Source organism: Terrapene carolina, unplaced genomic scaffold, assembly GCF_002925995.2.
Source record: "Terrapene carolina triunguis isolate 2854851 unplaced genomic scaffold, T_m_triunguis-2.0 Scaffold495, whole genome shotgun sequence".
NCBI classification, from domain to species: domain Eukaryota; kingdom Metazoa; phylum Chordata; order Testudines; family Emydidae; genus Terrapene; species Terrapene triunguis.
The window spans coordinates 722,028-793,520 of record NW_020664846.1 but is presented as its reverse complement, the minus strand read 5'-3'; the positions used below and the strand labels follow the sequence as shown (position 1 = coordinate 793,520).

Here is a 71,493-nt window from a genome sequence, read left to right as displayed (position 1 = left end):
AGCATTGCTCCCAAAGCAGGATTAAAGCATGTTGCAGAAAGATTCTAATCTCACTATAGAGACTCCAAGCGAGGGTGAGTCTACCACCTCCCTGGGTAAGTTGTTCCAATGTTCACTCACCCCCAGTGCTGGCAAACTGCCTCTTACATCAAGTCAGAATTTGTCCGACTTGACCTTCCAGCCACTGGGTCTTGTTCCGCATTTGGCGGTGGAGTTGAAAAGCCCCTCTCATGATCAGAGATTTTGTCCATGTGTCAGGGCCTAGGCGCAGTGAGCAACTCACCCTTCAGCTTTCACTTCAGTAAAACGAATAGAGTTAAGCCTCAAACCACGAGGCCTCTTTTCCAGCACCTGGATCTTGTGGGACCCCTTTGAACTCTCTCCAGTATATCCTCATCTTTGAGGTGTGGACACCAGAACTAGACAGTGTTCTAGTAGCTGTCTTACCAATGCCATACAATCATAGTAATGAAGGTCTGGAAGCGATCTAGAGGGATCATCCAGTCCTTTGCTAAGGTAGGATTAAGTCAGTCCAGACCATCCCTGACAGGTGTGTATCTAACCTGTTCTAAAAAGGAAAAACAAAACCATCACTTCCCTACTTCTACCTGATATTCCTTTCCATACTTTTCCTTTTTGCCACACTTTTGAGATCTCATGTTGAGGGACATCTACAAACATGATGTCCTTTTGAGTCACTACTTTCCCCCAAACAGTCTTCCATCCTGTACGTACAACCTGGATTCTTGGTTCCTAGATGTATTACCTTACATTTGGCTGTATTAAAATGCATTTTGTTGGATTCTGATCATTTAACTATTTAGATCATTAACAGTATCCTTTCCTCATTACTTACTGCCCCCAGTCTTTGGGTCATCTATAACTTTATCAACGATTTTGTATCATCACCTAAAATGTTTATGGAAACTAAACTTGATTGGTTTTGTTGAGCTTACAAGATTGGCAGAAAGAGGTAATAGTGTTGATGTAACAGACTTCCGTAAGGCCTCTGACTTGGTACTGCATGATACTCGGATTTAAAAACTAGAATATAAAAATTAACATGGCACACACTAAATGGATTAAAACTGGCTAACTAAACAGAATCATCCTCCAGCAGGTGCATTTCTAGTGGGGTCCTGCAGGGATCAATCCTTGGCCCTACGCTATTTAACAGTTTTTATGTTTTCTACCAGGTCATTGATAAGTCATCACTGATAATGTTTGCAGATGAGAAAAATCGGGGGTGGTAAATAACGAGGGCAGGTTACTGATTCAGCATGATCTGGATCGTTTGGTAAGCTGCATGCATGCATGCAAACAAGGTGTGTTTTTAATATGGCTAAACATAAATGTACACATCTAGGAACAAAGAATGTAGGTCATACTTACCCAGGGGGAGACTGTCCTGGGAAGATGCGATTAAAGATTTGGGGGTCATGGTGGATAATCAGCTGAACATGAGCTCCGGGGGATGCTGTGGCCAAAAGGGCCAATCCTTAAATGTATAAACAGGGGAATCTCGATTAGGAGGAGAGAGGTTATTTTACCTCTATTTGGCATTGGTGCGGCCGCGGCTGGAATACTGCATCCAGTTCTAGTGTCTGCAATTCAAGAAGGATGTTGATAAGTTGGGGAGGATACAGAGAAGAGCCACAAGTCTAATTAAAGGATTAGAAAACCTGCCTTGCGTCAAAAGACTCAAGAAGCTCAATCTTAAAGAGGTCAATGGGTGACTTGAGCAGAGTGTGTAAGTACCTACCCAGGGAACAAAGATTTAATAACAGGCTCTTCAATCTAGCAGAGACAGGTGCAACACCATCCTGTGGCTGGAAGTTGAATCTAAACAAATTCAGACTAGAAATAAGGCACAAATTTTTAACTGTGAAAGTAATCAACCATTGGAACAGTTTACCCAGAGTTGTGGTGGATGCTCCATTCCTGACAGTTGTTAAATCCAGACTGGATGTTTTCTAGAACATCTGCTCTAGGGATTATTGGGGGGAAGTTCTGTGGCCTGTTTACATAGGTGGTCAGACGAGATCACCACAAAGATCCCTTCTGGCCTTGGAATTGTTGATAAAAATACTGACTGGCACTGGACAAAACCAATCCCTATGGGGCCCTGCTCATTGACCTTGTATGTTCAGACAAGGCCTGAAGAGACTTTGCTGTAAGAGGGCTGCATCCTGGGCTAGTCAGGGAGGACAAAAACCACTTGTTACCAGGAAGCCCTGCACTGGGGGAAGGGTTTAGGTCAGTTACCATCATCTTCTCACTCTGCTTCCTTGCTCCTGACACACGGAACAGCAGCTGCTGCACATAGGCCATCATTTCTGTGTGGGGTGGGAAGTCAAGGCGCTAAAGTCCAGAGAAACAGAGGGGGCTGCTACTCCTCAGCACCCATAGCCAATGGAGGATGAAATACAACTCCAGAGATCTACCCACCGTACCAGGGAAAGTGCTTCAGAGCCCTCCTCTGCCACCTTTGGCAAAGAGTGCTACTGCACATCCTCCTTCCATGGAGGAAATAAGGACAAGAGCTAGTGGCCAGATGGGAGAGGGAGCTCTGCGTGTTGGGTGCTACAATCAGTGGGAGCTAAGAGCTTTCAGCCCTAGATGGCTGACTGCTGCGTTGGTCCTGAGAGACCAGATGGGTGAGGGAATCTCGGTTCTTGGACCAGCTCTAGCCAAGGCAGATGTAGCAGCATTTCCCTTTACAGAGGGGATGCAGAGGAGGGTGCAGCGTGCCTTAGACAAACAGGCAGAAGCTGAGCTGCAGCCCACTTTAGCCTAGAAACTCTAAACTCGTGTTGGACAGGGTTGGGTGTGCATGAGCCCAGGGTACAGAGCCTCAGCTGTTGGCTCGAGTCCAGCATGGGTCAGCAGAGACCTAGCGCCCCAGCCCCATTACTAGTGAGAGGCATCCCCAGTGCTCCCCTCCCTCCCTGAGGATCTTGGCAAGCTGCTCTTGTGGGAGTTGCTACATGCCAGGATCAAGGCACTTCAGCAGGGCTGACTGATACTGTCTAGGCTAAACGTGGTCTGTGCTTACAGAGAGGCCTTCGGGACCATCAATCCAGCAGGGACGTGCATTTGACATACAGACCAGATGTGATCCTAAGGGGTAGTGGTGGTTCTGCACCTGTGTTTAGAACCCTTGGATCAGGAGAGGAAGGTTATAGTCAGACTGCTAGGAAAAGAACATAGATGGGTCTGACCAAGCCCACACCCCGTTCCCCACACAGACTTTTGAAGACCCTCCTTTGAAAGCCTGTTTCCCCCAGGCCAGCAAAGCCTCAGTCACCATCAAATTCTTGCTCCCCCCATAACCAGCCATTCACCCCCCAGGTCACAGATTCAGAAGCTAGATATTAAAGGTCAGAGTCCCATCCCCACAGCACAGAGAGTTTCTGTAGAAGGATACCATCCACATGCAAGATCCGAACCCCCCAGGAGCGAGCATTGGCAAGGATACTACTGCCACTGCTGGAGTCCTGCATAAACAAGAGGAGAGACTCAGTGATGTACAGCCCAGGGTCGAGTGGACATCTCAGTCGGACTGCTGGCCTCGACAGGCTACGAGATTATATTGTGGGTCACATCACTGTCAGTCATTAACATTAGTCTTTCCTGCCCCACATCCAAAGTCAGCAGCAGGATTTTAGCAGATGCCATTTTGAGAACTTCTAGAGTTAGAAGCCATGACTTCCCTAGTGGAAAGGCTGCAATCCCACTGCTCAGAAGCAGTTTTCTAGCCCATCTTGACTGACCAGAAATCAGTGGTAGCCAAGATCATCTTGGTATAAGACTACAGCAAGATAGCTCTTGTTTCTAAAGATGGGATTTTTTGAGTAGCCAATTCTACTTTTGCCATTTCAGAAAGCTCAATCCTGGGCCAGCTCCCTGCCCCAGAGGGGATCTGTCAATTTGCAGATGAAGTTGGCATTTCCAAGTCCTAGGGCACATGGTGCAGGGAAGAGGAGAAAATGTTCTTACCCGGACTCAGAGCTGGAAGCATGAGCTAGACTAAGTCGGCTGTAGCGTGAGCCTTTTAGTTAAGCATCAATGCCATGTTTGTTACTGAGGGATCAGAAACCTTTCAGCACAAGGGCTAACGGCAAAGCCTCTCCCAACTCCGCAGCCAGGCTATGTGGCTAACCAAGTCCATGTCCCCAGTGGCTTCAGTGCTCCCTAGGTTATTGCTAAGTCTCCTGATGCCGTTGGGATGCTCTTATAGGTCTGGTCTGCACCTAAAAGCCTCAGGTCAACCTAGCTATATCACTCAGGGCTGTGAAAGGTTTCACATCCTGTGCAGCATACAAACCCCACTGTGGTCTTCCATTGACCGAGTTTGGAGAGGTGGGTTATCTACATTGACAGAAAACCCCCTTCTGTTGATGTAGGAAGCATCGACACTGCAGCGCTGCCACTGCAAAGCAGTCATACGCGTTGGGTCGTTAGAGCAACAGTAATATAGCTACCTGTAGGAGTGTCCAGTCCAAGGGCCAGCACTGGGAGGCAGCACGTGGGAAAGGAATAGACCCCGTAAGGGGCTGAATGGCTCAGAACACCGGGCAGCATTACAGTCTTGCATTTTTGAATGGAGGACTTGTACTTGCAACCCAGGTGGTGTCTAGCAATGGGCCAAATCTCTGCACCGCTCCCCAAGCACAGGCCGGATTGTTGCCCTGCTCAGGAATGCCTGGCACCTACCTGTCTAGAGGGGAAGCCCATCACGGTGCTGCTCACCTGGTTCCTCATGGCCTTCTGCAGCAGCTCCTTCCCCCTGCTGATCAGAGCCTGCAGAAGACACAAGCCAAACAGCATTTAGACCAAAAGCTCCAGAGCAGCCAGCCAGGTGGACCAGTACGCTGCCGCCCAGATCGTTTTAAAGGGAGAGGGAACAGATTCTCAGTGTCATCATGTACCGTGTCCCTGGCACCCCCAACCATCACTACCACCCCCGATTACAGACCTCCAGGGAGATGCAATAGGTTTAACCTTCCCAGGAGAGGATCCGCTCAGAGCCCCAAGGCTTCCCTTCTCCACCACAGGCTCTTCACTGCAGAGGTCCTTTGGCAAAGGACATGCTTCTCTTGGGCAGCAGCAAGTGGCTTTTGTACCCTGAGGCTCTGCCCTATGGGACTAAAAGTCTGCCAGGGACACCTACAGTCCGCCCGGCCTTCAGCATGTTGGACCAGAGACTATAGCACAGGTCAGGTTAACAGTGCAGCAGGAAAGCCATGGATGGGACTCTTGCTAGATCTGCTGTGGAAGCCATTTGGCCTCTACATAGACATGCCCAGCAGAGGCCATGTTGCAGTAGGATGCCCTGTCAGACCGCAGGGAGAGAGCAAGGTTGCTTCTAGTTTGGGGGTGGGGCTCAAGCCATCTGACCGTGTATTATTTCTTTACTACTCTGGGCAGCCCTCAGTGCAGCCCTGGCCAGCGCCCCACCCGGTGCTGCATGTTCTACTGTTAACAGTTCAATGGAGTCGGATTGATTTACAGGTTGGGAAGACCTTGAAGTGCAACACTGAGCCCCTTTCCTCTTGACCTGCCAGCTCCCTCCTCTGGCAGCACGGCTGCTTCCCAGCCCACCTGTATCTGACCCCTGCTGCCTCCACCTTCTCCAGCGTAGCCTCCCACCTCTGAGGGTGCAGAGTGTTCAACTTCAATCGGTTGAGTCAGCCCCCTGCCCAGACAGGGACTTGCTGACTGAGAGCAGAGTTGGCAGGATGCAAGCTGGAAGTTCTAGGTAGGGGACCCTGGATGTCATCCTACCAGCTCCTTGGTGATCATTCCTCTGCTCTAGTGACATTTCTGAGCCTGGGGCAAAACCCAGTGACATGCAGAGCTAGTCCCTGCATGAATGCGAGGGGGAGGGGCACCATTCACATCCATCCCACCAGCCAATACCAGAACAAGTCACACAAGAGGAAATTAGAAGCAAATCCATACAAGAAACAAGCCCCTATTAGCTCCGCTGAGCAGCAGGACTAATCAGCCAAATAAACAATTTCTTCCAGCTTTTAGGCTGGTGCAGAACATCTGTACCCTCTAGCTGAGGCAGCGAGGCCTGCCAGGCTTCCAGTCTGTAGTGACTCTGAAGGGAAGAGTCAGCTTTTATGCCAACATATCCTACTTCAAACCTGTGTAAATTCCTGTGGTATTTATCCCTTTACCACTGATTAGCAATAGTCTGGGTGTGCCGGCCATTTGCTGCACTGTGGGGAGTTTGTCTGCCACCCGAACATTTCCAGTTTGGATTATGAGCTGTATGCTAGGAAATGAAGGGCACACCATAGTGCTACTGTATGCTGTTGGATGGTGCTGCACCCCAGAGGCAGTTGCACCGATCTCTATGGGCACTTTGCAGAATGTTTGGAGATTAAAAATGCTATAGAAAGATTTGGCATCTCGGGCCACTGCCCAGAGGGCAGGGCTCATTTAACGGAGTGTAAACAGCACCAGGACTGGGACAGATGAATAGACAGGTGTTCTCAGTGCGGCAGACAAGCTCTTCTGCAGTTGCTGCTCTCAGGCTCTGCTCCCCACGAGCCACTGCCCCAAGGCTTAAGGCTGCCTGGGCCTTCGCAGTCCTTACACTGTCTGCTGGCTTGTGGTGAGGCCCCGCATGGCTCCCTTTGGGCACAGCAGAGGGCAGAGTCTTTGCCTTGGCATCCCCTGAAGCTGCACTGCTCCGTTTCTCAGTCTGTCTCCGAGGCCCGCTGTCCAGTTTGGCCTCTTTGCTGCTGGAAATCACATAGCTGATTTCTTTACTCAAGAAGCTTTCAATCACCTGGACCAGAGACAAAAACAGAGTCAGCTGCAGAGCCACCAAGTCCACAGCAAGATCTGGAACATCTTGGTAACCAGCAAAGCAAAGCAACCACCATCTTCAGCTGCCTAGATGCAGGAACAGTGCTGTGTGAGACCCAGTCTTTAAACTAGGGATTTTTCCCCTTCCAGCTCCATCCCTTACTGCCTTCCAGCCTTAAGGCCTCCTCCCCAGTCATGTTAGACTACTAATTATATGCAACTGAAATATACCTTGTAAGGACTGTACTGGTCAGCCTAGTGAGCTGGGACACTTGAGAATCAGTTTACACGTGTACTCAGAAGCCTTCCCCAGCATTAACCACAGTGCCCCCACAGTGCCCCAAATGCACGGTTCTTGAAAAATTGGCTTGTGGTGACTTCAAGAGCTCAGCTCCCATTTAATGGGCAAATTTTCACAAGAGACCAGCACCCAACATGCATCCAGGGGCTGAGCTCCTGAAGAACTGGCACCACTTGGGGGAGCTGGACTCTTGAAAACCCAGCCCCATGTGAATAGACCTACAAGCAGCTTGTGAGGGACTGTCCCCATCTTTGGGCTTGAAAGTCCTGCAGATGGGAGCGCAAAGGGTAAAGTGACAGGGCCGGGGCTTTCCGGGAACACATTCCTACCCACCACCGTTTCAGGTTAAGGTTTGGACTAGAGGCGCTGCATTTCACGCCCCCACCCAAGTCCATTCAGCAACTCTGCCCCTTGCCAATGCAACACTCCCACAGCAGCATCAATTTGAGTCTTTGGCTCTTCTGGCGCTAGAATGCAGCTGCTTCAGGCTCTCCAACAGGCAAGGTGCCGCCATACTCACCCCACCCAGCTGCTTTATGGTCGCCACCAGAAACTCCACATTCTTGTTGTTCGGCAGGTCCAGGTAGAAGGATTTTCCCAAGAAGGGCAGGTTCTTGGATGACCCAGTCACCTCCTGCTGCTGCTGCTGTTTCTCTGGAGGCCTCCTTTGCCTTTTCTCTGATTGACAGCCCATCCTACCTGCTTAAAAACCACACACACAGCCAGCAAGAGAGTCAGCCTCTCCGATGAGCAGTGGGGAGCGCACAAGGGACTGGGGGGGGGGTCAACTGCTTTGGGTTCCTCCTGCCCCACACACAAGAGAAACAAGCTGCAACGCGGCACAGAACACACGTCCAGGGAAGAAAGGGTTAAATCTCTTAACTCCCCATCCCCTGTTGTCCGGGGGGGGGGGGGGGCACGTTTTGAACCCGGGGTTAGCCCCGAGGCCATCGCCCGACACAAGCAGTTACATTCTAGCTCTACGTCCCCCCGGGGCTGAGGCGGGCCTGACCCGCACGGCCGGGCTCCGGCAGGGGCTGTTGCCCCCAGGCCCGGCCCGGCGCCGACACGGGGCGAGGGGCAGGGGCCGGGCCCGAGAACACCTGGCACCGGCCCGGCCTGGCCTAGCGCCCCGCGCCGCCCTTCACGTACCGGGCTCCCGCCTCCCGAGCTCCGGCGCGGCCATGGGGGATGGAGCAGCGGGTGGGCCCGGCCCGGCGCCTGCAACCCGCGAACAGAGAGAGCCGCGACCAGCCCGCGCGGGGCCGGACCCAGAGCCGGGGCCGGGGGGCTCGCGGGGTCCCCAGCCCGCCCCGGGCTCTCACCTCCGCTCCGCCGCCTTCTCCTCACAGCGGCCGCGGCGGCCGATTTAAATTTCCGCCCCGCCCCCTCCGCCGCCGGAACAGCCAGCGGGCTACGGCGGCTGGGGAGGGACCAACCGCCTCCCTGCAAAGCCCGCGCGCCCCTGACGCTGGCGCCACGTGGGCTCCCCGCCAGAGGGGGCGGGGCCTGGCGATGGGGTTTGGGCCCCTTCCTCCCCCCCAGTCACGCAGCGCCTGGGCTGGCGCCTTGTCGGGTTTGCGTGGCGGCGCAACGTGCTGGCGTCACGGCAGCGCGAGGACATGGCCCTGTGGCACGTGCGAAGCCCCTGGCCACCCCCGGGCTCCGGCACCCCTGCTGGATGGGTGGGAGTTTGCCTCAATACAGGCTCCAGCACCCGGGGGCGAAGGCAGTGACGTCTCAGGGATCTGACTGAGCGGGCCTGGCACCCAGCAGGCCCCACAGCCGCTGTCTGCCCTTTAGCTCCCACGCTGAATTATTTAGAGCAGATCAGATACCCTGGTACATGGGCACCTGGCAAAGGTTAACAACACTGTTGTCGGTACCATGGTGGTTTGTTTTCAGACTGTTCATTCCACTAATGACAGCTTAGCCATCAAGGCCAAGCCATGAGCAAAACTGGAATCTCCCTGCCCATTCACACAACATTTGTGGTGGTGGCGGCCAAAGCGTCATGTCCTCCAGCCTCGGGAGCGGGAAGGGAAGGTTCAAGTGCAGCAGGGGGCAAGGGGCTCTGGATTATTGCTGACGGGACACTGTGTGTTCGATAGAGCAGCTCCAGGGCTGAGATGGACGGGAGAGCTTAACTCTCTCCCATAGAGTCCCTATTCTATTCTATTCTATTCTATTCTATTCAGATTCTTATACCACACTCATCACTGTAGTATCTGAGCACCTTGGATCAGGTTGGAGGGGCAAAGACAAGTAGCAATCTGTGAGGGAAGGGAAGCCTGTTCCGGTGCTGCCTGTTCTAAGGCTAAGTATCCTAGGGCTGTCAATCTGGCACTTCTCACCAGGTCTAAATTCAAATTGATTTTCTTTTATACTGCCTTTCACTTGAGGATCTCAGAGCACTTTATACAGGGAAGCATCATTATCCCCATTTAACAGATGGGGAAATTAGGTGCTGAGAGACTGCATGACTTGCCCAAAGTCAGGGTAGTGAGTCACATCATCTCCTTACATTAACAGGTATAGTAGATAACACACTATAAAAAAATTAATGGCAATATCCTATCATCTAGAACTGGAAGGGACCTTGAAAGGTCATTGAGTCTAGCCCCCTGCCTTCACTAGCAGGACCAAGTACTGATTTTGTCCCAGATCCCTAAGTGGCCCCCCTCAAGGATTTGAACTCACAACCCTGGGTTTAGCGGGCTCAATGCTCAAACCACTGAGCTATCCCTCCCCAATGCTACTGCCACTGCCAGTAGATCAAAATGCAGTAAATTCAGGATGCTGTTGGAAAATCCAGTTCTGGCAGTAAACAGGCAGCTTTGGGTCAAGGTGGAACACTGCAAGTGAGGACTGTAGTTTCTACAGGCCCCATCTACCCACTCAGAACAAGGTGCTGCATGGCACAGTTTGATCTGTTGTTGCCACGGAACGCAGTACAGCATTACAAATGAGTGTGGCTTTGTATAACTTAGGGGCAGCTTTTGGACACTGAACAGGGAGATAGAGGCTTACGTTCTATTTCTGGCTCTGCTACTAACTTCTGAGCGACCATTGGCAAGTCACTTCCCATCTCTGTGCCTCAATTTCCCTATTTCTAAAAGTGGGGAATAAAGATACTGTCTCATCTTTGCAAAGTAATACAATTTAAGGATTAAGTATTGTTGTCTATTTAAATCTATCCTGACATTACCTAATCTGTCTTTCCTACTTTTAACTATATCTAAATCTACCCATTCCAGTTTTACGTACCCGCCTACCTTTCTATTCCTCCGAGCTTTGTCCAATCTATCTGTCCATCCAAAATTTATTCCATCTACCAGTTCATCCCAAATGTACTTTAGTTAATCAGTCATCTATCTGATCTATCCCTTCTTTATCTGATCCATCCGTCCATCTATCTGTCTGTCTGTTATTCATTCATTCCTCTGTCCATCCATCTATTCATGTGAGAGACAAGCTGAGTGAGGTAATATATTTTGTTGTGAGAGACACATGCCTCTGAGCCACCCAGAGCTCTTCTGCAGGTCTGGGAAACTTACTCAGAGTGTCACAGATCGGAATTCCTGTCCCAGATCTGAGGAAGAGTTCTGAAGCTCGTCTCTCTCACCAAGCTAATGTCTGTACCATCCTGGGAGTGACATGACTCCACAACACTACACATCTACCCAGCCGTCCAGCTACCCAGCCGTGTGTCTGTCCGTCCGGCTCCGAGCCGTCTAGCTACCCAGCCGGGTGTCTGTCCGTCCGGCTCCGAGCCGTCTAGCTACCCAGCCGGGTGTCTGTCCGTCCGGCTCCGAGCCGTCCAGCTACCCAGCCGTGTGTCTGTCCGTCCAGCACCGACCCATCTAGCTACCCAGCCGTGTGTCTGTCCGTCCGGCTCCGAGCCATCTAGCTACCCAGCCGGGTGTCTGTCCGTCCGGCTCCGAGCCGTCTCGCTACCCAGCCAGGGCTGACCCGCGGCGGGGCGCTGCCCGGTGAGCCGGGCCTGGGGGAAGGGACAGGGCGGGCGCAAGGCGCCAGGACACCAGGAGTTTGGCCCAAGCGGCTCCCGTAGTCTGGACGAGGACGGGGGGAGGCGCTCAAGCTCCCGTGAGCCTCCTGTGCCCAGGGCTGCGCATGCCCGAGCCCCTGCGCATGGGCAGAGAGGGCCCCGCAGCGGCCCGCAGGCATCGCGTTAGACACCCCCGCTCCAAGATGGCGGCGCCCAGCCGCGGGGAGGCGGCGGTCGGGCCGGGCGGCTTCGAGCCGTGGCTGGCGGGGCGGCTGGACGTGCTGGGGCTGGACCGGGCTGTCTACGCCACCTACATCCAGGGGCTGCTCCGGGAGGAGGAGAGCGACGAGGAGCGGCTGGACGCGCTGCGCGGGGTCCTGGCCGCCTGCCTGGTGAGGGCGCGGGCCGCTCCGCCGGGCGCTGGGCGCTGGGAGCGATGGGGGCGGGGTGCCGATCCTATCCCCCCCCCACGGGATTGGGGCTGGAAACAAGGGGCAGGGGTCGGGGAGAGCAGCTCAGTCCCCCCCCCCCCCCGTCTCTTCTGCGCGTTAATTTCTCCCTGGATCTAACTCCCTCAGGGTTTGAGACCCTGGGGGATTTTAACCCCCGCCCTGACGCCCGCAGACGCTGAAGGCATCCCCACGTGACCCCCGAATTGCCTCACTTGTGTTGATGCCCTACCTCAGTCCTAGGGTCCATCCTGTTGATGATTATTAATCCCCATCCCCACCCCCTTTTTCTTGTACCTCTGTCTCTGGGCTCTGGTCCTTCTGTCTGTAAAGGGGGTTAAACCCTGACTTGTGTCATTTCAAGACTGTCCCCCTGATAGGGTTAAATCTTGGGACCCATGTGGTCATCCTGTGTTTTGCTACAATCTCCCTGACCTTGCTCTCTCTGGCTATACAGTACCCTGGGACTTTCCTTCTCACTCCCCTGATACTCTCTTCCTGTGACTGGCTGGCTTTGTCCCATGGGAAGAGCTTAGTCCCCATTGACCTCTCTGCTTTTTCTGAGACTTCATGCAGTTGTCTGTTTATGAGGCTGGGTGCTGAAGGTTTTGCAATTCTGCTCATTTACTGGTGTCTATAGGGTTAAATCATCTTTGATTCTGAGCCAGATAACATGGTACAGTCCTGTAATAGGCCCTTAAAACTATATAAGACAAACATATTGTCTGTCACGATCATCTGTCTGCCGAGAAACACTCAAAACCTCTAAGTGTTTGACTTACGAGTCTATCCGTTTCTGAACTTCAGGGCTGTTAGCTAGTGAGTCTGGTGAGCTGTCAGGTGAGATTTCTGTAGACCAGAGGCTCTCAAATGAGGGTGGAGGAGGGCATGAGAAACTTTTTTTGGCAGGGGGGAACTGCTCACATTTTACCCACAGCAGTGAATAACTAGCAAAGTTTATTTCTCCACACATATCAGTCCCTCAGATTAGGGTGACCAGACAGCAAATGTGAAAAATTGGGACGGGGCAGGGGGTAGTAGGAGCCTATATAAGAAAAAGACCCCAAAATCGGGACTGTCCCTATAAAATCGGGACATCTGGTCACCCTACCTCAGATGGTGCTGTGCATTTGACTCTAGGTGATGCTGTGCATTTTGACAGATTTCTGTTAAACTTCGATAGCATTATACAAAGTCGTTGCCATCTATATGTTAATCCATTTGCTGTGATGCGGTGTGCACCTTTCATTGTAAGCAACGATCACAATCACAGTTTTGCTTTTGCTCTTATTACAATGGATCGTTGGCTCTGTATGAATCAGTGCCTTGCTGTTTTTAATACTTAGTGAGACTTGCATGTTGATTTTTTTTTTTTTATTGGTGTATGTACTTGTGTGGTGGGGTGCCATAAACTACTACAGACACAAAGAAGGGGGGCATGATCAAATAAGCTTGAGAACCACCGCTGTAGCCTTTTTCTAAATGAAGAAATCCAGTGTGAATTCTGCTGGTGTTTCCCTAATTTGTGAATTATTGCCTGGTCTCAACTCCCATTTTAGGGGGAGACAAGAGAGAAACAGCTGGTGAAACAACTACATTCCTTGGTTGAGCTGTGATGGACAGCACTCCGGAATCTATGCCCCTTCCATCTAGTAATGGACTAATACCCTTGTCAGTATTCTTTTTGTTCCTAATGTATTTAAAAAAACCTCCCTGTTGTCTTTAACTCTGCTGGCCATAGATTACTCCTTGTGCCCTTGGCTCCCCTTATCAATTTTGTACAATCCCTAACTTCTGATTTATATTCATTATTATCAACTTCTCCTTTCTTCCATTTGTTAAATGTTATTTTCTTTTTTACAGCTGCCTTCATTCCCCCTCTAAACCAGGATGATTTTTTTTAACCAGCACAGCCTTCTTCCTCAGTTGTGGGAAGTTAGCTTTTCGGGCATCTAGTAAGATGTTCTTAAATGATTCCCAATTTTCATTCACACTTTTCTGATTAAATTCTTACTCCCAGCTGATTTGGCTCTTATCTGTTTTCAGCTTTGTGAAATTGGTCCTGTTAAAGCGCCAAGTATATGTATTGCTGGTCTGGGCTTTATTCTGCTTGTACATTATAAATGTGAGCCAGTCATGATCACTTGTACCTAAGCTACCATTAATTTTTAGTTCTGTGACCAGTTCTTCTTTATCTTTAGGACGAGGTCTAACACAGCATTCCTCCATGTTGGCTGCAACACTTTTTGGGTTAGGAAGTTGTCATCTATTATGTTTAGAAATTCCAAGGATGTTTTAGTTTTGGCAGCATGAGACCTCCAGCATGTGTCATTCAGATTGAAGTCTCGTGTGATCATGCAGCTTTTTTTCCTACACATTGTAGATAGGCGTGTAAGCAGGTAGTCATCCTGTTCCTTAGTGTGATTTGGTGGGCTGTAGCAGACACTAGCTAGTACCCGGTCTTGTGCTTTATCTGTTAGGAGCTTGATCCATAAGTATTGAGGATCATTTTCTTCTGAGTTATCTGTGACTCGGAAGCAGGTAATGCCGTTTTTGATGTAGTGCCACTTCCTCTCCCCTTTTGCCCCCTTGATCCTTCCTAACCATTTATTTTAACATTCCTGTCATGCAACTCATCCCCCCAGGGTTCAGTAATGCCAACGCGATCGAATTTATGCTCATAAATGAGCAATTCCAATTCCTCTCATTTGCTACCCAGGTCCTAGCACTGGTGTGTCAACAATTCAAGAATTTCTTCTCTTCGTGTCCTCTGGTTTCTTGATTTTGTCGTCATATAAAATAAATAAATAAAAATAAATTAATGGAGATATCCCATCTCCTAGAACTGGAAGGGACCTTGAAAGGTCATCGAGTCCAGCCCCCTGCTTTCACTAGCAGGACCAAGTACTGATTTTTGCCCCAGATCCCTAAGTGGCCCCCTCAAGGATTGAACTCACAACCCTGGGTTTAGCAGGCCAATGCTCAAACCACTGAGCTATCCCTCCTCCTTTTCACCTTCCCTTTTGCTATTCGTTTAAACCCCTCCTGATGACTCTAGCCAGCCTGTTCCTGAGGAGACTGGTCCCCCTTTACTGAGGTGGAGGCCATCCAAACTACACAGCCCCCTCTCCCCATAGAAAGTGGGCCCATGTTCCACAAAACCAAAGCCCTTCACCCTCCACCACTTACCTAGCCAGAAGTTTACTTCCAGAATCTTCTACCTTCTCTTCTGTCTTCCTTTGCTTGAGGGACAAGAAGGATCTCCGAGAAGATGGCTTTGCCATGAGGCCTATAAAAACAACAATTGGGCTGTTGGTTTGCTGAGAGCACTGCCTATCATGCTGACCAGTATTGTCTGTTTTCTTGTACTCCCCGGCAGACTGTTTGTATCCACCTGTTGGCTTTTGTCTTATCCCTAGTCTGTACGCTCTTTAGACAGGAACTGTCTTTCTGTTCTGTTTGTCCAGTGCCTAGCATGCCGGCTCCTAGGACAATGTAGGGGAGCTCCAGACTGTCATGGGTGTGTGGAGCACCATGTGAAACAGCTCTCAGCTGGGTTATGCCACACAGCACATCTGGTGCTAGTGCTGCCACCAGGGGAGCTGAACTGACGGAAAGAGTAGTGGAATGTTTTAGGCAAAAGTCACTGTGACAATCTTCGAGGTGGTCCCTTTCAGAACAGCGCTCAGATTGACTGTTGATGGTGGGAAGCTTCTGTCTTGCTGCTGCCCATGTTGTGCCTGCTCTGCGCTGCGGGCAGAGGGCACCGCTTGCTAGGGCTATGAACCCAGCACACCCTGCCAGCGCTGAATCTCACTAAAGTAAGAAAAATTCCAGCACAGCATCTCCTGAAACGCTGCAAAGTGATCAAAACCTTCGTGCTGATATTTGTGTGGGGATCACGTGAATGCACACCTGAAGGCTATGATAGATATTTAAACTATGTAAGGGCCTTGGAAAATTGCTCCGTGTTGGCCAAAAGTATAGGTGTTCACCCCAGTTCAACAAAGAATTTAAGAACTGCTTATATCCCATTAACTCTTCATACTACACTTAAATCTCTACTTCAGGCTAGTCTCTTGCTGTTCTGATTCTTTAGGAGTCTTTTATTCATGCTGATTTTAAAGCAGACTGACTTTCAGTTCAGAAACTGAACATCTCTGTTTTTCTTACTAGGAAGAAGATCTGTTACCAGATGTCTGCAGGGAAATAGTCGTGAAGTGGTCTGAAGCTCAGAATGTTGGCGTAAGAGAAAAAAAAGAAGGTAGTGTTGACGCTTCGCATGTCTTAGTCAAATAGCACATGTAATACAAGGGACACTGTCAAGATGAGACTTACACCTAAAAACTGCTTTGTTAGCAGTAAACCCTGCGATTACTAATCCGGTTGCAAATCTCATTTACTGTTCATTGGCATTGCTGCGTTTTTGCCTTTCACTTTGCTTAGAAGGGTTGGTTGGTTGTACTGCTGCTGTTTGAGTTCATAGTCCTGCAGGGGGAAGAGAGTACTTCTTCTATTAGATTGTGTAAAACCTTCCTTCACAAAAACCTACAGCTTGGAAACCTAGGTGTAGCCCGTAGGTGCTCAGGCCTGGACCATGCAACCTGTCTTGGAGGGGTTTGCTTCTTTGTTTAAAGAAATATGTAAGTAAGTTTTCCTGGCATAGCTATGTGGTTAGGGGGATGATCGGTATCAAAATGCTTATACCAGTATAGTTTATGTTGATTCCCCAAACTGCTGGCATAAGCTGTATTGCTATAAGCATTTTTATACCGATAGAGGTGTTTAACAAGCACCTTTGTGCTTTTGCCCATGCTGCCCCTCATGTCTGGGAGGAGCACCACGTAAACATCCACAAAGCTACCTCATTATCCTCTTTCAAATCCCTCCTTAAAACTCATTTGCTGTGATGCTTACAGAAAATTTGAGAATAGTTAAGCAGCTGGTGTGGTGAGACCACGGTCCATCATGAGGACCAGTATTGTGTCCGTGTTTCCTTGTGCTCCCCCTTTCTGTATCGATCTGTTGTTTCTTGTTTTATACTTAGATCATAAGCACTTGGGGCAAAGTCTTTTTGTTCTGTGTCTGTACAGCACCAAGCACGGTGGGGTCCTGCTCTGTGACTGGGACTCCTAGGAACTACCACTACACAAATAACAACCAATAACTATTCCTGGGGGAAATTCTGTGCCAAAAAATTTAAAAAATTCTGCGCACAATATTTTCAAATTCTGCAAAATTCTGCATATTTTATTTGTCAAAATAACACAATATAATCACACCAGTTTCAATTATTTGTGGTCATTTATTTCAGAATACCTGTCAGCAAGTATGTCTGTAACAATGCAGACAACAAAAAAGATTCAGGAAATGCTTTTTGACAAATAGATTCCTTACTAGACATATTAATAGAGAACTCTGAGTAATTCATTTAAACTACAATACAGAACTGTATTTCCAGCACCCCCCAGAAGCAGTGCAAAGGCTTGGGGAAGTCAGGGGTAACGGAGGGGCTGAGGGAAAGGATAGTAATTGCTGGGAAGGAGCCTGGATGTGAACTTGGAGGGTTGTTGGGTATGGGTGCGAAAAGTATGGAACAGGTTTTTTGGGGGGCCAGGTAGGGACTGTTAGGGAGCTTCCCCCAGGCAGACCCTGGCTGACCCCTAGCCTCACCCATTCAGTCTGGCACATCTGCCCCTGTCCCCATGTGTCCCTGCATCCCCTATCCACATGTGTCCCTCCACCTCCACTCAGACACCCACTCCCCCATCTCCATATGGCCCTGCACCCCTCCCCCATCCCGATGTCTCTTCCCCCACTCAGCCACTCCCCTGTGTCCCTGCACCCCCTCCCCTATCCGTCTCTGTGCCCCCACTCAGCCAACCCCTTCCTCCAGTAGCTCTGCACCCCCTTCCCCTCTGCCCCTGCACCTCCCTCCCCCCTGTGACCCTGCGCCTCCACTCCCATTCAGCCCCTGCCCCAGTCTGTCATCCCCCCACTAGCCCTTATGAGCCCGTCTGCCCCTGCAGCAGCCCCACGCTGTCTGTCCCCCTATAGCCCCTCTCTCCTGCCCTGGCCCGACAGGCGCTGCAAAGAAGGCAGGCTCTTTCTCTTCCCTAGCTGGCTGGGAGCTGCTGTGTTCTAGTGTCACAGCATCCTTTGGTGGGCAAAAGGCAGAACTGCAGCAACATTCTTGCACAAAAAATTAAAAATATGCACGGCTCATTAATTCTGCGCATGCGCAATGGTGCAGAATTCCCCCAGGAGTAAATAACACACGAGGAGCGTTTTTCTGGTTAGTTATACCAGCATAATTCAACTGGCAGAACTTTACAGTGCAGGCAAGGCCTCACCATTGGGCCTACACTGTATTGACTATTTTTGTAGAGTCTAAGACCAGAAGGGACCATCTAAATTGACCTCCTGTGTATATCAGGCCATTACATTTCACGCAGATACCCTTATATTGATCCTGATAACATCAGTTAAACTAAAGCATTTTAGTCCTTTGGAGATTCAACTATTGCATTTCACGGGCAGAGAACAGGAGAAACTGAGGTGCCACCACTGCCTGAGGACCGTGCAATGGTCAGGAAATGATGAGATGCCCAGATGGCTCCAGCAGGTGGACCATGGTCTATGCTGCAGAGGAAGGTGGAAAACCGCAAAGGTCCCTGCCAATCTGACTTGGGAGAAAATTCCTTCCTGACCTCAGATCTGGTGATCAGTTTGACTGTGAGCGTCAGCCAGGCATCGAAGACACCAGCTTCTCCATAACACTGTACCCTACGGGCTCACCCAACTGGTATCCTGGTTCTAGCCATGGCAGATCTCAGATGCTTCAGAGGAAGGTGGAAAAAAAATAGCTTCCCAGATTGCAATTGTGCCTCAGGGAGGAAATTCCTTACTGAGCCCTGCAGGAGACTGTCTGAAGCATAAGATTAAATTATAGTGATCATAATATGGAGCTACAGGGGTCAGAAACATGTTGAGGGTAACACAGGCAATCCTGGTCTCCCCCTAGCCCGTGAAGGAAGGGCCTGACCTGGGATTCACAGATTCCAAGGCCAGAAGGGACCATGACCAGCGAGCCAGGCTGGTCAATACACTGAATAGATTGAGCTCCTTAAGCCACACGTCATAGAGCTTGTTCTCCAGCCTCTGGATCACTTCTGTGACCTTCCTTTGAACTCTCTCCAGTATGTCCACATCTGCCTTGAAGTGTGAACACCAGAACTAGGCCATGTTCTAGTAGCCGTCTGACTATGCTCAGAGCGTTTCCCTCTTCTGTTTTAGATTCCCCTTTTTGTGCAGCCACAGTTCACGTTGCTGTAGCACTGCACTGAGAGCTGCTTTTGCCTTTTAAAACTATTGGCACCACGTGGGCAGTCCTCCAGCCCTTGGGAATTTCCCCCATATTCCGAGATTTATTAACATCTAACATTAGTGCGTCAGACAGCTCCTCAGCTAGATCCTCGTCGAGCAGGCGGGGCTCAGGGTTTCTCAGAAGGGATAGGACTCGTTACCTGGCCTGGTGATTTGGAAGTGTGGTATTTTTAGCAGAGGCTGCTTGGGTACATATGGTAAATCCTCTGCTCCATCCACAATGTCTGGGATGGGTACACCCTCCAGTGGACCTTTATTTCTAATATGTTCTAAAAATGCCTTCGTATTGTCTTTAACATTATTGGCCATTGATTCCTTTGGCTTCAGTTGCTTACATATTTTAACATGTGACTTATTCCTTACCATTTATTTTCCCTTCTTTCCATCCTTTAGATATTTTTAGGTTTTATCACTGCTTCCGCATTTCCTCGTAGCCGGATGGCTTCTTGCCCGATGTAACTTTTTTCATGTCTGTGGAATTGTGGTGTGATGGGGTCTGCAGACCCCACACTGATCAGGAAGGGGAGCCAAGGGTGGTCGGTCTAACCTGATTGCGAGGGTCTGAGCCATTTCCTCTAGCAGCCAGTGGCTTGGACTACTCAGCCACAGCTCTGAAATAACCCAACTCCCTTGAGCCACAAGTTCAAATCTCAGCAGCGTCCAGCTCTGCCCTTCATTTTCTGAAGCACACAGCTAGAGTTCCACACCTGACTTGCTGGGTTACAGCTTTAATAATGTCCAACCTGTCTGCTCTGTGTACTCTGAAGATCACATGACAATTTTTGTAAGAGGAGGGATTTCATTGGCCAAAACTTTCTTTATTCATACACACTGTGCTGGTTGACTATCATGCTCCTCCCCAGAGGTGGCTGCATTTCAGTTGTGCTGTACATGTAAAGTGTGTGAAACACTTTGACTGAAAGGCTTTGCAGACAAACACGCCAGCCGTTGTCTATTGAGAAAAGGCACCTGGCCTCTATCTGGCGATGTCCGACACCAGCTGCTGGCCGCAGTGGAGGCACTCATTAATGCCCTGATTTCTCTCCTTCCCAGATGAGATCCAGGCAATTGCCAGCATGATCGAAAAGCAGGCCCAGATCATCGTGAAGCCAAAGGAGGTTTCCCAGGATGAGAAGCTGAGGAAAGCTGCCCTCCTGGCCCAGTATGCCAATGTAACAGACGAGGAGGAATATCCTTTCCCTACCACAAGCCCCATGTTGAGAATGTGCTGGCCACCTTCCCAGGCTGCTTTTGAGGGTGAACGTTTAAATTTGCTTCCCGTGGCTTTCTTGCCCCTTTGGATTTTAGTTAGTGACCTAGGACCACTCAAGCCCCCTTCGATTCTGTTGTAGCTGGTTTGGCAGGAGTGGTATTGCTCGGTGTTCTGTGCAGCACAGTCTGAATGAGCCATGGAAGCAAACCAAAGGCAGGGAACTATTGCGCTGGGAAACTTTCATTTTCTATCACTAGTTTCCTGATGGCAACATCCTACGTCCTGCTAGATCAGAGCAGATCATTGGTCCATTGAACTTGAGCCCTTGCCTCTGGCAGTAGTTGCTACCTGATGTTTTGGAGGAGGGTGTAAAAACAGCTCTAATGCGCCTATCCAGTTGTGCAGTGCAGGTTTGGGTAGCAGTGGGGAGAGACTTCCTGCCCCCTCATGTGCACTGATCTTGGCATCCCCCACCTCCATCCCAGACCCCAGCAACAATATGAGCTGGGCCACAGCCTGCCATGGCTTGTGAGATCTGTTCATGGAAGCAGTTTCCAGGAATAGAATGGGCTGGTCACAGCAGCCTGCTCAGCTAATGTATTGTATGCAGCCTTCGCTTTCTGCAGAAGACTTTCAAGCTGCTCCTCTGACAGGAGTGAATGGGTGGGGCAGAGGGCAGGCTTTCCTGTGGAGAGCTGAGTGTATTGAAATAAAGGGACTTTTACCTGGTGTTATTGCCGAGGAAAAGGAGTGCGGACTCCTGGGTTCCATTCCTCACTCTGCGGGACACTGAGCAAGTCCCTTGATCAGTCTGTGCCCCAGCTTCTGGCACCTCACCAGTTCTGTTGAAAGAATGAATGTCTCACGTGTTTTGAGATCCTAGGACAAAGGAGACTCTCGGGGTGCAAAGTTTCATTAATAGTCTCCAAGTTTCCTTAGTTCTCTCACTGGAGCAGATGAACAGGACGGAGCCACTGCAGCAGCACTAACGATTGGATCAGAAAAATGTATCCTTTGAAAATCCCAGCTCGCTAGCCACTGAGGCTTTTCTGGAAGGACTGTAAGTTCTGCATTGAATTTCCCTTTGTTTTCTCTCCCTCACCTGCTTCCTGATGTATAAAAATCTGAAAGGTCCCATTCCCCACTGTTGGGTTTTGTTACCTTGGAAATGCAGCTCTTCCCTGCAGACCCAGTGAGGAAAGGAGGAGTGACTTCTTCAGATCATTTCCCTCTTACTAACCACATTTCACTTAAGCATCCGACACTCACCGGGGGAGGGGGGCGACTGGGGGGAGCACTCCTTGAAAGATTCAGCCCCGTCCCCCTTCAGTTACACAAGGAGAGAGCCCAAGCCACGGCTGAGGCAGGCTCACAACTGGTGCAAGTCATCCGAGCTCCTTTGAGTCAGTGGAGCTGATTTACCCAGCTGAGGATCTGCCCCTGTTGGGAGGTTCTTGCGCAACTCCGCAGAGTGCTTTGTACTGCTAGTTACTGGTACAACCCTCTGGGGTGGGTCAAGTTCTAGGGTTAGTCACACTTGTACACGTCGCCAGGATGAGCACCTCTGTATAGCTATCACTGTGCCCACAGAAGGGGGTCGTACCACTTTACCTATTTATGTAGATTTAAAGTAATTACAGTGCTACTTCTCCAAGGCTTTGCCCTAACATCATTAACCGACAATACATAAAAATCCCATCAGCTTTCACAGGCACTGGCCATCTGTCACCATATCAGCTTTTAAGATGTACTGTTAAGGGTACAAACCTGTGCTCAGAGCAACAAATACTCTTGCAGCAAAAGAGGGGTGTAACCGGCTTGCCATTCCTGATTGTGCTAATGGAAAAGTCAAGCAGCACCTCCCTTGCTATGCCCTCCGCCCCAAACCTTCAGGCTTACTTCCTAAAGAAGCAAAAGCTGAGGGCACACATCCATTGCCCTCCCTTTGCACATCGCGTGTAGCAGAAGCCATGGCTACTGGTATGTAAGCTCTGTTACTCTGCAGAGCAGAGTTCTGACCAGGTGAATGGGGCACGACCACACAGAGCAGTGTGGGCAGCCAGATTCCATGTGCGTCTAGATGGGTGCTGCCAGGGCTTAGGGAGGCAAATCCTCTTCACCCTGGCCACAGCACAGCAGTAGTGTCTGATGGCAGTGCCAGTGATGTGGCTCAGCAAGGCAGGGGAGATTCTGGGGCCCTGAGCAGGGGGCATAGTCACTGTCTATAGCATCACTGCACCCTAGCACACGGGAGTTTGGGGGGGCCCAGGAGTGGGGCTGGTGGAACTGCTGGCTCACCCCATGGAGATGTAGTGCCGGAGCTAGGAAGGCTGGTCGTGGTGTCAGCTGTGAAAAACCACTGCTCAGCAATCTGAGGGTGAATCTCTTCCCTGGCCCTTATGACAGCCTTCTGCTGCGGCCGAGGGGCTCTGGCGGTGCACTGGGGCTAGCGTTTGGCAGACTGTGAAGTGAGAGAATCTTCTCTGAAGAGCGGCTTCCAAGCATGCTGCTTTCCTGGGCACACAGCAGTGGAGTACAGCTTGGCTGCACGTAGCACCTGGACCCAGAAGCTGCCTTTAAGTTTCTGCTTTCTATGGGAGTCCCATGCAAAGCAGCCATGGAGAGAGCGCAGTGTAGACTGCTGCCCCTGGTAAAGGAAAGCCGCAATATTAGGTGCTACTGGAAAGTGTGGGGGGTGGGTCTGGAATAAGGCAGCCCCCACTACAGCCTGTGTGCACTAACTCCTACACACCCACGGAGAGAGAGCATTGAAAAGAGCCCAGGGACCTACATGAGCCCAGCCAAAGCGTGTCCTTTATCCTCCTTACCTTGCAACCAGCGTTGTTCCGTAACACAAATGTGGAGGCTGTCGTAAACGCGAGGAAGCTGGAGAGAGATTCTCTGCGGGACGAGTCCCAGAAGAAAAAAGAGCAAGACAAACACCAGCGAGAGAAGGACAAGCTGGCCAAGCAGGAGCGGAAGGAGAAGGAGAAGAAGAGGACACAGAAGGGCGAGCGGAAGCGATAGCTGGGATTTTTCCTGTTGGACTCCTTCAAAGGATAGAATAAATTATGCATAGGGAGTGTTTTAAACAAAATAGAAACTCTGGGCAGATGGCTGGCAAGTGGGTCTTGGAAGCATTTTCCCTTTTGTTTACACAGCCAAAAAAAAAAAAAATGCAAACACTTATATGCAAAATGTGCTTGTGGTGTCAAGTGTGCTGGTCAGTTGTTGTGGCCAATGTCTGTACCAAAGAACTGTGAAGTGGCTGAATTAGTTTTTAAAATGTCATATTTCACTTTTGACCACTTAAAAAAACCCAGGGGGAAGCTGTTGGAGGAGCGTAAACTCTTACCTCCTCGTATTACCCCAGGAAAGTCATGCTACTGGGGGTGAGCACAAGCAAAGCCCCATTTCCAAGGCATGGCCTGGGGCCTTTGATGGATGAGCTGCTATCGGGTGGGTGTGTATTTATTGCCAAGTTTGACTTGCTTGGGCAAATAGCCTTTTCTTGGACAGTGAATACAATCTGTGGTTTCCTCCTTGGCTGAGGTGAAGGTTTGTGCCTGAGCTGGGAGCATGTCACATGGATGCTGCAAGACTGAGAAGTAAAGCCCCAGGGAATGTAGGGCTAAGAAACAGGCTGGAAAAGGTGATAACTGGAGCAGTTGCCTACAGGCTCATACTGATCCTGTTTCGCACAAGAGGGCCCCTGTACTGGGGAAGTGCCTTTGTACCCTCTAGGTTATACTAAGCAGCAGTATAAAGATTCTGAATTTTAACATCACCGTAAGCCTTGATGCTGGTAGGCTGAAGATCAATTGTTTCTGGACTGTGGGGGAGGCTAGTGTGGGTTTAAAAAAAAAAAAAAAGTCTCATGGGCTTTGTCTGTACTAGGACTTTTATCTTAAAATTTCCTACAGCTGCTCCGAGTGCTAGCACCAAGGGGCGTTCCAGAATCCACTGGGTACTGATCTTCTGCCCCAGTGTTGCCTAACTTTGCTTGGGGCAGCTCTAGAAAGAATGGTGGTTACAATGCTGCTGGCCTGTCTAGCACTCCCACTGGTGGAGCTGGGTCAGTAGACCAGCCATGGGGCTGTTTCTGCTGACAAGTTAATGGCTGGTGATCAGTGGCTTTCAGCCTTTCCCCTGAAAAGCTTAGCAGGCTCCTGCAAAGGGACACAACTTGGATGTCCTCAGCTGTGTTTGGTGGTGGTCAGAGACTTGCATTATTTTTCAAAGTGGCATGGGAGGACAACAATGTGCATCTGCCCTGGTCACCTGCAGTCTAAACTCCTTGTCGGGTCAGCATGTGCTACCCTTGCAAATCTCTTTCCTTTGTGACACTAGGCAGCTACTGTTCCTCACTGAATGCTTTCCGCACAAATCTGATTAAAAGACAGTGTGTTCTATTCAGCTAACTGCTGGGAGTGTGACTATCCACCTGCGTGACCTTTTCACTCAGACAATAAAATGGTGCTTGGCTGAGATTAAGGAATGTTTTACTTTTTCCTGGCTCCATTCCCCTAGAACCAGAGCACTACAGCAAATAAGTGTTAACATCTTCCACGTTGCACCCACTCTCCCTCAAATAAAATACTGATGTGTTTGATGCTGCTTCTGATTTCTTCTAAAATATCCAAAGCATTTTAAAACACGTTATACGCTGCAGAGTGTGGGTAGGTACAATGAAGAATAATTTGCATATTTTAGCTACTCACACTACTGCATGTGGCCTAGCTTCGCCCCTGGAGTATCATAGATGAACTCAACAGCTTTACATCATGGAGGAGTTTGGCACATTTTATAAATCCTCCACTCATCTCAGTGTAAAGTGGAGTAAGTGCACTGCAGTCAGTGGCTAATTGCTCCCCCTGGCACCAAGTGTATCATGTGAACATGATGAAACCCTATTATGATTGAGAGACTCTGGCTGTGGCCAGGTGTGATGCTGGTAGGTGGAGGGAGAGAATTCCCTAATAGATCTGTGGGCAGAAACAGGAGCCAGGCCCTCCCTGGCCTCCACAGGCCTCTCTGCTCACTGAACCTCCACACAGCAAGCAGAGATCAGAGGGGGGCTACAGGCATTTTTAATAAGTGTGGCCAGACCACACTTAGGCCTGGTCTACACTAACCTCCCAATTCGAACTAAGGTACGCAACTTCAGCTACGTGAATAACGTAGCTGAAGTCGACATACCTTAGTTCGAACTTACCGCGGTTCAGACGCGGTCCACACGCGGCAGGCAGGCTCCCCCGTCGACTCCGCGGTACTCCTCTTGCCGAGCTGGAGTACCGCAGTCGACGGCGAGCACTTCCGGGATCGATTTATCGCGCCCAGACCAGACGCGATAAATCGAACCCGGAAGTTCGATTGCCAGCCGTCGAACTACTGCGGTAGTGTAGACCTGGCCTTAGTGTCTACGAGGTGGAACCCAGGCCCCAATAAAAAGTTCACCCTTCAGGGTTCCTGGGAAAGCAGGCCAGAGAAAGGAGTCACTGACATAGATTCATAGATTCATAGATTCTAGGACTGGAAGGGACCTCGAGAGGTCATCGAGTCCAGTCCCCTGCCCGCATGGCAGGACCAAATACTGTCTAGACCATCCCTGATAGACATTTATCTAACCTACTCTTAAATATCTCCAGAGATGGAGATTCCACAACCTCCCTAGGCAATTTATTCCAGTGTTTAACCACCCTGACAGTTAGGAACTTTTTCCTAATGTCCAACCTAGACCTCCCTTGCTGCAGTTTAAGCCCATTGCTTCTTGTTCTATCCTCAGAGGCTAAGGTGAACAAGTTTTCTCCCTCCTCCTTATGACACCCTTTTAGATACCTGAAAACTGCTATCATGTCCCCTCTCAGTCTTCTCTTTTCCAAACTAAACAAACCCAATTCTTTCAGCCTTCCTTCATAGGTCATGTTCTCAAGACCTTTAATCATTCTTGTTGCTCTTCTCTGGACCCTTTCCAATTTCTCCACATCTTTCTTGAAATGCGGTGCCCAGAACTGGACACAATACTCCAGCTGAGGCCTAACCAGAGCAGAGTAGAGCGGAAGAATGACTTCTCGTGTCTTGCTCACAACACACCTGTTAATACATCCCAGAATCACGTTTGCTTTTTTTGCAACAGCATCACACTGTTGACTCATATTTAGCTTGTGGTCCACTATAACCCCTAGATCCCTTTCTGCCGTACTCCTTCCTAGACAGTCTCTTCCCATTCTGTATGTGTGAAACTGATTTTTTCTTCCTAAGTGGAGCACTTTGCATTTGTCTTTGTTAAACTTCATCCTGTTTAACTCAGACCATTTCTCCAATTTGTCCAGATCATTTTGAATTATGACCCTGTCCTCCAAAGCAGTTGCAATCCCTCCCAGTTTGGTATCATCCGCAAACTTAATAATCGTACTTTCTATACCAATATCTAAGTCGTTAATGAAGATATTGAACAGAGCCGGTCCCAAAACAGACCCCTGCGGAACCCCACTCGTTATGCCTTTCCAGCAGGATTGGGAACCATTAATAACAACTCTCTGAGTACGGTTATCCAGCCAGTTATGCACCCACCGTATAGTAGCCCCATCTAAATTGTATTTGCCTAGTTTGTCGATAAGAATATCATGCGAGACCGTATCAAATGCCTTACTAAAGTCTAGGTATACCACATCCACAGCTTCTCCCTTATCCACAAGACTCGTTATCCTATCGAAGAAAGCTATCAGATTGGTTTGACATGATTTGTTCTTTACAAATCCATGCTGGCTGTTCCCTATCACCTTACCACCTTCCAAGTGTTTGCAGATGATTTCCTTAATTACTTGCTCCATTATCTTCCCTGGCACAGAAGTTAAACTAACTGGTCTGTAGTTTCCTGGGTTGTTTTTATTTCCCTTTTTATAGATGGGCACTATATTTGCCCTTTTCCAGTCTTCTGGAATCTCTCCCGTCTCCAGAGATTCCAGACATGCAGGAGTTGGGGGTGATTCTAATGGTCAAATAGTCCAGAGGCCTCCCCTATTGTTCTAATGCCTAAGAAGGAAGGGTCCATTAGATTGTATGTGGATTGTAGAAAGCTAAATGTTATCACAGTGTCTGACGTGTACCCTGTGCCTAGAATGGACAAGCTGGGAGGGGCCCAATTCCTGACTACAATTGACCTCATTAAAGGTTAGTAGCAGAGGCCTTTGGACTTGGCTGCCAGACTCAAATTGGCATATGCCACCCATATGTACCATGGGCATGTACCTGTTTCCTGGTCCTTTTGGCTTCAAGGGGGCCCTAGCTGCCTGCCAGAGGCTGGTAGATGGGTTAGTCGATGGCCTGGGGGGATTGTGTACTTTCAGTCAGATCTGTGATGAGTCCATGACCTATGTAAGGTGGGTGCTTCACAACACTCCGACAGCAGGCCTGACTGTACAAGTAGAGAAATGCAAGGTGGGGCAGGCAGAAGTAGGCTCTCTCAGCCATAGATTGGGGAGGGGCTGCATAAAACCAGACCCTGCCAAAGCAGAGGCTAAGAATTGGCCCACACCCCAGACAAGAAAATAGGCACAATCCTTTACTGGATGGCAGGATATTATTGATGGTTCGTCCTGCATTTTAGTATTCTGACTGTTCCTGTCACTGATCTGTGTAAGCAGGGGAAGCCACACAAGGTTGTCTGGTCCAAACAGCATCAACAGGGCTTTTATGAACTGAAAGAAGCCCTGAGCACAGACTCAATTCTAGCATGCCCAGGCACTGACAAGTCTTTTATGGTATTCACAGACAAAATGGTTACTAAGCTTTCTGTAACTGTTGTTGTCTGAGATGTGTTGCACACGTCCATTCCATTGCAGGTATTTGTGCACTCCGAGCACAAAGAAAAAGGAGGAGGAGTACTTGTGGCAGCTTAGAGACTAACAAATTTATTTGGGAATAAGCATAGCTTTCTGAGCACAGTTGACAGAAATTTTTCCCTTAACGGTGTCCATTGGGTTGGCTCTAGCGCTCTCTGGCACCGCTCACTCATGATGCCGGTATAAAAAAGGACAGTTACCTGTTCCATAACTGGCGTTCTTCGAGATGTGTTGCTCCTGTCTATTCCACAGTAGGTGTGCATGCTTGCCACGTGCACTGGTGCCGCAAGTTTTTCCCTTAGCAGTATCCATAGCTGGGGAGCCCTGTGGTGGCCCTTGGAGTGGCGCGCCTGTATATCGTGCTATAAGGGGAGCCACAGGCTCCCCCCACCCTCGGTTCCTTCTTGCCGGACAACTCCGACAGAGAGGAAGGAGGGCGGGGTGTGGAATAGACAGGAGCAACACATCTCAAAGAACGCCAATTACGGAACAGGTAACTGTCCTTTCTTCGAGTGATTGCTCCTGTGTATTCCACAGTACGTGATTCCAAGCAGTATCTGTTGGAGGTGGGTAGGAGTTCACAATGGTTCGGGACGAAGTACGGCCCTGCCAAACGCGGCGTCGACCCTAGACTGGGAGACGATCACGTAATGCGAAGTAAATGTGTGAACTGAGGCCCATGTGGCTGCCCTACAGATGTCCTGAATGGGGACATGGGCGGCGTAGGCAGCTGATGAGGCCTGAGCCCTCATAGAGTGGGCCTTAATGATAGGTGGCGGGGGAATCCCTGCCAGGTCGTAGCATGTGCGTATGCACGAGGTAATCCAGCGGGAGAGCCGCTGGGTAGCGATAGGTTGCCCTCTTACCCGCTTGGTCGAGGCAACAAAGAGCTGAGAGGATTTCTGGAACTGTTTAGTCCGATCCAGATAAAAAGCCAACGCCCTATGCACATCTAGCGTGTGGAGGCAGCGTTCCTTGTTAGAGGCGTGGGGCTAAGGGCAGAGCACGAGGAGAAAGATGCTCTGCTCCATATGGAAGGCGGAAACCACCTTTGGGAGGAACGCCGGGTGTTTTCCCTATGGAAAACTGTATAGGGGGGTTGTGAGGTTAAGGCCCTGAGTTCCGAGACACACCAGGCAGACATGATCGCCACGAGGAAGGCCACCTTCCACGAGAGGTGCGACCAGGAACACGTGGCTAGTGGTTCGAAGGGGTCCCCGTGAGACGTGACAAGACCAGGTTGAGGTCCCATTGTGGCACGGGGGGGTCTAGCGTATGGGAACGAATGGACTAGGCCCTTCAGGAAGCGGGAGGTCATGGGGTGGGAGAAGACCAAGTACCCTTGCACCGGCGGGTGAAAAGCCGACATGGCTGCGAGGTGCACCCTGACCGAGGCCGGTGCCAGACCATGGGTCCTAAGGGACAGAAGGTAGTCCAAGATGAACTGGAGAGGAGAAGCGGAGGGGGAAACTCCCCGCTCGCTCGCCCACCTGATAAATCTGGACCACTTCGCCACGTACGTCCGACGCGTGGACGGCTTCCTGCTTTCCAGGAGGACTCGCCTAACCTGCTCCGAACACCTGTTCTCCTCCTTGTTTAGCCACGGAGCAGCCACGCTGTCAGGTGGAGCATGGCCAGGTTGGGATGGAGGAGACGTCCCCCGTCTTGGGAGAGGAGGTCCAGGCGGAGCAGTAGTGCCCTCGGGGGGGGTCCGCCAAGAGACGTAGGAGGGGCCCGTACCAGTGCTGGCGGGGCCATGCCAGGGCTATAAGAATGACCTCCACCTTGTCCACCTTTACCTTCTCCAGGACCTTGGCGATGAGGGGGAGCAGGGGGAAGGCATACAGGAGCTGGCCCGACCAGCTCATGAGGAACGCGTCAGATTGTGCCTTCCCCCACCCCTCCCCTGGAGCAGAACTGGGGATAGCGCCGGTTCTGGCAGATTGCAAACAGGTCAATCTGGGGAGCTCCCCACTCTAGGATATCTGGTGGGCAACCTCCGAGTGGAGCGACCACTCATACTGGGGGGAGAAGACCCTGCTGAGGCAGTCCACGTGCGTATTGCGGACGCCCGGGAGGTAAGCAGCCCTCAGGGAGATATCGTGGGCTATACAGAATTCCCATAAGGCCAGGGCTTCCTGGCATAGGGCTAGGGAACGAGTACCACCTTGCTTGTTGATATAGTACATGGCGGTGGTGTTATCCGTGAGGACTCTGACTACCCTGCCACGGAGGTGCGTGAGAAATACCATATACGCCAGTCATATCGCCCAGAGTTCCCTGACATTTATGTGCAGGGACAAGTCCGGGGTAGACCACGTCCCTTGGGTCTGCACCTCTCCCATGTGGGCTCCCCAGCCTAGGTCCGAAGCATCAGACATCAGGTCTATGGATGGGCTGGCCTCCCTGCAGGGAACCCCTTGTAGCATATTGCTCGGGAGGGACCACCATCAAAGGGAAGCCAACACCGGGGACGGGATTGTGAGGATCTTGTCCAGGCCGTCCTGGGCTTGGGAGATCTGGGAGGCTAGCTGTAGTTGGAGGGGCCTCATCTGGAGTCTGGCATGGCGGACCACGTACATGCAGGCCGCCATGTGTCCCAGGAGCCGGAGGAATGCTCTGGCTGTGGTCACTGGGAACGTGGAGACCAAGGCAATGAGATCCCTTAGGGTCTCGAACCTGTCCAGGGGAAGAGAGGCCGTAGCCTTGGAGGAGACTAGAAGAGCTCCAATGAACGCTATGTGCTGGACTGGTACTAGAGTAGATTTGGCCTCGTTCACGACCAGGCCTAGGGTTTTGCAGGTGGCCAGAAGTAGCCGCACGTGAAACTCCATCTCTGGACGAAACTTGCCCTTGAGGAGCCAGTCATCCAGGTAAGGGAAAATTTGTACCCCCTGCTTCCTGAGGTACGCCGCCACCACTGCCATGCATTTTGTGAATACCTTGGGGGCTGTGGACAGGCCAAAGGGGAAGACCGTAAACTGGTAGTGCCCCATCCCCACCACGAATCTGAGGAAGCATCTGTGCCCCTCGAAAATGTGGATATGGAAATAAGCGTCCTGAAGATCCAGGGCAGCGTACCAGTCCCCCGGATCTAGGGAGGGGATAATAGAAGCCAGGGACCCCATGCGGAACTTGGAACGGGTTAGGAACCTGTTCAGGTCACACAGGTCCAGAATGGGTCTGAGACCACCTTTCGCCTTGGGGATCAGGAAGTAACGGGAGTAAACCCCCTTGCCCTGGAACTGTGTCGGGACGCGTTCCACCACCGAGAGGCCGAGTAGCTGATCCACCTCCTGGTCTAGGAGGCGGGCAAGCTCGGGATCCCCCAGGACCATGATGTGGGGTGGGTGGCTTGGCGGGGCAGAAGTGAACTGCGGAACATATCCCTTGGAAATAGTAGTGAGGACCCACTGGTCTGACGTTATGCAGGACCAAGCCCTGAGGAAGACAGACAATCGGTTGCAGAACACAAACTTTATTAGTCGGGGGGTTTCCCTGGCAACAGGCCCGGTACCCCCCTGCAAACAGTCAAAACCGCCGCTTTCCCTGCCTCTTGCCCTTAGGGGGACCAGGCTGTTGGGCAAAGCAGGGCTGCCTCTGAGACTGGCGTTTCTGGTCTATAGGCCTTTTATATGGGGGCTCGTATCTGCTCCTAGCAGGTTGAGCTGCCGGGAGCGATTTGGCCTTGTCCTTTGCCGGAGGGACGTAGAGGCCCAAGATCTGCAGGGTGGTATGGGAGTCTTTCATCCCATGCAGCCTGACGTTGGTCTGGTCCGCGAAGAGTGCCTTGCCCTCGAACGGGAGGTCCTGCATCAGAGATTGGGCCTCCATCGACAGACCCGATAACAGGAGCCATCACGCCCGGTGCATGGAGATTGCGGAAGCCATGGAGCGAGCCGCCGTATCAGCAGCATCCGACGCCAACTGCAGGGCTGCCAACCCCTCTTCCACCAGAGCCTTGAAGTCCTTCCTGTCCTTGGCCGGGAGAAGGGGCTCGAACTTAGGCAAGGACTCCCACAGTTTAAAGTCATACCTGCTGAGCAAGGCCTGGTAGTTGGCTACTCTCAGCTGAAAACTAGCTGACGAATAAATCTTTCTGCCAAAGGAGTCGAGGCTCCTGGTGTCTTTGTTCTTAGGGGTGGGCGCGGGTTGGCCTTGGCGCTCCCTGTGATTCACTGACTCAACCCCAAGTGAGTTAGGCACCGGGTGGGAATAAAGGTATTCATGACCCTTTGCCAGCACAAAGTACTTTCTCTCAGCCTTCTTGGAGATTGGGGCCAAGGAGGCGGAAGTTTGCCACAGGGAGCTGGTGATGTTGGCCACACCTTGGTGTAGTGGCAGGGCCACACGGCCCGGTGCCGAGGGAGATAAAACGTTGAAGAGGGAATCAGAAGGTCCCTCCATCTCCTCGGCTTGTAGCTGAAGGCTAGATGCCACCCCCTTCAGCAAGTCCTCGTGTGCCTTAAAGTCCTCCTGTGGGACCAAAGGCGGGGGAGCCACAATGGCGTCGTCCAGTGCCGGGGACGTGGCACACGTGGAGCCGGGCACCACAATCGGTGCCGAGGCGTCAAGACCCAGGTCGGAGTCCGGTCGCGGGGCCGACAAGCCCTGGCCCGTCAACTTATCCCATGGACGGCCCAACGAGGCCAATGGAGCCTGGGACGCTCCGGCGACCGAATGGGCCCCGGGCTGGGTCGGTACCTGCTGCCATGGTGCCCACTGGCACCACTGTCTTTGCCACAGGGTACCATGCCATTGACCCTGCTGGGTGCCTGATGGCACAACATGTCCCGGCGGGGCAACGAAGCCCGAGGACGGGAAGAGGGGTGCTGAGGCCGAGGTGGCCGAAGAGCGTTCGGTGCCACGGGAGCGATGGGAACAGTGCCTATGGCAACGTCTCCCTCGTGATCTGGACCTCGATGACGAGGAACGGTACCCTCTCGCCGAGCTGCTTCGGTACCCATGACGACGGTACAAAGCCCGGTGCCTTGACACCGAGGTACGTCTCTGGCGCAGCGTCTGGTTGAGCGGGAGCTGGAGCGTGAACGACGACGTCTGTTGCGTCTAGATCGGCTCCGGTACCCCCGCCTGACCGGGGAGAATTCCCGGTGCCTGCGCTCGCTGGCGGGCGGCGTAGAGGGGGCCCGCGATTCCCGTCTCGACGGCAGGACGGTGGGGCTGGGTGGCGCTGACGGTGGCCGGGAGTCATCCGAAGAGCTGCCGCTGTGCGCCAAGCGGTGCGGGGAGCGGTCCCCGGAGCAGGAACTGCGGCTCGCCGAAGAGGTCTGACGGGCACCTAACAGGGGCTTGCCTCGAGTCCTGGGGCCCGTACTCGGCTGCGAGCTCAGCACGGGCAAAGCACAATGTCCTTTGCCACCTGCACCACCTCTGGCATCAACAGCATCTGCACCGGGGATGTCTGGGTTGATAGCACCGGGCTGCTCCGCTCCACATGAGCCGGAGGTCTTAAGCCCGGGGGGAACCGAGGGATGCCCAGCACGGGACCAGCCTCCCCCTTGCCCTTATCGCGGTGTCGCTGCGAGGCCAGGCCCTTCCCTTGCTTCCTGGAGGGAGAGCAGCGCCAAGTGGTCGAGGGGGCCTCGCTACGTACTGACGACGCGGCGGCCGGTGTGGAGTCCGATCTGTGCACCGGCGTCGGTGCCAAAGCTGACTCCATCAGGAGAGCTCGAAGTCTGAAGTCTCTCTCCTTTTTAGTTCTTGGTTTGAACGACCTACAGATCTTGCACCGGTCGCTAATATGAGTCTCACCCAGGCAGCGAAGACACTCAGTGTGAGGGTTGCTCCTGGGCATAGAACGGCAACAGGAGTCACACGACTTGAAGCCTGGGGCACGGGGCATGCCCCAAGCCCAAGCTAACACTGAGAACGATCCGACGAACGGTACCGCTAGAGAAGAAGGGCTGCAGCGAAGCTGGAGCGCTAAGTTCTGACCACCTTCACTGGCGGCAAGAAGGAACTGAGGGTGGGGAGAGCCCGTGGCTCCCCTTATAGCGCGATATACAGGCGCCACTCTAGGGGTTGCCACCAGGCTCCCCAGCTACTGATACTGATAAGGGAAAAACTTCCGGCACCGGACTCCCAGAAGTTCACCCTGACTCTGGTTCAAAGGACAGAGTTTATAGGGGCAGTGCTCGACTCCGTGAAAGTGAGAGCTATACTTCTGCATGACCGCTTCCTCATGATCTCGTCCCTGGTAAAGTCCCTCCAAAGCCACCCAATCACGACAATGTTGGCATATTGTGGGGCCATGCGGGTGCGCATAGCAGTGCCACTGGTCTGGAGATATATATTGTCACCAAATTTGAAATAATTGTGCGTGAGGATAAAGTCACAGAGCTCAGCAACAAGTTGTGCTGTGTCATCATCAGGGATACTGTTCCTGACAGCTTGTATTCCATCTGTGTGTGGGATGTTTGTGTAGAGAGCCTCTACATCCATGGTGGCTAGGATGGTGTTTTCTGGGAGGTCACCAATGCATTGTAGTTTTCTCAGGAAATCAGTGGTGTCATGGAGATAGCTGGGAGTGCTGGTGGCGTAGGGTCTGAGTAGGGAGTCCACATATCCAGACAGTCCTTCAGTGAGAGTGCCAATGCCCAAGATGATGGGGCGTCCAGGATTTCCAGGTTTGTGGATCTTGGGTAGTAGATAGAATAACCCCGGTCGGGGCTCTAAGGGTATGTTGATTTGTTCCTGTGTTAGTGTAGGGAGTGTCCTGAGTAGATGGTGCAGTTTCTTAGTCTATTCCTCAGTGGGATCTGAGGAAAGTGAGAGTTGTCAGGCAGCCTCCTCCTAGTACTCAGACCTGTTCATGACGACAACAGCACCTCCTTTATCAGCCTCTTTGATAATGTCAGGGTGGTTTCTGAGGCTGTGGATGGCATTGCGTTCTGCACGACTTAGGTTATGAGGCAAGCGATGTTGTTTTCCCACAATTTCTGCCTGTGCACGTCAGCGGAAGCATTCTATGTATAGGTCCAGACTGTCATTTCGACCCTCAGGAGGAGTCCATGTGGAGTTCTTCTTCCTGTGTTGTTGGTGGGAGGGTGGGTATCTGTGTATCAGTGCGCTGTTCAGTGTTATCGTGAAAGTATTCTTTGAGTCGGAGGCGGCGAAAGTAGGCTTCCAGATCACCGCAGAACTGTATCATGTTCGTGGGGGTGCTGGGGCAAAAAGAGAGTCCCCGAGATAGGACAGACTCTTCTGCTGGATTGAGTGTGTAGCTGGATAAATTGACGATATTGCTGGGTGAGTTAGGGGTACCCCTGTTGTGGCCCCATGTGGCAGGTAGGATTTTAGACAGCTTGCGGTCCTTTTTCCTTGGTAGAGGGGTGAAGTGTGTAATGTAGATCTCCTGTCTTATTTTAGTAAAGTCCATTTGTGTGGAGGGTTGGTTATTTATGAAAGTCTCCAGGTTGGAGAGCTCTTTGTTGATGTTTTTCTGTTTGCTGTATAGGATGCTGATCAGGTGGTTCCTCAGTTTCTTTGATAGTGTATGGCATAATCTCTCACTGTGGTCTGTGCAGTATGTAGATAGCAATGGATTTTTCATCTTCAGTCCATTTGGTATGATGTCCATCCGTTTGCATTTGAAAAGGAAGATGATATCTGTCTGTATTTGTGCAAGTTTCTTCATGAGGTTGATAGATTTCCATTCCATACGGCTAAATGCAGTGCCTTGCATGGTGTCAAGTATCAGAGGGGTAGCCGTGTTAGTCTGAATCTGTAAAAAAGCAACAGAGGGTCCTGTGGCACCTTTAAGACTAACAGAAGTATTGGGAGCATAAGCTTTCGTGGGTAAGAACCTCACTTCTTCAGATGCAAGCAACACCATCACAGGACCTAACCAGATCAGCTACAATCATCACCGGCTCATTCACCTGCACGTCCACCAATGTTATATATACCATCATGTGGCAGCAATGCCCTTCTGCTATGTACATTGGCCAAACTGGACAGTCACTACGCAAGAGGATAAATGGACACAAGTCAGATATCGGGAATGGCAATATACAAAAACCTGTAGGAGAACACTTCAACCTCCCTGGCCACACAATAGCAGATGTAAAGGTAGCCATCTTACAGTAAAAAAACTTCACGACCAGACTCCAAAGAGAAACTGCTGAGCTCCAGTTCATTTGCAAATTTGACACCATCAGATCAGGATTAAACAAAGACTGTGAATGGCTATCCAACTACAGAAGCAGTTTCTCCTCCCTTGGTGTTCACACCTCAACTGCTAGCAGAGCACCTCACCCTCCCTGATTGAACTAACCTCATTATCTCCATACTGATTTATACCTGCCTCTGGAGATTTCCATTACTTGCATCTGAAGAAGTGAGGTTCTTACCCACGAAAGCTTATGCTCTCAATACTTCTGTTAGTCTTAAAGGTGCCACAGGACCTTCTGTTGCTTTTTACAGATTCAGACTAACACGGCTACCCCTCTCATACTTGACATATTCCTAGGTTTCCACCAAATGGCAATCACAAAGCCACCTAAACCCCGACACCCCCTCCCCTCACAGCTAACGAGCAGCTCAGAGCCATAGCTCAAGCCTAAACCTCAGAGGCCCTGAAGTGGAATTTTCAAACTAGGTGGAGGAATGACTATCTCACCTAGGGTGACCAGACAGCAAGTGTGAAAAATCGGGACAGGGGTGGGGGGTAATAGGCACCTATGTAAGACAAAGCCCCAAATATCGGGACTGTCCCTATAAAATCGGGACATCTGGTCACCCTAATCTCACCAGTGGTCCCTGATCCTGTAGGTGTGCACCCCTCATACCTGAGGCGAAAGCAGTGGATGTGTTATTCCTTGACTTTAGCAAAGCTTTTGATACGGTCTCCCACAGTATTCTTGCCAGCAAGCTAAAGCAGTATGGGCTGGATGAATGGACTATAAGGTGGATAGAAAGCTGGCTAGATCGTCGGGCTCAACGGGTAGTGATCAACGGCTCCATGTCTAGTTGACAGCCGGTATCAAGCAGAGTGCCCCAAGGGTCGGTTCTGGGGCCAGTTTTGTTCAATATCTTCATTAATGATCTGGAGGATGGTGTGGATTGCACCCTCAGCAAGTCTGCAGATGACACTAAACTGGGAGGAGTGATAGATACGCTGGAGGGTCGGGATAGGATACAGACGACCTAGACAAATTAGAGGATTGGGCCAAAAGAAATCTGATGAGGTTCAACAAGGACAAGTGCAGAGTCCTGCACTTAGGACGGAAGAATCCCATGCACTGCTACAGGCTAGGGACCAAGTGGCTAGGCAGCAGTTCTGCAGAAAAGGACCTAGGGGTTACAGTGGACGAGAAGCTGGATATGAGTCGACAGCGTGCCCTTGTTGCCAAGACAGCTAACGGCATTTTGGGCTGTATAAGTAGGAGCATTGCCAGCAGATCGAGGGACGTGATCATTCCCCTCTATTCGACATTGGTGAGGCCTCGTCTGGAGTACTGTGTCCAGTTTTGGGCCCCACACTACAAGAAGGATGTGGAAAAATTGGAAAGAGTCAGTGAAGGGCAACAAAAATGATTGTGGGCTGGAGCACATGACTTATGAGGAGAGGCTGAGGGAACTGGGATTTTTTAGTCTGCAGAAGAGAAGAATGAGGGGGGATTTGATAGCTGCTTTCAACTACCTGAAGGGGGGTTCCAAAGAGGGTGGATCGAGACTGTTCTCAGTGGTAGCAGATGACAGAACAAGGAGTAACGGTCTCAAGTTGCAGTGGGGGAGGTTTAGGTTGGATATTAGGAAAAACTTTTTCACTAGGAGGGTGGTGAAGCACTGGAATGGGTTGTACTATTTGACCTCCTGAGGTCCCTTCCAAACCTGATATTCTATGATGTGTCAGACCCTGCAGCAGGGAGGTTGGATGCAGACTACTCACATGTGGATGGTGTTGTGCAGAGGCCTGAACTCTTAAGTTGTCTAAGATAAAGTCCAGCTCAGAATGTTACATGAAAAGATAGAAAAACTGAATTATTCCAACAAAAAAAGTCTACTTATAGCACCAACGGATTGTGTTGAGATTAAGGCAAAAATGCAATCAGAAATTAATAGACCAACATTAGACATTTAGAAATGAGGCCTAATTGGCGGACAAAATAATGAGATGGAAAATAATGAGAGGCTTAGAAGATGGGGGGATCAAAACACTAGGCTGGACTGAAAGAAACAAGCTTTACCATCGTGGCTGACACCCCCACCATCTCCTGGGACCTCAGGATCCATTACACCATTGGACCCTCACCGTCCTGATCCTGAGAGAGCTCCTGACTCGACCACAGCAGGAAGAGGGGACTGATGACACCTCTACCAGTGTTAGCTAACTCCCCAACACCTTGAATGTGAGATTTGAGTTCCTGCTCTTATTCCCTCCCTCATATGTCATTTTCCTCCCCACCTTATTTCTCCTCTCTCTTTAACTTCTGTTTAAGAGTCTGGCTTTGCAAGATTGTCTCTTTCAGAATACAACTGTGAGCCTGTGACCAGAAAGGCTCATCTAAACAGCCTGATGCTGTTCCAAGTTTCCCAGGTCTCAGAGTGGCTAATGAGACCATATGCTATGCCTATGTTTCTCTAACAGTGAAGTTGCAAGAAAGAATCAGCTCCACAGGCAGAAGCTGTGTTTTCTTTCTTTGCTGTTCTTTTCCTTTCCGCTTTTGTCTTGTCTTCAAAGAAATGGGACTAGACTTTATCAACAGCTCCAAACCCCGGCTGAGGATCACAAGTGGAGGGAGGCACCTGTCTCTGTCCTGTCAGCCAGGTGCACAAGGTCAGCCACTTAGGCATCTAAGCCCCTCTCCTTGCCATTTCACTCCTGGCTACCTTAGGTCATCTCCCTGCTCTGCTTGCTGGTTTCTAAGGATCCCTTCCTTAGGCACCTAACTCTCCTCATACAATGCATAGAGAGCCTGGGCATGTAGCTCAGGGCAGAGGATTCCACTATGTGGCAGGCCACCTAGGATTAGGTACTGCAACACTGAGCAGAGCAATGATTAAGTATCTCTGAGGAACCAGGCCTTAGTCTCCCCCTCAGCTGTCTGAGCCCATTCCACCAGGACTCATCACATACTGGAATGAAAATATGTCTTCCCTTAAACTGCAGGGCAGCTACAAGAGTGTGCTTCAAACTCAACACTTTTTCTTGTTACAGACTCAATAGCCAGAAAGACATTGCCTTTGTATGGCAGATCCCATGCAGCAGCAACGTTCAGGGCTTGTTTGGCATCCACCCTACAGCTCCCTCTTTTGTATACTACTTGTGGAATTCCCAGCATCTAAACTGAGTTAAGGTAAGCAGGAGAAAAGGAATCTCACTTCCTGATTCATTTTACCTTACCCCAAAGAGTCTGACTGTGTCTATGCTAGGGAATTCCCCCCCCCCCCAAACAAAAAAATAAAATCTCCCACCAGTAGTAATACCAGAATTTCAGCTGGAGCTATTGGATTCCTCAAGTAGGCAGCTCTGCCAGCTTCTGGCTTTTATTAACCACAGTTAATGTGCAATCCAATTAAAAAACCCTTATGATCCATTGCAAAAATGTTTAGTTCTCTATGGTATATTTAAACTGATTACAATGCTGTCATTCTTTTAGTACTGTAATTTTACTGTCATCACCCTTTTCAACACAGTTCAGTAATCTCATTTCCTGATGAGAATATAAAATTAGCCTTCATTGTATCAACGTGCACATAAAGAGTCTAATTCGCTAAAACATGTTCAAATACGCACATGCAGAGTAAAAACACTTTTCAACTAAAGCTACTTTATTTCTTACCAGACTAAATTCAGTACAATATTTGTTTTCATAACATCCAACATGTCTTACGTCAAACTTAACCAGTCTTTGTGCAGTGACTACTGTGGTATGATGTTGTATTATATTTTGCTGCCCCTATGCAATTAATTTTGGCAGTACTGTAAGTCATATCAATGATCAAAATAGTTCTACTACAGTTTATCCTGCGTTCTCAATCAGTTTCTCTCTCACATCATCCAAAGACAATTTATGTGGTGTGATTACACTTTTTGCATACCAGGATTTTTAAAACTAAGAAGAACACAGATATTTAAAGTATCAGTGTATCTAGCCAAGGATAGCTCAATAAATTTAATCTACACATTATAGTTTAACTCCATGCTAGAATTGTTAAAACCCAAGATCTCCTGAGCCACATAATATCAATATTTCATATTAATGAATAAATTATTCACATTCAATACAAAGATATTGAGATAAGGAACACAGAAAAAGCCAAGCATTCAATAGCTTTCAAAAATACAGAAGCAAAACTAATAAATTTAACAAAATATATGCTAACCAATCTCAAACCAAACTAGCTAAAGAGTAACTTTAAAAAAAAAATACATTTCAGAACCTCGTGATACCCTCTTTAAAAGTATTAAACCAAGGGTATAAGAACAATACTCATTATTTCAGCTGCTTTGCAGCTTTTTAAGATTCAGATTGTGTAAATGTAATGTTTTGATTACACTTAAATATTTTAAAACAGAATTTTTTTTAAAGAATATGCACAAATGATTTGAACAAGTTTTACCTTCACTACATTGCATGGTTTCACAATGGCAGTTTTATAATATCACTAATTTAGGAGAATCTGGTGCATTTCCTTTCATAAATGTAGATTCTAAAATTTCAAATTCATAAATATGTCAATATTTTAAATATTTAATTTTTACATTAATACTGGGTATGTTTAGCATTGCTTTCCTCCTGTTTCCAGGTATTAGTTTGACAAGGAAAACATTTTTACATCACAATCAAAACTTGTCTGTTACTAGACTGCAGCCTATGGTGGGTTACAGTCACTGAGATTCATTATTTGAAAACATGTTTACTAAGGCAAACCTAAAAGAAACTTATCACTTAGAAGAATGTCACACTGTGCTTACCTGCACTGCAGAGTGGCAGTTAAAATATCACATTACTTAAACTAACAAATCTGACAAGTTAATGTATTGCTGAAGCTGCTAATATAACCTGTTAGTTCACTGGGGTAGTCTGGTTAGTCTCCAATTAGCTAGAAATTGGACTTTTTTTTTTTTTTTTTTTGGAGAAGCTGAACTTGCTTCATTCAGGTATTAACTTTAAATTTGGAAGAAAATCAATTAATCTGTCAAGCTTTAAGAGTTCATTTAAAATACTCACAGTACACTGTGTCTTGCCAAACCCACACTGCAAATTTTACTCTTGTATGGGTTAACATTTCATTAGTGTTTGTTTGTTTGTTTCACCTCTCTGATTCAAGAGGTTGCTGCTGTTCATATTTTCACATGCTTTATCTTCAGACTGTACCATCTCCTGAAAAGCTTTCTCCACATCTACTTGTCCAGCTATAGTGGTAGTTTTTGGTAAGGTCATCTGAAGTGCACACCAAAGGGTAGTACGTGCTTTGCGTGTTGCTACACTCATCTCTTTAATTGCCAAAGCGAGGGCAAAAACATCTGTGGAGAAGAAAAGGGTATTACACGTCCACTAAATATTGTTAATATTAAGACACCATTTGAGAAATGTTTGTCATTGAGATTAGATAAACTCCTGAAGAACACTCAGAACCCTGTATTGCTGCCCTATGAGGATGGGTTGGAACTCCCTTTTGAGTCTATCAATATAGCACCTTAAATCAGCAAGTGGGAGTGGCACAAATGATTTTAGGCACTTAGACCCAGATCCTCCAAGGTACTTTGGCACCTAACTCCTGATGCCTAAATACCTTTGAATACCTTTGAAACTGGGCCTCTGATACTAGAGTGATGAGTTCAATATAGAAACCTCTTGCTTAGCTGCATGAACTCGCTACTTATATCTACCTCCTGCTAACCTCTTATAAATTGGTTAATTACATTTACCTACTGTTCAAAAATTTTACTCTACATTCCTAGCTAAAAGGGATCAGTTTAAACCATAGAAAAATTCTGCCATTTTTCCTGAGTCAAAAGCTCAAAGTCTCACAATAAAAATGAAAAAATAAAAAAAACCACTATTTCCTATTATTATGGAATTATGATAGATTTAGACTTATTCTGCTACAATAGGAGACTGTAGAAGGACATTTATACCTCTGTCATCTTGGCATCTCGGAGCTCCTTGCCTTTGCCGATTTGAAGCATTTATAATTTCATCCTTTCTACGTGACTGCACTATATGAATTACCTCCAGGTGTTTATCAAGAGCAGTGGAGATATTAGCATGAAGGGGAGAACTGCGAAGACGTTCCATTTTTCCAAGTAAAGTCACGACCTAATGAACATTTTATATCTGTTATTGATCATGTTGTCTTCATCTAGACTTAAGTGAAAATTAAACTGAAGTAGAAAATGTTATGCTTTTGAAAATAGGTAAAATCCTTACCTGTAATTTTATCTTCTCCAAACAAGAAGCCAAACAGTGCTTGGCTTGGGGATAGTAAAACAAAACAAAAAAAAAACCCCAGTACTGATGGGCTTTTCAGCCAAGATTTCCAAAATTAACTAGTGATTTTGGGTGCCTCAATGTTTGGGTACACAAATTGGGATACCTTTAAAAAGGGACTGATTTTCAGAAAGTGGGTGCTCACCACTTTCCGAAAGTCAGCCCCTTATACAGAGTCTCAATCAGGCACCCAAAATTACCAGTCACTTTTGAAAATCTTAGCCTTTGCCTTCATTCCACACTTTGGAGTAGACACAAGCTGAATGCCAGCTCCTCCTGTTAAGCACACTTGTTAAGCTTCCGAGAACTTACTGCTATAGCTGAGAAGACATACTTTAGGACTAAGAACCACGTTAGTAAAGCGTCAGGGCTGAAATTTGTTTAAAAACAATTAAAATGCTTTGCTAAAAGCAACGGTTGAGATTTTTAGGACAGTGTGGACTACTTAGCAATATTTCTTCCATTAGTAATTGAAGAGGTAAGTGTGCTAAAACCCCTGTACAGTTTTTGGAAATCTCAAACATCTCTCCCAAGTCCATCTTTGAAATGTGGAACAAAGCTGGAAAAATCCCTCTGCTGTGGAAGAAGCTCCTTATCACACTTTGATTTATAGAGTTTTACAAAACTGTCAGTTACTCTGTGTTTTCCATCACAGATGAGCAAGTCTGAGTGTAAATAGCATTCTCCTTAAAAAAAAAAACAAAAAAACGCGCCAGTACCCTTCCTTTATTATTTCAATTTTGGTACCACCTATTACATGTTAAGTGTTTTCCAAACACAGGAGTCCTGGTCCCTACCCAAAAAAAGCTCAATCTAAAAAAACAAGAACACATAATGGTAAGGGAGTGGGGGAAGCATACATCTTGTTAATTTAAAAAAAAAAAAAAAAAGACAGAAACCATTGCCTGCAGTCCTTCCAACCAGTCACTATCTATTATACACTGCTTGCTCTCAATTCTCAGCTATGTTCAATCCAGAGGCGCCAGAACAACAAAGGCCAGGGGGCCATGGTCCCCCCACTTTTTACTTGCCATAAGGACGAGCGATGTGGGATCTCAGGGAAAGAGGCAGTGCGAGAGCTCGGGGAGAAGTTGCAGGGCCTCGAGGCGGCGCAAGGGCAGGGCCTCGAGGCGGCGCAAGGGCGGTGAGGCCACAGTTCGGGCACCGGTGGCCCCCCATTGTTAGGAAGCTTCCAATGCCCCTGGTTCAATCCCTGTCCACTCACCAGCCGCTGAACATCTGCCTATCCATTCAGCATCTATTATTCTTATTCAATGATTTTTCAGCCCCCCAACCCTCTACAAATGTTCTTATCCCTTATTCCATCACAAGCATTGTATTTTTAATCGTCGTTCACACATATATGAAACCTGTAAGCATCACGCAGTTTGTTATTTTAAGTATTTGAGCTTATTTTCTAATGACTTTTTGCAGTTCAAAACAAGAAGTGAACCTACTAAACGAAACATGAGCAACCCAACCAGACTGTAGGATGGCTGACTTCTACTTATTGATCCTGGTGTCCTAGCAAAGTCCCAAGCTAGGCATTTACATGCGGTCCACCTATACTTCTCCTCTATTTAATTCCCTTCATATCCCAAATTGTTGGGCAGTTGGGCTGTAAATCTGTCTATAAATAGATGCATCATGTTCCACCCCACTGGAAACTACAGTGTTATGTCAAGTGAATTGAGTTGTACTACTCTAAACAATTCTGGGGTATGAAACTGTAAAATGGTGATAGTATACTTCAAAATCAGTTTTACTTCTTGAAAAGAAGAAAAGGAGAACATTTGGCTATGGCAGTTATCTAGTCCATTAATATTTTCTAATAATCCCATTACACAACAGAAGTAAAAATAGTAAACACAGTACTAAGTTTCATTAGCAGAATAAAGTATGAAAAAAGGGTGATACCATTCCAGTAGGATTCAGACTTAAATTGGAATGCTGTGTGCTACACTGGCGGTCTTTGGGAAAGGATGTAGTACAAGACAATGATACCAAACCTGAAGAATCTAAGTTATGCTAGATATTAAAGGATTTGGGCTTCTTTGTAATGATGAATCTAAAGAGACCTAAAATTATGAAAGGGATTCATATAGGTGACAGAACTTACAGTGGTAGGCGGGGGATGGGAGAGTCAAAAACTAGGACATAACATAAATGTGAGGAAGGTAGACTTAATTTAAGGAACTGGGGGAGAACACCTTCACACAAAGGGTAAATAAAATCAGCTGCTAGGGACGGTGGGAACCATTCTACAGTAATAATTCAAAGGGATAGGAGAACAGAAGTGTTGCCGCTTCTTAAGTTTATATGTTTATAAGTTCTGTAGTTTGAGTTCATTTCAAGATATCCTTTCTAACTTTACTTAATTGTAAAGAATACATGTTTCATGAGGACTTCCACTTATGACAAGTATATAAGTAATCTAAATGGCATAAAATTATGTATTACTAGTCAACTCACTCTGGCTTGTTCACGTAGCTGATCCACAATTAAGCGATCAACTCTTGATGGGTTTGATGTCAACCTTGGAATTGGAGTGTTGTTAGTACTGGAAACCTTTTTCCCTGGGTAGTTCTTGGCAAGAGCAGATTCAGTCTGAGAAAAAATATGACTTAGTTTTCTTGTGATATTAATGAAGTGTGTTGTCTAATTATTCTTATAGGGAACAATAATAAACTATCAGGTTGTAAGAGTGGTATCTTTCCCCCAGGAAGCTTTTCTCCTAAAAATTCTTAAAAAAAAAAAAAAAAAAAAGTAGGTGCTGAAATGCATATAGTTGTAGAAATCATGTGGCTTGAAAACTCCTAGTTTGGGCTAGCATTCAGTCTGCTCATTGAGCAGACACTTAACACCAGATCACTAGCTCCCAAAGTGGATTTGGCAATCCTCTGTCATTTAAAAGGAATAAGCTGCCCATCCATTTCAAAGGAGCTTTTAGAATGACTGTATCTAAACTAAGTATTTAGGGCTAGTTCCACAAAGAGGACTCAGGATTGCAATCTCTAACATTTAGGTGCCTTGTTGCCTAGTGCAATCCACAGCACTGAGATAGACACCTGGACTCCCTGAACAATGCATAGGGAATTAAATCCCTAAGATTGAATCATAGAATATCAGGGTTGGAAAGGACCTCAGGAGGTCATCTAGTCCAACCCCTTGCTCAAAGCAAGACCAATCCCCAACTAAATCATCCCAGCCAGGGCTTCATCAAGCCTGACCTTAAAAACCTCTAAGGAAGGAGATTCCACCACGTCCCTAGGTAACCCATTCCAGTGCTTCACCACCCTCCTAGTGAAAAAGTTTTTCCTAATATCCAACCTAAACCTCCCCCACTGCAACTTGAGACCATTACTCCCTGTTCTATTCATAGAATATCAGGGTTGGAAGGGACCTCAGGAGGTCATCTAGTCCAAACCCCTGCTCAAAGCAGGACCAATCCCCAGACAGATTTTTGATCCACATCCCTAAATGGCCCCCTCAAGGATTGAACTCACAACCCTGGGTTTAGCAGGCCAATGCTCAAACCACTGAGCTATTCCTCCCCCCCGTTCTGTCATCTACTACCACTGAGAGCAGTCTAGATCCATCCTCTTCGGAATCCCCTTTCAGGTAGTTGAAAGCAGCTATCAAATCTCCCCTCATTCTTCTCTTCTGCAGATTTAATAATCTGGTTCCCTCAGCCTCTCCTCATAAATCATGTGCTCCAACCCTCTAATCATTTTTGTTGCCCTCTGCTGGACTCTTTCCAATTTTTCCACATCCTTCTTGTAGTGTGGGGCTCAAACCTGGACACAGTACTCCAGATGAGGCCTCACCAATGCCGAATAGAGGGGAATGATCACGTCCCTCGATCTTCTGGCAATGCTCCTACTTATACAGCCCAAAATGCCGTTAGCCTTCTTGGCAATAAGGGCACGCTGTTGACTCATATCCAGCTTCTCATCCACGGTAACCTCTAGGTCCTTTTCTGCAGAACTGCTGCCTAGTCTGCACTGTCCCTAGTCTGCACTTGTCCTTGTTGAACCTCATCAGATTTCTTTTGGCCCAATCCCCTAATTTGTCTAGGTCCCCCTGTATCCTATCCCTACTCTCCAGCATATCTACCACTCCTCCCAGTTTAGTTTAATTTTGGGATTCACAGAAGCCAGCAAGCTGATCGGAGAGCTGCCTAAACTAGCCAGCAGGAAATGCCAAGGAAAGGGGTGGGGGTCTTGGCCTCCCCCTCAAAGGGAGTAAGGTACCTAACTCTAGTGTGGTACCTAATGCTCTCCTGAGTTAGATGTCTAAGCTAGGTCAGCCCTTTCTCCCAAAAAGAGTGAGGAGGAGAAGGTGATTGTTGTCATACCCCATTTTATAATCTAATAGTTAGGGCACTCCTCCAGAATGTTGGAAACCCAGCTTCAAGTCCCCACTCTGCCTAATTCCAAAATTTGAACTTGAACCCAGGTCTCCCACCTCCTAGGTGAGAGTGCCCTGACCACCAGACTATAGGCTATTCTGAGGTAGGCCCTCTCAATTTCTCCTTTTAAAACTGTTCCACGTTGTATAAAATACTTAAATATTCATAGGAGCTGGGACTGGAATCTGGATCTCCCAGGTGACCGCCCTGAACACTGGGCTGTAGAGAGAGTGAGTCATTCTCTGTCTCAACATTTAAGTGCCAGGGGAACTTTACTGGCAGAAACGTAGGCACCTACATGGTGAGGCAGCAACTGAGCTGGGTTTTGAGGATCTAAACTTTGGACTTAGATGTTAAAATCCCTTTGTGGATCTAGCTCTCACTGTAAAATTTGTATCCTCAAACTATGAGCACTGGACACCAGTTTTGCCAACAGTATGCATCACAGTATCAAGAACCCATTTTCATAACTGCACTTTCTTTTGACAGAATGGATATGGCTGATTCATGTATATTTTAATATTGATTACATTAATTTCCAGACAAAATAACTACTTCAAGATAGAGCTAAGGTTAGAGTACATATCAGTAATTTCAGATAAAATACATTACAGGGATGTTGCAATTATCTCCAAATCAAGTGTTTTTAACAAAGAAATTCAAGAAGTATGGTTAAACTTATAAGAAACCTAAACTTAAGGTACAAAAGTGCAGAATTAGAGCACTTTCTTAACTCTTCTTTGTAGGGGCACCATGAAATACCTGTAAGATTAAGGGATTTTAATGTTTGTGGTCCCAGATTAAATTAATGGTGTCACGATAGGACAGAGTAACTGCATTTCCAGTTTGGATTTTTTAAAGTTTAAACCTTGCCTCAAATTTCCTGGGTTAACAATGGTTGGTTTCTGGATAACAACATCCCTGCAATGTACTTTATCTAGAATTAATTGTATGTATTCTCAATCTTAATTCCATTTTAACAATTTTTGTCTGGAATTTCCTTATTTTTTACTTCAAAATTTCATATATGAATATTAAACAAAACACTCAGGGAGAACATTACCATGTGATATTTTAATTATTTGAAAATATGAAATTTTTCAAACCAAGTTGTTGTTATTATTTTTAACTTTTATGACCAGATTCACCAATACACTGTGGCCATTTTATGCCGCTCTGGAGCAGCACAATGCAGCCAGAGCATACTGGCCAGATAAGCTAGGTTTACAATTGCTTTGTTTCACCAAATTCTCCCTATCTCTTGAGCCTCACTATACTGCTCTGCAGACACACAAACTTAGTTTCCCTCTTCCTCCTGCACTTTCAGCATTCCCCCTCTGCACAGACACACTGCTCCCTCTGTCTGTTTCTCTCCCTCTCACATACATACATACATACATACATACATACACACACACACAAGTTCCTCCTCCCTCCTGCCCTTTAGCAAATCTGGTGCAACAATGAGATTTTGAAAATAAATATTTGGGATTAATGGTAATTTTAATCAATATTTTTCATAACAGTTTTTCTTTCAGTAGAGACTGGAGTTTCCTTACAAAAACTCAGGAAGAACTGCTCTTTCAACAGGGCCAGAGGCCCATTGTTTCCCATTAGCTAAACTTCCCTAATGGAAGGCTCCCTATGGTGTCAGACGGTGAAGAGGAACAAGTTTAACTGAGAAAGTTTCATATTTTCTAGGGACAGCCTGTGGCTTCAATCCCACTAAGAACAACTGGAAATGGCAGCCATTATGGGTATGTCTACACAGCATTTTGGAGCATGCAAGAGTGAGTCTCCCAGCCCAGGTCGACAGGTTCAGGATACAGGGGCTTGCATTAGCACTCTAAATATAGCTGTGTAGACAGCACTTTTAAATTATGGCTCAGGCTGGAGCTCTGGCTCTGAAGCCCAGCCCCCTGCTGAGGCTGGGCTTCAGAGCCTGAGCTCCAGCCTGAGCCATAACTTCAAAGCGCTGTCTGCACAGCTAAATGCTCTGTAGGCATACCCTTCGAAAGAAGGCAGATCTTTATGGACTTCTCTGTAGAAGAACGTTATTCTTCAGCCTTTGCTAAAGGGCAAAATTTCATTTATGAAAAATGACAAAAAATTACTTGTAATTCTAAATAAGTCCTCAAATACAGCCTGTGCCCAAGAGTCCAGTGAGTTTAACTGTAAGAGAAGTTTGAAGAGTCTGCTATTCCATTATAAAGATCGTTAGGGGTTAAAAAAAAAAGTTTGACACCAGTTGTTAAATTTCTTAAAGGATCAATTTTAAAATTAACTCCTAACCGAATTAATGGAAATACTTGTAAATTCTCTGGAAATTCACTGTACACTCAAACAGTAAAAGCTGCAGTTTTGGTGAAGATATATATGAAAAATATAATGTAAGAGAAGTTGAACCGCTGCTTTAAGTGCAAAACTCAATTAAAGTTTAACTGTGAAGCTGCAGACAACGCACATAATCACAGATATCAAGATTTAACTTCGTATTTCCTGTTTTCAGTCCACTTTGCAGAAAAAGCTAATTTCCTCCCTAAACCCCCATTTTAGGACTTCATCACTTTCAAACCTTAACACAGTAAGAAGTGTCTAGATTTAAATTTGCTATCTACAGAACATAGAGATTGTCATGTCATAGTATAATGGAACTCTGTATAAATAACTCTGGTTATTACCTTTTTTCTTTCCTTTTCCAATGCTCTCCATTGTTCATAACATTCTTCCAGTCTAATATGAAGTTCACTGGCAGGCCCACTACGAGTTTTAATTGGTCTTTGAAAGCCAAATGTTGGTACAAACCCAGAGAAAGAACCATCACCATACATCATATCATTAAAATAAGGATATAAATTACTTAAATCATCATAAGAAAACAAATCATAGGAATCCATCTGGGGAACAACTGAATGGCCAAATGGATGAGTGGATCGCAAGGGAAACCCATTAGAACCAAGTTGCTGAAAGTTATGATTGCGTCTTAAATCTCCCATCATATAATTGTTTGAAAAGCAGGAAGCCTGTGTGCGATTTACACGGCTATTGACAATACTGCTGTCTCCACTTCCCTGTCTGTGGCTATTAAAGTGACCATGAGACTCCAACAGATCCTGGTATGTGTTCTGTGGCAATCCATCTAGATGTTTTTGTCCTTCCTCAGGATCATAATGTCCACTTTGTGGCTTAGCTTGGAAGTTGTGTTTGTTCAAATTTTCAGTGATCCCATATTGTTGAGCTGAATAGTTATCACAAAAACCATTTGACTGCTTAATTTTTTTATCAGTAACAGATTCAAAGAGACTCTCTTCTCCAGTCTTGGTTAGTCCTTCCATACGATTAGCAGGCTGAATTCGTTCTGCAGTATTATAACTGAAATCAAAACTAGAAAATGCTGAAGGATTTTCTTGGCAGAATTTCTGAAACAAGTTACCATTTAAAGTTAAATTTGAAGATGACAATTGAGAAAAATCATTAGAATTATTGGAACCTTTTGGAGTAGCAGACAGATGGTTACTCAACTTCATCAAGGTGCTTGGATTCTGGTACAGGACAGAAGTATTGTTTTTAGTTTGAATATTCATCCAAGTTGGCCTTACACTAGTGCCTGCTGAAGTGGTTGCTGAGTTTGATAATAAGGTCAGTGATTTAAAATATTCAGAATTCTGGGGATCAGATTTGGAAAAGAGTTGTTTTTCCGTGGCATTTGCAAAATCACTATTTCCTGGACAAGCTGCATGAGATTTTAGTCCATACTCAGATTTTAACCCAAAGTCAGTGGTAAATGAAGGTTCATTTGCAAACTGCTTTTCTGACAAGAGTCCTGTAGTTTTAGAAAATGTAAAGTTCTGCTGATCTGGAATTGTATCTTCAATTTTTTTCTGAATTGCTGGTTTAACTTGAAATAATTTAGTGTAGGTTTCTGTATCCACAGCTGGTGCTTCAGGTATTCCATTTGTTAAAGTTTTACTATTTTGGACACTGAAGTTTGTACTTTTATTATGCTTTGCTTTACTGGGATGAGAATATTCTGGGTATCTACAATAATCTGCATTTTCACTGTATCTGTTAAGTTGTGGAAGAAACATTTCTGCCCGCTTTTGGTGTAACTGCACTTCAGGCCCTTTGGCACACACTTTATCTCTTCCATATGAATAAGTATCTGCTCCTGATTCTTTTATTACTTCTGAAAAACCAGTTTGTGGTATAAAAGAGTTTTTGATATATGAATAGCTTTGTAATGGAGGTGTTTTAGCATTCTCATTGGTCTGCATGTTGTAACAGCTGGCATGATCATTCCTAGAAGGGTACAACCATTGCTCTTCAAGGTCCATACTAGTAAACCCATGATAAAGTTCATCTATTTTCTGTTGTGATGCTAGATTGCCACTGTGCAAGCATGGTTTTTCAGCAGCAGATATGGATTCACCAGTATAAAAAACCTGTTGAGAGACAGCTGCAACTACAGGCCTTTTTGATTCCGACAACAGGTCATGGTGGTCTGCAAATCTGGTTGTGTTCACAGGCCATACTGACTTTAAATTTGAGGAGCAGGTCCTAGAAGAGGTAAACAAGCATGTATTTACAGTTCTGTCCTTGGTATTCCTCCCAGGGAGCAGAGGAAAGAGAGAGATCATCTCTCTTCTTCCCTTAGAACCCCCACCATTTCCCCTGTATTTTATACATTCCATATCCCAATATACTATCATGACCATCATCTTTCTTTTATCATCTACTCAACATTCCCTTTAAACTGAAGGGCTGCTTCCAACTGGTGCACAATTCCATCAAAGGGCTAGGTTGTGTCTATGCAGCAATATATACATATATCACACTGGAGAAAGATTTGCCATCTGACACTGCTCAAATGGAAATATAGCACTCACAGATCCTGATACTCCATGACCATTGTATTTATTTTAACTTGCAAAATAACTCCCAAACCACCACCATACCCCCAAATCCATCTTTTGGTACTCAGAACATAAGGCTTCTCTGTACTATCTTGATTACATCTTCAGGAGTGCTTGTGCTTTACATTATCTCACTGTCTCCTGTAGGCAAATCAAACCACTGAGCATAAATGAAGGAATGTGAATGTGCCAGCCCACTAACTTTGGCTGCTTATGTGGAGTAACACAGAGAAAAAAATGAAGACTTATCAGTAAAGTAATAAGCAGACTGTAAAGATTAGAATTACACCTAAAAATCATTAAACCATGTAGAAAGACCACAAAATTGACACTGAAAAGAGAGCTCCATTTCTAAGGCCTGGTCTACACTAACCCCCCAAGTCGAAGTAAGGTACGCAACTTCAGCTACGTGAATAACGTAGCTGAAGTCGACATACCTTACTTCGAACTTACCGTGGTTCAGACGCGGTCCACACGGGGCAGGCAGGCTCCCCCGTCGACTCCGCGGTACTCCTCTCGTTGAGATGGAGTACCGCAGTCAACGGCCAGCACTTCCTGGTTCGATTTATTGCGTCCAGACCAGACGCGATAAATCGAACCCGGAAGTTCGATCCCCAGCCGCCGAACTAGCGGCTAAGTATAGACCAGCCCTAATTGTATTTTATGTAAATTCTTCACTTGGAGGTCTTTCAATCAAGGTTGAATCTCATTCTAAGATATGCTTAGGTTTAACCAAACATCATTGAGCTAGATGCAGGAATCACTGGGTAAAATTCTTTGGCCTCTGTTATGCAGATCAGAGAGAAAGGATGGTGCAGTGGTTCAGATGCTAGTCTAGGACTCTGGAGATCTGTGTTCAATTTCCTGCTCAACCACAGATGTCCTGTGTGCCCTTTGGCAAGTCATTTAGTCTCACTGAGCCTCAGTTCCCCCATCTGTAACATGGGAATAATATGTCGTTCACAGCAGTGCGGCAAGGATAAATACTTTAAAGATTGTGAGGCGCTCAAATGGGGGCCTTAGACAGACTAGATGATCATAATGGTCTCTTCTAACCTTATTCTATCTATGAAGCATTAATTGGAAAGCTAGGTAATTACCAAATTCTGCATAGGTAGTACTAAAAGGAATATTTTATGCTCTACAGTTTGCAGGTAGGATTTTTCTCCATCTTTTCAAATATTAATGAAAAATAATTTATTGAAAAAGCAAAATAAAAAATTATACTTGCTTGTTTTGAGCATTTCATTTAACTGAAAAAAAAAAAAGAAAATTCTAACCTTGAATTTAAATCAATTCTGGTGTAGAAAATTAGCACAAGGCTGCAAGATTCAATGGGACATGGTTATAATATTTGCATAAGACATTTCCAGAATGCCATGAAGAGGAATTGGTATTTACAGCACTTGCTACAAAGAAAGTGAAAATCTAAAAGGAGTATTTGAATAGCTGGTCAAAAATGAGTATCGCTTTTAGTAAGCTCACCCATCTTTTAGTAGGGTTTGAAATGGGTTGTAGAAGTTGCAAGCTTCCCTCCAGGACCAGTAAATGCAGAAATGGCTATTGAAACAAGAAAACTGAAAAAGAAAGGGAAATGCTTCTGCAAGGGGAGGGGGAAGATTAGTAGTCCATGTACAGCAATATACTAACCCCTCAGCAAAATATGGCTGTGATTTATCTTGTTCTTCCAAGATGTTAGATACAAGTCCATATAAGTCTGTTTCACTGCCATAATCATTTCTTTCAGTTTGAATCCTGGAAAAAAAAAAATCAAACATTTGGATAATTACCTCCTTTGAATTCTCTCTTTAAAAGGCTCAGTGAAAATCTCAAATATGGCCACCAGAGACTACTCATTTTACAGTCTTTATGTTCCTTTATTCTAAAATTGGTTTGTAAATCAAATGAATCTATGTTATATAGAGCAAAAATAGGGTGTACTGACACAGGGCCTGCTCCTGAAACTTGCTGAACACCTTCAACTCAATGACTTCAACGGAATTGAGGTTACTCAACACTTTACAATATTGGGCTCAGTGTGCAAAAACAAACTGTCCTACATTAAAAAAACCAAACTAAGAGGTCTATCGATGTCGGTCTTTTTTTTTACAATTACAAACAGTTGCGTGTGTAAAAGTACTTTTTGCCAATACAGTCTCTCAGCTCGGATCTAGGTATTCAGGCACCCCATGCTTTGTATTGTATTAATTTAGATACCTAAAGGAAAGGCTCCTCAGAAGCCAGCAAGCTAAGCAGGGAGACACCTAAGATAGCCAGGAGTGAAATGCCAAGGAGAGGGACAGGGAGAGAAGAGGGGCTTAGGCACTGAACTGGTGCACATGGCTGATAAGTGGATGGAGGCATCAACCTCTGGCTTGAGACCCTCAACTGTGAACAGACTTCTGGATTTAGGCAGCTAAGCAAGGTCAGCTGCTTAGGTAGCCCATGCCCTAGCAGTCGTGGGTAGAGCCCCCCTTCGGGGAGGCTAGCCCCCGGCTCTGCCCCCTCCCCCCCAACCCCACTGCAGCTGGAGTCCCGAGACACCCCACTTCAGCCAGAGGAGCCCTGGGCCAGCTGGAGCCCTGAGCCTCCTGCCTCCCACCCCCAGCTGCACAGTGCCTCCCCAGACCCCAAACTGCCCCGTGGGAAAAGCTCGTTTCTTCTCTCTTCCGGAAGAAAACCCTGAGTGTTTGATATGTGCCATGCAGGTTCCAGGGGAGCTGAGGAGGTGTGTGTGTTACTCAGCTTCCCGGGTTCATCAACAATCTCCCTAGAGTCCAGGGACTCAGTTGCCCTGGAACCTGCATGGAGCATAATAATAAGCAAAAACTCCCCCCGGCCCAACCTGCAACCGGCGTCCTGCCCTGGCCTATTATACCCACCGCCTATGCTAGCAGCTGAAACAACATCTCTCTCTCTCTCTCCCTCCACCTCCTGCTCACACCTGATACTTCTTACACTTGCCCTATGTACTGTGCTGCTCACCCCCCTAATGGCCCTCGTGCTAGAATGTCTGACAGGTATCAGAACTTAGAACTATTCAAAGTAGAGCCCTGCAACCTGATGGGACCTGATTACAAGTTGGGTAGGAAAACAACTGGACCCTCTCAGACTTGGGTCAGCTCTCTTCCTTAAGCCCGTGGAGGCAGCTGTGTACACCAGTCATGCTGGTTGCCACCATTTTGCTGAGGTGTGTATATTTGCTGTGAATTGTGCTGAGCTGAGGAGTCCCAGTGCCTCTCACTCCACTACACGCAGGTATGGCAAGGTGGAAGTGGCTGGCAGGGCACACAGACAGCTCTCACTCAGCAGCACACACGTGCAACAAGGCAGCAGGACACACAGCCAATGCTGACCCATGGGCAGGAGGCAGCAGAACTGACTAGGGTCTGGGTCAGGTCCAAAAATGACTCGACACTCTTGGGCTGGGTTCTCAAATTAGGCCTGAGCAGACCTCTAGTTCAGAGCAGGCCTACAGAATCTGGCTCCACTGGTGGACAGGTAATCCCCTGCCTAGTTTGATAACCCTGCCTCAGGGCTTCGACTTGAGCTAGGGCTCCGAGTTGCTTATTAACTGAGGGGTGGTGTCAGGGCTTAGACAGCTTTGACAATGCCACTTTGCAAAAATTTAGATGCCTACAGGATTAGATGGCATCTGAATGGTGGACTTAATGCCCAAAGAGGCCAATATGCACCTTGTTCTGGGCCTAAGTTCTTAAGGGCCACATTTTCACAGATATTTAGGTGCCCAAAGATGCAGATAGGCACCTGGTGGGATTTTCAAAAGCATCTAAGCAGGTCAGGTGCCTAATTCCCTTTAAAATCAAGGGAGTCAGACACCTAACCTGCTTAGCTGCTTTTAAATGTCCCACTAGGTGCCTATCAGCATCTTTGGGCACCTAAGACCTTTGAAAAGCAATACAGGCCAATTCACTTGTGGGTGAATATCAAAGTGTTAAGTGTATTAGTATGTATTCAAACTAATTCACTTGACTGCTAATCAAAAGAGATGCTAATGTTATTGTATTCACTTATCTGTAACCGGTTGTCTGCCATTACATTAGATACACCCTGTAATTACATTTACATTTTGTATACCCCTATAATTATATAACCCTAGATTAAAGTGAGTGCTAGTATGATAATGTATTCAGGTGTTCAACTCATGAAAACTAGTGAAATACTCTATTGTTTGCTATTACAAACATTTGAATTTGTGTATAACGCTGTAACTAAATTACTCAAGTACCAGAGGGGTAGCCGTGTTAGTCTGGATCTGTAAAAAGCAACAAAGAGTCCTGTGGCACCTTATAGACTAACAGATGTATTGGAGCATAAGCTTTCGTGGGTGAACACCCACTTCGTCAGATGCATGTAATGGAAATTTCCCCATTACATGCATCTGACGAAGTGGGTATACCTGCCTCTGGAAATTTCCATTACATGCGTCTGACAAAGTGGGTATTCACCCACGAAAACTTATGCTCCAATACATTTGTTAGTCTATAAGGTGCCACAGGACTCTTTGTTGCTAAATTACTCAAAGAAATCTTGTGAAATGCTAATGAAGCACTGTAACTGGAAATGCTAATTACAAAGCAAGCGGCCATTGTGTGAGTAAAAACACTTATCAGATTGTTGTCTGGAGAAGAAGCTATAAGTACTGATTCAAAGGAAGATCCTTCAATTCTGGACTGTTTGGATTCTAAGAGGGCAGAATAACTGAACATGAAGATGGAAATCCCCAGAGTTATTTTGGGTAGCCCTGAAAAGATTTTTGGGAAACTGGCAGATTACTACATCTATGCTATCATTTTGGATTTACAAACGTTGACTCACGTGTTATTATATATTACAGGGGTAGGCAACCTATGGCACGCGTGCCAAAGGTGGCACGCGAGCTGATTCTCAGTGGCACTCACACTGCCTGGGTCCTGGCCACCGGTCCGGGGGGCTCTGCATTTTAATTTAATTTTAAATGAAGCTTAAACATTTTAAAAACCTTATTTACTTTACATACAACAATAGTTTAGTTATATATTATAGACTTATAGAAAGAGACCTTCTAAAAACATTCAAAGTATTACTGGCAGGCAAAACCTTAGTTAGAGTGAATAAATGAAGACTCGGCACCCCACTTCTGAAAGGTTGCCGACCCCTGATATATTATCTGCTTTAACTTCTCAATAATTCATTCTTTTTTCTTAGCTAATAAACCAATAGTTAGTTTACTATCGAATTGGCTGCCAGGGTTATCTTTGGTGTAAGATCTGGAGTATCAATGGATCTGGGTGTAAGTGACTGGTGCTTTGGGACTGGGAGAAACCTGATGTGGTATGATTTTTGGTTTATGTAACTATCACCACTAAATTCAGTTTGTCTGGATGACAAGAAAGGCTGGAGAGTCTAAGGGGACTGTCAGTGACTCCATGGTAAAACTAGTATAGTGATCCAGTTCACATTTGTTACTGACTTGGTGAAATATAATAGAATATACCACCAGTTTGGGGTGTCTGCTCTTGTTTTCTGACAGGCTGCCCTGAGATAGGCACTCACAGTAGTGAGCCACTCCAGACAGCGTGACAAGGTCCCTTTGAAAGTTTTACCCTAAATCAAACAAAAAAATATTCCCTTTAAGAAGTAGATGCTCATTCTTCTAGGATGACTTATTAAAATAACATACCTGTTCTTTACACTAATCTGAGAAACAGCAGATTGTTTAATATCATCTCCATATGTAGACCATGGTGCATATAAGAGAGAAGAGTCAACAGAAGTTGAATATTCTGACGATGTAGAAAGTGAAGAACTGTATGTTTGATTTAGGTCTATATTGTCTTCATTCTGTATTTTAAATGCAATAAAATAACAGATTAATATAAAACATATAAACTTGTAATTTATTTCACTGTACAATGCTGTAACTGGGTTCATGCTTGGGGGGTAAGGGTGAGGTTATGAACAGTGAACAGGGCAATTCGTTTTTAAAACTGACACTAAGGACAACAACAGGAAATTATTCTATAACAATTAAATGACATTGATCATAGCTCAGCACATTTTCACACAGCAGAGTGAAATTCACTCTTTGCCAGCCCAAAGACTCAGTGTCTTATTATTGGGATTCAATCAATAAGTTATTTACCTGTTTTGCTAATAAATTATTAAAACTGAGAATTTTACAGGTATAACTAATTCCATATAGTGCTGGACAATGGAATTCGTTCCTAGTAAGTTTCAGTTTATGGTTCTCCTACAGTAGGGGGATGCGTCAATGTTCTGGTTGCAAACACTGCAGACAAATCTTTACATTAAAAAAACAAACATGTTTTCACAGAATTTTCTTAATATATGAAAACAAAAAGGTTTTGTAAAATTTATTTGGATAAACAGGCTACATTTGGGGCCCAAAATACCTGCACATTCCTTTACACTACATATGTTTATAGGCACTATACTAGCTGACCTCACACCTTATCCAATGGTTGGAAGTTGAAGCTAGACAAATTCAGACTAGAAATAAGGCATAACTTTTTAACAGTGAGTACTGAGATTCTGAACCAATTTACCAAGGGGTGTGATAGGTTCTTCATCACTGAATTTTAAAATCAAGATTGGATGTTTTTCTAAAAAATATACTCGAGGAATTATTTTGGAATTCTATGGCCTGTAGGAAATCAGACTACAATGGTCCCTTCCAGTCTTGGAATCTATGACTTAAATCTTGAATCTAAGACTCTTTTAGATAACATTATTAAGGGGGGCATGGAACTAACTGAAAGACAAAAGACAGCTGGTGTAAATATTTCCAAAGAATGCAGAGAACTATCTGGAAAAGAAAAAGAACTTCTATTTTAAAAGATTAAGCTACAATAAATCCCCCCAACTTTGAAATCACCTGCTTTTCCAACCACACTATCTTGCTTCACTGCTAAATAAAGAGCAATTTATAATGTCTTCCTCAAGTTCCTCTCTTCCACCACTGTTGGAACCTCATTCTGTTTCCCCTCGGTCTGGATTTTATTCTCTCTCCTTCACCAAAATTGCCCTCATCAATGTTTCTATCTTTTTCTGGTCAAATATCAAGGGCTATACTCTAACCTCACCCTTCCTGACTTGTTTACTGCTTTTGATCACACCTTCCTCCTTGAGCTCTTCGTTTCCTTTTTTGATTGTCCTCTCTTGTTCTCCTACTTCTCAAATTGTTTCTTTGATATCTCATTTGGTAGGTCCTCCAACACCTAAATCACTCTTTGTGACACTCTCAGTCTTTGGCACCCCAGCCTCTTTTCCCTTTACACTCACTATCTAGGTGAACTCAGTATTCAAAGTTTCAACTATTATCTTTAAGATGATGACTCAAAGATCTACCTTTACACTCCTGGCCTGTTTCCCTTCAACCAATCCCGCATCTTAACATATCTGACATCTCCTTTTGCATGTCTTGCTATCAGCTTAAACTTAATATGGCCAAGCTGAAATCCTGATTCTTCCTCCAAAATCTTTTTCACTCATAACATTCTCTGCACCTTACCCATCTGTCAGCTTTCCACACAAACATATCTGGGCCTTCTTCCACACTGCCCAGTACATATGGAATGCTCAATCTGAGCTACTTGTATGTCTACTGCACCCTCCTCCTTTTGATTTTTTCTCAAGACCCACTTTGGCTATGATATATATGAGGAAGCAGCCAACTAATGACAGATTAAGAGGCAGGATAGGGATAATTTATCATTCTCTATTAATCATATTTTTAAAAAATACAAATATATATCAGTTGTATATATGACTATATTTCTTCCTCTACCCTTGTATATCACTTGTTTTCTTAGAGGTAGAGACTATAGGCTAAATCCACAAATGTACTTAGGCATTGCAATCCCTATCCCCTAGGCACCTTGGCTCCCCATACAACACATGGTGAGAGTTAGGAGCCTAAGGAAGAAATCCTAGAAGACAGTAAGCTTAGCAGAAAGCCACCTAAACTACCCAGGAGTGAAATGCAAAAGAAAGGCTGGGTCTCAAGTCCCTGATATCTGAGGGGTGGGGCCTAACTGCCATTGATCGGGACCTCTAGGCATCTGACTGACAGGCTAAAGTGAGACATCTGTTTCCACTCAGGATACTCAACTGTGAACCCTCTTCTGGCATTAGGCACCTAGGCAGCTCAGCCCATACCCTAGTAGACAAAACACAGACATTTATCATGAAAAACTAGAGCACCACTCTATCATAGCTGACAGCATGGAAATTAGGGCAGTTACATGGGAGATCTGGGTTCAAGTCCCTACTCTGCCTGATTTGGAGCAGGGACTTGTACCCAGATCATCCACATCTCAGATGAGTGCCCTAACCAGTATCCAAATCAGTCTCACATGGGTGCAATCAATTATTTATAAAGTGGAACAGCTCAACAGAAATTGAGACAGACCCATTCCAAAAAAACCCCATGAGACTGGGGGCTAGGGCACTCATTTATGATGTGGGAGGCCTGGGTTCAACTCCCTCTTCCAAATCTGGCAGAGCAGGGTCTTTCAGCTATGTCTCCCACCACCTCAGTAAGTGCTCTAAACATAAGGCCAGGGGATTCCTAAGCTGATTGCCTTTAGTAACAAGTACCAGGTATTATGCAAGCCCTGAGAACACCTATGGGATCAGGCCCCCTTGACAGGACAGGTGGGGAAATACCTAGTTTGAGAATCCCACCTTAAGGCTGCTGGGGGTTCAGCAAGAGCTCCGTGCAGCTTGTTAGCTACACAGCTGCATCAAAATTTAAGAGGCTGTGAGCTTGCCTATAGGTGGTAACTTACACTGCAATGCAAGCCCAGGGCTAGTGGGACTCGAGCCATCTGACCCATGTTAAGGAACCCTAACCTTGAGCGTCTAAATTGTATTTTAACCCTATGTTAAGACTTTTGTAATCCATGCTTGAACCTAGGGCTCTGGCAACCACATTGCAGCACACAGGCCAGAGAAACCATATCCCAGAGTCCCTAGTGCCCACTCCCCCTGAAATGTGACAACTCTATCCCTAGGACCATGGTGCACTGTGGGAAAACTTTACTATCTCTCCTCTCACCCCCCCCCCCATGTTATCAGGAAGCAGCTTGCTTTGCAAAAGGCTTGATCAGTTCACTCTCCATTTCAAGCTCAGGAGGCTGACAGTGTGCGTGCAGTTTAGTGATCAGAAAAGAATGGGTTGCACTGACCTGAGCTGCTGCCATTTGCAAAGGTGGGGGTCAGGGGGTGGTTTCCATTTTCAACAGCGTGGATTGTACTTGTTGGGATAGAGAGGACTAAGGAAGTTGTCCCATGGAAATATGGGATACTTCCAGCTGACTCCCAGGACCTGAGTCAAGCAGGGCTGCATCTACCCTGCAAAGCAATAGGGCTCCGACCCTGGGTCCTGGCTTAACTTGAGCTTGGACCCTCCAGCTCTAGGCTAGTGTAACTGCAGAGTAGACACAGGATGGTTAGGCTAGAGCTTGGGCTTACATTGCAGTTCAGACATACTCTCAGGTGCCATGGGACTTTAGGTAAATATGGGGTCAGGCAGCAGCTTAGCGGTACTGAGGAGGTCAGACATAAGTGCTTAAAGAGACAGTGGGGTACTGAAGTACCTCTGTGGATCTAGCCCCATGTTTGTATAATGCAATGGGGAGCTGCTCTTGACTAGGGTCATTGGGTACTACTGCTATATAAATAAGTAGTAATAAATCAAGTTTCTTTTAATCATCACAAATTATAGGTCTAATAGATCAGACAACAGAAAAACAGTTAACAGGAAGCTCATTTGTGTTATTCTAAAGCAATTTTCAAACTGAAATATCTTTTTGGGGGGAATTCTCTTTGTTTTATATATTTTTGACAATTAAGGGAAGGGTAGTGGACTACATCCCCTTTCTTTTTGGCAGGGAAAGAAGGGGAATAGAAGAATGAATATGAGCTGAAAATAGCTGTCATCTTCCATTATTGCCACCATAAAGAAAAAACTCTTCACTTGAGTACCATCCTTTCAAATAAAGAGTTGGTATGAAGCAGACACTCAAACAAAACTAAACTGTTTATACTCTGCTGTCCATGCAGCTGTATTTAACAATAGTTTGGTGTGTTTCTTAGTGAAAACAAATGCCTGTAAAATATACATTTATTTAGAAATAAGTAGCTGAACCTGTAATTTGTAGCAATCATAGAATGAGCTGGAGCCTGTCATGATAACACTATTGAATACATCAGTTAGCCCTCCACTGGTTTCTGCGCTACTCCAACAGCGATTGGTGCCTCTGAATGCAACTTTAGGCTATGTATAAAAAGAATGGGGTAGAAAGGCACAATTACACATTAACCTAAGTAAAGATTTTAATTTTACTCTGATGTCAAACTGTTTAACTCTTCTAAATTTGCCTGCAGATTCTGCCCAGGCGGTTTTCAGCAAATCGTTCACCTGAGAAGAAGAATAAAACCCTTTTATATACTAATGGTCCAAATTAATCCTTCCCTTAATTTAATGGGTCAGATCCTTGACTAAGTATGAAGACTGCATAGAGGGGCTGGGGGAGGGGGCCCCAATACAAACTGGCTTCTGCACTCCCCCATTCATGGGCCACCTGCATGGCAGGCTGTTCACCCACTATAATTTTGAACACCTTGAAAGCTCTAAATTATGCCACTTGCCAAAAGCCCCAAGGAGCCTTTTGGGGTTGACTTGGCTGAAGTGGCACCTGGAAATTGCCAGGTGTAAGGAAGCCAGACACTACCCTTTCAACAGCAACAAGGGGGTGGCATAGGCACCACTACACCATCTCTGTGCTGCCAGAAGACCCCTTAGTCTGCGTGATCCTCCCATTGCCAATTATGTATCAGGCTAGATTTTCAAGACCTGAGCACCCACAGTCTGACCGTAAGTCATAATGAGAGTGGTGCGTGGGGACCTCTTTGGTAAATCAGGCCCAGACCGGCCATAAGTCACTTTGTGTCAGCAGCCGCTCTCCCACAGCTCATTGCCAGGGCTGGGCACAGGGCAGAGAAGGCTTGCAGGCCAGGGACGATGGCATTTGCTGACAGTCAGCTTGGGCCCCGTGGGCTGGCGAACGGGTGGGGCAGGCGAGGGGCTTAGCTACCCAAGCCCACCAAAGGCACTTGGTTACCACCGGCCAACCTGTCTGTGGGAGGGTCGCTATGAGGGGACATCCCACGGGCACGGAGACCCACTTGGGGCTCTGTCCCTCCAGCCCCACATGCCTACACCTAGGACCCCCCCTCCCGAGGCTCAGCTCCCCCCCATGCCCCGCCCTACCTCATCCATTCCCTGACTCCTTCCTCCAGCCCCCCGCTCGCCCCCCGCTCCCTCACCTCCATGGGCGGCGAAGGGTCGGAGCCCCGACTACAATACCACTCAGGGAAAGCAGGGGCGGCTGAGCTGCGGGATCCCCCCCATGCCCGGAGCCGCCGCCGCCGCTCCCCTCTGCCGGACTGAGGATGGCGCTAAGCGGCCGTTAGCCCTCACACCACAGCGCGGGAGGGGCCAGCTCGCGAGCGCAGACTACACCAGAGCATTGGCCATTCCCATCTAGCCAATGACAAACCGCCTGACTCCCTCGAGGCGCTAACGCCTCGTGATGCCCTATCCCACGAGGGCATTGACCTCCCGAAAGCCAATAGGAGATTCATTTGGAGCCCAGCGACGGCCGCCACTTAACCAATGAGGAATCGCCTCGCACGCCGCGCCCACCAACACGCGCATCACGAACCGACTCATTCCCCCTACTCTAGCCCAGTTGATCTCGTGACCTCCACTCTCTGATTGGCTACCTTCCAGCCAATGGGAAATCGTCAAATGATTTGTTTACCCAGAGATTAGTCGGGGACGGTTACAGCCGCTGCAGCCCTTTCCCGCTCAAACACAGGGTGGCTGCTCATTGGTCATGGGTACAGAGGGGTTTAGAAACCCAACAAGGTGATTGGCTAACGGGTCGGGAGGGGGAAGCAGAGGTTACCTGGCTAGGGCTTTTCTACGTTTCAATTTGTGCACAAGTGTCATGGCCCGCACAGAGGCGCTTGCCCTGCCCCCGCCACTGACCCCACACACCAGGCACTGACCTGCCCCCACCCCCACCACTGACCCCACACACCAGGCACTACCCTGCCCCCGCCACTGATCCCGCACACCGGGCACTGCCCTGCCTGCTGCCCCATCAGTGATCCCACATGCCAAGGCAGTTCTCTGCCCACCACCCCTGTCAGTGACCCCACACACCAGGGCACTGCCCTACCCACCGCCCCTATCAGTAGAGGTGAAAGTAAGCGAGTACGGTACGGTACGGCGTACCGGCAAGAGCTGGAACAACCGTGCCGGACTGGACCAGCTTCTCCGGCGGTGATTTAAAGGGCCCGGGGCTCCAGCCGCTGCGGGGAGCCCCGGGCCCTTTAAATCACCACCGGAGCTCTGGCAGCTGGGCTCAGGCAGAGATTTAAAGGTCCCGGAGCTCCGGTCCCTGCGAGGAGCCCTGAGCCCTTTAAAGTGCTGCCCGAGCCCTGCTGCCAGAGCTCCGGCAGTGCTTTAAAGGTCCCGGGGCTCCCCGCAGCGGCCGGAGCCTCTGTCCCTTTAAATCGCTGCCGGAGCCCTGCCGCTGCTACCCTTTGAAAGGCTCCCCCTCTTCCGGTTGAGGCCACGCCCCGCTCAGGACTCCGGCATACCGGTAAGTCCTTTAAGTTACTTTCACCCCTGCCTATCAGTGATGCAACACGTGAGGGCAGTGCCCTACTCACCACCCCTAACAGTGATCCCCACACACCAAGGCAGTTCTCTGTCCACCCCCTGTACCAAAGTGACCCACACACACCAGGGGGGATAGCAGCTTCTGCAAAGGATTCAGAGAAAGGGCTGGGCTTCCCCCACCTTACCCCCAAGTTGCCCACTGCACCGTTCCAAACGAAAGCAGGATACCCATTCTCTTTCCACTGACCAGAGAGTGGCCCCAGTGGTCCTGGTGTTGTTCCATCGATGCCTTCCTTAGTTGTGGCCCACTGTGGTGGCCACCTACTGAGACTAAACCTACAGCTGCCCCATCTCCCATGTATTCAGTTGCCATTTTTTCTGAGGTGTTTGAAAGTAGGCTAACTTCAAAAGAACTGGGGGTGGGTCGGAAGTGGCAGTGGGAACACCTGTGAAGAGGATACATCTGGGACCCAGTTTTCCCAAACATCATTGTCTTTATTGGACCTAGTGTTGCCAACACTTGCTATTATATTGAAAGTCTTGCCATTTGGGGCATTTTTAAAAAAACCCAGCTCCTGGAGTCAGGTGATTATATGAGGCTCTCAGTTTTCATTAAGTCTCCCTAAATACTCAGAAACCAGAAGGCAAATAAAAAGCATCTAACATTTATTATTATTATTTTTAATCTTGTAATTTTTAAGATAGTCTCATGATTCTTTGGGATTTGATTCATGATTTTTGAATACCTGAGGTTGGCAATAGTGCGCATCCAGATTCTTATGGCCTATCTGCCCATTTGAGCATGCAAATATGAGACTTGGGTGGTATGTCAAGATGTCCATGTTTGAAAGGAAACTCCTTGAAACAAAGTGGAAGATTTAGAAACATTTTTGATGTATTGCGCTTGTGTGGGATTTTTCATGTCATTTTACTTTGAGTTCCTAGCATGGCAATCAATTTTCTTGTACTCCCTGACATTTCCCATCATATGTTCCACTGGGCCACCAGTTTTCTGATTGCGTTTAAGATAGTATTTGATAACACTGTAGAGTGAATTAATATATTCATACTTTTTAAGGCCAGAAAGGACCACTATGATAATCTAGTCTGACCACCTGCATAACATAGGTCAGAGAATTGCACTAAGTGATTCCTGCATCAAGCCAATAACTTTTGATTGAGCAAAAGCATATCTGTTAGAGAGAGATATCCGCTCTATAAGGCAGGTTTTCCAGACCTCAGATCATTCTTGTAACTCTGAATGCCTTTTCAGTTTTTCAACATCCTTTTTGAAGTTTGGATGTCAGAATTGGCCACAATATCCAGAAATGGTCTTATTAATTCCATATAGAGAGGTAATATCACCTACCTCCCTATTCCTTCCTGATAGTCCTATGCTTATACATCCAAGAGAGGCTGCAGCTTCACACTGGGGGCTCCTGTTCAGTTAGTTATCCACAATGCCCCTTAAGTACATTTCAATGTCACTGCATTCCAAGACACAGCTCCCCATTTTATAAGTATGACATATATTCTTTGTTCCTAGGAGGACAGGAATATAATTAATGTCAGACAATATGGTTTTATGAAAAGAAGGTCTGATTTCATTCTTTAATGGAATTACAAATTTGGTTGATAAAGATAACTGAGCAGGGAGTATTATATATGTATACAGTGCCTAGCAGCATGAGGCCCAGATTTCTTAATGGGGATTCTATGTGCCACTTCAGTATGATGATAATTGTGATAGCTCAGATGACACTACTGCTCAGGAGCAGATGTTATTATTAGTACGAGGTTGCCTCTTCTGGTCTTGATCTTTTGAATAAACCTAGGAAGTATTTGTTGGTCCTGGGGGAAAGGCACATACTGCTGTTGTCTCCAACTTTGAAGGCATCTACTGTGCCACCAGAGTTTGCCTGAAATGACTGAAGAAGGCTGCTTTTGTTTGAGAGCTGAACAAAGGACAAGTTGGGGACTCTGCAAATGCACAGCTCTAGTGATGCTGCTAGACCTTTACAAGCAACTAGTGCCACGTGAGCTAAAGGAGCAACTCCTTTAACCGCCAGCAGCAGTAGATTGTTATCCTCTAGTAGTCCAGCTACTAGAGGGGAGCATGACACATCCTAATTCTATTGTGGATTACAAGAACTCATTTCCATTAGAGACCTCCCTGCAACAGAGCAGGGTCTTGGAGATGTAGCAAGTCAGTAACCCCCTTCCTGCCATAGGGATGGAGAGTGAAACATGTCAGGTATATCTGAGCAGCTGCCACATCCCCGAGAGCAAGGCACACACTGGTGAGACCTCATCTGGAACACTGTGTGCAGTTCTGGTCTCCCACGTTTGAGAAAGATGAATTCAGACTGGAACAGGTGCAGAGAAGGGCTACTAGGATGATCCGAGAAATGGGAAACCTACCTTATGAGAGGAGACTCAAAGAGCTTGGCTTGTTTAGCCTAATCAAAAGGAGGCTGAGGGGAGACATGATTGCTCTCTGTAAACACAACAGAGGGATAAATACCAGGGAGGGAGAGGAGTTACTTAAGTTAGGCGCCAATATTGACACAAGAACAAATAGATATAAACTGGCCATTAACAAGTTTAGTCTTGAAATTAGATGAAGGTTACTAACCATCAGAGGAATGAAATTCTGGAACAGCCTTCCAAGGAGAGTAATGGGGGGGCAAAAAACCTAACTGGCTTCAAGATTGAGCTTGGTAAGTTTATGGAGGGGATGATATGATAAGACTGCCGACAATGGCATGTAGCCGATCTGCGACTGCTAGCAGCAAATATCCCCAACAGCCAGTGATGCGACACTAGATGGGGAGGGCTTTGAGTTACTACAGAGAATTCTTTCCCATGTGGTCTGGCTTGTGAGTCTTGCCCACATGCTCAGAATTTAACTGATCACCATATTTGGGGTCAGGAAGGAATTTTCCCATGGGTCAGATTGGCAGAGACACTGGGTTTGGCAGCATGTGACCTCCAGAAGAAGAAAGAGGAGAGTCCATGTACCAGCAATGCAGATACAGGTGAGCAACCATTTTAATGTTCTCTCCACAGGTACTAATGCAGAAGTGGACTAGATGATACATCTGAGGGAAGGGAGCAGAAGGAGACTGCACCAATTGGAAGGCATGAGATGCACTGTCCTAGGGATGGGGGTTCCACAACCACTGCTCCCAAGAGAAGGAGGCGGGTGGTGGTGGTCGGGGACTCCCTCCTCAGGGGGACTGAGTCATCTGTCTGCCGTCCCGACCGGGAAAACCGAGAAGTGTGCTGCTTGCCAGGAGCTAGGATTCACGATGTGACGGAGAGACTGCTGAGACTCATCAAGCCCTCAGATCACTACCCCTTCCTGCTTCTCCACGTGGGCACCAGTGATACTGCCAAGAATGACCTTGAGCGGATCACTGCAGACTACGTGGCTCTGGGAAGAAGGATAAAGGAGTTTGAGGTGCAAGTGGTGTTCTCGTCCATCCTCCCTGCGGAAGGAAAAGGCCTGGGTAGAGACCGTCGAATCGTGGAAGTCAATGAATGGCTACGCAGGTGGTGTCGGAGAGAAGGCTTTGGATTCTTTGACCACGGGATGGTGTTCCAAGAAGAAGGAGTGCTAGGCAGAGATGGGCTCCACCTAATGAAGAGAGGGAAGAGCATCTTCACAAGCAGGCTGGCTAACCTAGCAAGGAGGGCTTTAAACTAGGTTCATGGGGGAAGGAGACCAAAGCCTTGAGGTAAGTGGGGAAGTGGGATGCCGGGAGGAAGCACGAGCAGGAGAACACAAGAAGGGAGGACTCCTGCCTCATACTGAGAACGGGACGATGAGCAAGTTATCTTAAGTGCCTATACACAAATGCAAGAAGCCTGGGAAACAAGCAGGGAGAACTGGAAGTCCTGGCACAGTCAAGGAATTATGATGTGATTGGAATAACAGAGACTTGGTGGGATAAATCACATGACTGGAGTACTGTCATGGATGGATATAAACTGTTCAGAAAGGACAGGCAGGGCAGAAAAGGTGGAGGAGTTGCATTGTATGTAAGAGTGAGCAGTATGACTGCTCAGAGCTCCAGTATGAAACTGCAGAAAAACCTGAGAGTCTCTGGATTAAGTTGAGACGTGTGAGCAACAAGGGTGATGTCATGGTGGGAGTCTGCTATAGACCACCAGACCAGGGGGATGAAGTGGACGAGGCTTTCTTCTGGCAACTAACAGAAGTTACTAGATCACAGGCCCTGGTTCTCATGGGGGACTTCAATCACCCCGATATCTGCTGGGAGAGCAATACATCAGTGCACAGACAATCCAGGAAGTTTTTGGAAAGTGTAGGGGACAATTTCCTGGTGCAAGTGCTGGAGGAACCAACTAGGGGCAGACCTCTTCTTGACCTGCTGCTCACAAACAGGGAAGAATTAGTAGGGGAAGCAAAAGCGAATGGGAACCTGGGAGGCAGTGACCATGAGATGGTTGAGTTCAGGATCCCGACACAAGGAAGAAAGGAGAGCAGCAAAATACAGACCCTGGACTTCAGAAAAGCAGACTTTGACTCCCTGAGGGAACTGATGGGCAGGATCCCCTGGGAGAATAATATGAAGGGGAAAGGAGTCCAGGAGAGCTGGCTGTATTTCAAAGAATTCTTATTGAGGTTGCAGGAACAAAGCATCCCAATGTGTAGAAAGAATAGTAAATGTGGCAGGTGACCAGCTTGGCTTAACAGTGAAATCCTTGCTGATCTTAAACACACACACACACAAAAAAAGCTTACAAGAAGTGGAAGATTGGACAAATGACCAGGGAAGAGCATAAAAATATTGCTCAGGAATGCAGGACTGAAATCAGGAAGGCCAAATCACACTTGGAGTTGCAGCTAGCAAGAGATTTTAAGAGTAACAAGAAGGGTTTCTTCAGGTATGTTAGCAACAAGAAGAAAGTCAAGAAAAATGTGGGCCCCTTACTGAAAGAGGGAGGCCACCTAGTGACAGAGGATGTGGAGAAAGCTAATGTACTCAATGCTTTTTTTGCCTCTGTCTTCACGAACAAGGTCAGATCCCAGACTGCTCCACAAGGTCAGCATGGGGAGAAGGTGACCAGCCCTCTGTGGAGAAAGAACAGGTTCGGGACTATTTAGAAAAGCTGGACGAGCACAAGCCCATGGGACCGGATGTGCTGCATCCAAGGGTGCTAAAGGAGTTAGCGGATGTGATTGCAGAGCCATTGGCCATTATCTTTGAAAATTTATGGCAATTGGGGGAGGTCCCAGATGACTGGAAAAAGGCTAAAGTAGTGCCCATCTTTAAAAAAGGGAAGGAGGAGGATCCGGGGAACTACAGGCCAGTCAGCCTCACCTCAGTCCCTGGAAAAATCATGGAGCAGGTCCTCAAGGAATCAATTCTGAAGCACTTAGAGGAGAGGAAAGTGATCAGGAACAGTCAGCAGGATTCACCGAGGGCAAGTCATGCCTGACTAACCTAATTGCCTTCTATGATGAGGTAACTGGCTCTGTGGATGAGGGGAAAGCAGTGGACATGTTATTCCTTCACTTTAGCAAAGCTTTTGATACACTCTCCCACAGTATTCTTGCCGGCAAGTTAAAGAAGTATGGGCTGGATGAATGGACTATAAAGTGGATAGAAAGCTGGCTAGATCATCGGGCTCAACGGGTAGTGATCAATGACTCCATGTCTAGTTGGCAGCCGGTATCAAGCGGAGTGCCCCAAGGGTCGGTCCTGGGGCCGGTTTTGTTCAATATTTCATTAATGATCTGGAGGATGGCGTGGACTGCACTCTCAGCAAGTTTGCAGATGACACTAAACTGGGAGGAGTGATAGATACGCTGGAGGGTAGGGACAGGATACAGAGGGACCTAGACAAATTAGAGGATTGGGCCAAAAGAAACCTGATGAGGTTCAACAAGGACAAATTCAGAGTCCTGCACTTAGGACAGAAGAATCCCATGCACTGCTACAGACTAGGGACCGAGTGGCTAGGCAGCAGTTCTGCAGAAAAGGACCTAGGAGTTACAGTGGACGAGAAGCTGGATATGAGTCGACAGCGTGCCCTTGTTGCCAAGGGCTGTATAAGTAGGGGCATTGCCAGCAGTTCGAGGGATGTGATCATTCCCCTCTATTTGGCATTGGTGAGGCCTCATCTGGAGTACTGTGTCCAGTTTTGGGCCCCACACTACAAGGAGGATGTGGAAAAATTGGAAAGAGTCCAGTGGAGAGCAACAAAAATGATTAGGGGTCTGGAGCACATGACTTATGAGGAGAGGCTGAGGGAACTGGGATTGTTTAGTCTGCAGAAGAGAAGAATGAGGGGGGATTTGATAGCTGCTTTCAACTACCTGAAAGGGGGTTCCAAAGAGGATGGATCTAGACTGTTCTCAGTGGTGGCAGATGACAGAACAAGGAGTAATGGTCTCAAGTTGCAGTGGGGGAGGTTTAGGTTGGGTATTAGGAAAAGCTTTTTCACTAGGAGGGTGGTAAAGCACTGGAAGGGGTTACCTAGGGAGGTGGTGGAATCTCCTTCCTTAGAGGTTTTTAAGGTCAGGCTTGACGAAGCTCTGGCTGGGATGATTTAGTTGGGGATTGGTCTTGCTTTGAGCAGGGGGTTGGACTGGATGACCTCCTGAGGTCTCTTCCAACTAGGGTGACCAGACAGCAAGTGTGAAAAATCAGGACAGGGGGTGGGGGTAATAGGAGCCTATATAAGAAAAAGACCCAAAAATCGAGACTGTCCCTATAAAATCGGGACATCTGGTCACCCGACTTCCAACCCTGATATTCTATGATTCTATGACTTCCGTAACACAGCCAGAGGTTATGGGTCTATTGCAAGAATGGGTGGGTGAGATTCTGTGGCCTGCAATGTGCAGGAGGGAAGACTAGATGATCATGATGGTCCATTCTAGCCTTAAGTCTGTGAGTCTACTTCCTGGGGGGCAGAGACGGAAC

General features: G+C 47.2%; 2 protein-coding genes across 2 annotated transcripts; one reads left to right on the top strand and one right to left on the bottom strand.

Annotated features, from left to right (window-relative positions):
* Positions 1-11,338: 11,338 nt before the first annotated feature.
* On the top strand, positions 11,339-23,360 carry CCDC43 (coiled-coil domain containing 43). The gene is made up of 5 exons (XM_024216615.3): positions 11,339-11,527; positions 15,761-15,848; positions 20,024-20,159; positions 21,132-21,190; positions 23,023-23,360. The coding sequence occupies exons 1-5, from the start codon at positions 11,339-11,341 to the stop codon at positions 23,208-23,210; spliced, it is 660 nt and encodes a 219-aa protein (XP_024072383.2). The 3' UTR covers positions 23,211-23,360.
* A 17,917-nt stretch (positions 23,361-41,277) lies between these two features.
* MEIOC (meiosis specific with coiled-coil domain) lies at positions 41,278-62,044 on the bottom strand. The gene is made up of 7 exons (XM_026658657.1): positions 61,988-62,044; positions 57,497-57,657; positions 53,464-53,568; positions 49,582-51,457; positions 44,962-45,096; positions 42,138-42,318; positions 41,278-41,522 (listed from the first exon to the last, which is right to left on the bottom strand). The coding sequence occupies exons 1-7, from the start codon at positions 62,027-62,029 to the stop codon at positions 41,278-41,280; spliced, it is 2,745 nt and encodes a 914-aa protein (XP_026514442.1). The 5' UTR covers positions 62,030-62,044.
* Positions 62,045-71,493: the final 9,449 nt, after the last annotated feature.

Coding starts and splice junctions, on each gene's coding strand:
- MEIOC (XM_026658657.1), bottom strand. CDS start 62,029: ATGACAGGCTCCAGCTCATTCTATGATTGCTACAAATTACAG. Junction 53,569..57,496: donor CAGATTAGTGTAAAGAACAG/GTATGTTATTTT, acceptor TTTTTTTTCCAG/GATTCAAACTGAAAGAAATG. Junction 42,319..44,961: donor AGCTACGTGAACAAGCCAGA/GTGAGTTGACTA, acceptor AATGTTCATTAG/GTCGTGACTTTACTTGGAAA.
- CCDC43 (XM_024216615.3), top strand. CDS start 11,339: ATGGCGGCGCCCAGCCGCGGGGAGGCGGCGGTCGGGCCGGGCGGCTTC. Junction 11,528..15,760: donor GGGTCCTGGCCGCCTGCCTG/GTGAGGGCGCGG, acceptor TTTTCTTACTAG/GAAGAAGATCTGTTACCAGA. Junction 20,160..21,131: donor AATGTAACAGACGAGGAGGA/ATATCCTTTCCC, acceptor TAGTTCTCTCAC/TGGAGCAGATGAACAGGACG.